General features: G+C 50.0%; 7 protein-coding genes across 10 annotated transcripts; 4 read left to right on the plus strand and 3 right to left on the minus strand.

Moving 5' to 3' along the window:
* Nucleotides 1–2,606: 2,606 nt before the first annotated feature.
* Nucleotides 2,607–9,025, plus strand: E2F8 (E2F transcription factor 8). The gene is made up of 12 exons (XM_053449207.1): nucleotides 2,607–2,720; nucleotides 2,820–3,053; nucleotides 3,527–3,683; nucleotides 4,533–4,829; nucleotides 4,928–5,089; nucleotides 5,340–5,477; nucleotides 5,701–5,928; nucleotides 6,543–6,681; nucleotides 6,903–7,320; nucleotides 7,673–7,787; nucleotides 7,977–8,281; nucleotides 8,580–9,025. Exons 1-12 carry the CDS (start codon nucleotides 2,691–2,693, stop codon nucleotides 8,745–8,747), a joined length of 2,391 nt encoding a protein of 796 aa, XP_053305182.1. The 5' UTR covers nucleotides 2,607–2,690; the 3' UTR covers nucleotides 8,748–9,025.
* A 1,683-nt stretch (nucleotides 9,026–10,708) lies between these two features.
* On the plus strand, nucleotides 10,709–15,461 carry CSRP3 (cysteine and glycine rich protein 3). Its single transcript, XM_053448989.1, has 6 exons — nucleotides 10,709–10,811; nucleotides 11,246–11,377; nucleotides 12,121–12,289; nucleotides 12,403–12,535; nucleotides 14,977–15,070; nucleotides 15,150–15,461. The coding sequence occupies exons 1-6, from the start codon at nucleotides 10,724–10,726 to the stop codon at nucleotides 15,224–15,226; spliced, it is 693 nt and encodes a 230-aa protein (XP_053304964.1). The 5' UTR covers nucleotides 10,709–10,723; the 3' UTR covers nucleotides 15,227–15,461.
* Nucleotides 15,462–15,533: 72 nt separating this feature from the next.
* On the minus strand, nucleotides 15,534–21,558 carry ZDHHC13 (zinc finger DHHC-type palmitoyltransferase 13). Its single transcript, XM_053448999.1, has 17 exons — nucleotides 21,462–21,558; nucleotides 20,514–20,647; nucleotides 19,898–20,020; nucleotides 19,742–19,819; nucleotides 19,506–19,650; nucleotides 19,359–19,423; nucleotides 18,670–18,832; nucleotides 18,429–18,554; nucleotides 18,166–18,299; nucleotides 17,926–18,026; nucleotides 17,551–17,675; nucleotides 17,198–17,260; nucleotides 17,010–17,103; nucleotides 16,828–16,911; nucleotides 16,585–16,742; nucleotides 16,313–16,410; nucleotides 15,534–16,038 (listed from the first exon to the last, which is right to left on the minus strand). The coding sequence occupies exons 1-17, from the start codon at nucleotides 21,471–21,473 to the stop codon at nucleotides 15,912–15,914; spliced, it is 1,830 nt and encodes a 609-aa protein (XP_053304974.1). The 5' UTR covers nucleotides 21,474–21,558; the 3' UTR covers nucleotides 15,534–15,911.
* Nucleotides 21,559–22,422: 864 nt separating this feature from the next.
* On the minus strand, nucleotides 22,423–29,786 carry DHCR7 (7-dehydrocholesterol reductase). Its single transcript, XM_053448408.1, has 8 exons — nucleotides 29,670–29,786; nucleotides 27,946–28,046; nucleotides 26,786–27,008; nucleotides 26,542–26,632; nucleotides 25,201–25,414; nucleotides 24,822–25,026; nucleotides 24,190–24,321; nucleotides 22,423–23,137 (listed from the first exon to the last, which is right to left on the minus strand). Exons 2-8 carry the CDS (start codon nucleotides 28,038–28,040, stop codon nucleotides 22,673–22,675), a joined length of 1,425 nt encoding a protein of 474 aa, XP_053304383.1. The 5' UTR covers nucleotides 28,041–28,046; nucleotides 29,670–29,786; the 3' UTR covers nucleotides 22,423–22,672.
* Nucleotides 29,787–41,277: 11,491 nt separating this feature from the next.
* On the plus strand, nucleotides 41,278–41,763 carry PTH (parathyroid hormone). Its single transcript, XM_053449208.1, has 2 exons — nucleotides 41,278–41,363; nucleotides 41,440–41,763. The coding sequence occupies exons 1-2, from the start codon at nucleotides 41,278–41,280 to the stop codon at nucleotides 41,729–41,731; spliced, it is 378 nt and encodes a 125-aa protein (XP_053305183.1). The 3' UTR covers nucleotides 41,732–41,763.
* A 4,018-nt stretch (nucleotides 41,764–45,781) lies between these two features.
* Nucleotides 45,782–55,714, plus strand: BTBD10 (BTB domain containing 10). 2 transcript variants are annotated; one of them, XM_053448851.1, is made up of 9 exons: nucleotides 45,782–45,864; nucleotides 49,293–49,403; nucleotides 51,005–51,201; nucleotides 51,316–51,583; nucleotides 51,746–51,848; nucleotides 53,726–53,846; nucleotides 54,314–54,511; nucleotides 54,626–54,736; nucleotides 54,817–55,714. In XM_053448851.1, exons 2-9 carry the CDS (start codon nucleotides 49,303–49,305, stop codon nucleotides 55,125–55,127), a joined length of 1,410 nt encoding a protein of 469 aa, XP_053304826.1. In that variant the 5' UTR covers nucleotides 45,782–45,864; nucleotides 49,293–49,302; the 3' UTR covers nucleotides 55,128–55,714. The 2 variants fall into 2 exon arrangements, with proteins under 2 accessions (XP_053304826.1, XP_053304827.1); XM_053448852.1 differs by having other exon boundaries at nucleotides 45,785–45,878.
* A 64-nt stretch (nucleotides 55,715–55,778) lies between these two features.
* Nucleotides 55,779–68,118, minus strand: BMAL1 (basic helix-loop-helix ARNT like 1). 3 transcript variants are annotated; one of them, XM_053448855.1, is made up of 18 exons: nucleotides 68,029–68,118; nucleotides 62,544–62,674; nucleotides 62,155–62,302; nucleotides 60,920–60,964; nucleotides 60,804–60,839; nucleotides 60,523–60,680; nucleotides 60,338–60,417; nucleotides 59,868–59,960; nucleotides 59,341–59,458; nucleotides 59,068–59,217; nucleotides 58,694–58,940; nucleotides 58,192–58,298; nucleotides 57,870–58,020; nucleotides 57,616–57,704; nucleotides 57,299–57,407; nucleotides 57,106–57,199; nucleotides 56,821–56,923; nucleotides 55,779–56,291 (listed from the first exon to the last, which is right to left on the minus strand). In XM_053448855.1, the coding sequence occupies exons 3-18, from the start codon at nucleotides 62,292–62,294 to the stop codon at nucleotides 56,131–56,133; spliced, it is 1,881 nt and encodes a 626-aa protein (XP_053304830.1). In that variant the 5' UTR covers nucleotides 62,295–62,302; nucleotides 62,544–62,674; nucleotides 68,029–68,118; the 3' UTR covers nucleotides 55,779–56,130. The 3 variants fall into 3 exon arrangements, with proteins under 3 accessions (XP_053304830.1, XP_053304829.1, XP_053304828.1); XM_053448854.1 differs by lacking the exon at nucleotides 68,029–68,118 and adding an exon at nucleotides 67,970–68,026; XM_053448853.1 differs by lacking the exon at nucleotides 68,029–68,118 and adding an exon at nucleotides 67,813–67,996.
* Between the last annotated feature and the right edge of the window lie 311 nt (nucleotides 68,119–68,429).

Below are 68,429 nucleotides of genomic sequence, written 5' to 3' on the forward strand. Positions count from 1 at the left end.
AGAGGACGTCATTGCGTTTATCTGTATCGCTCTATTGCATGTTTCTGCACAGATGCCGCAGCGTCATGCAACAGGAAAGTGTGTGTATACGTGGAGGCATGAGGTGCGGAGCGGCCGGCTCAGGGCGTGATCCTCTATACCACCCAGACACAGAGCGGCCCCTGGGAGCCGGAGAGGGCGAGAATCGGGTGAGTCCATTCCCAGTGTGACAAGAGGGATACCCCGGGGAGGTGCATGGCGCATGCCGCTCTCCAGTGCAGAGGGCGCATGCCGCTCTCCAGTGCAGAGGGCGCATGCCGCTCTCCAGTGCAGAGGGCGCATGCCGCTCTCCAGTGCAGAGGGCGCATGCCGCTCTCCAGTGCAGAGGGCGCATGCCGCTCTCCAGTGCAGAGGGCGCATGCCGCTCTCCAGTGCAGAGGGCGCATGCCGCTCTCCAGTGCAGAGCACACTGACTAAGCTATATACAGCCCAGCACTGCAACAATATTGTGTGTATTTCCTTCCTTCACTGATTAAATGTCAAGCTCCACCCTCTGGAGTATTCGCGTCTCTGATTGGTCAGAATTGCTGAGTCGCTTATCGCTGATTGGTTCTCTCCTCCATTGGCCGAAAGAGGGAAGCTGCAAGGAACTTTTGGCGGAATTGGCGCCCGTGATTCAAACCCGGAGTGGAGCGCGGGAACCGGGGCCCCGAAACACGGCGGGGACGAAAGAGAGACCCCCGAAACACGGTCCTTGGCAGGGGAGGTAACATTATAGGCCGCTGAGTATATGATCAGGAGGGATATACAGTGCTGTGAGGAGCTGGGCGTGATAATGCTCCTTATATAACAATTTAGCACGTTATCTCCTACATATAACAACACCATAGGGGCTATTATACTGCTATATATTTGTGCTCTATCTGGGCTATGGCACTATATCTTTGAACCCTATATCTAACAGCTCTATAGGGGCTGACACTATCTCCTATATGTAACAGCTCTATAGGGGCTAAGGCACCATCTGTATCTTCTATATATATATAATAGCTTTATAGGGGCTAAGACACTATCTGTATCCTATATACAACAGCTCTATAGGGGCTGTGTCATTTTATGCCCTATATAAAACAAACCTATATGGCATTGTATCTGTATGTTCTTTATACCAGCTCTATATGGCACTGTATCTGTATGCTCTATATAACAGATCTGTATGTTTTTATATATATATGCACCAGCTCAATATGACACTATATCTGTATGTTATAATATATTATATAACCACCCTGGGTGTAATGTACATGACAAGCTGTGGACACGGGTGAACAGGTTTTCAGTGCAGATTCTGCAGGTGCAGCCTGTGGCCCCCGGCTCTAGGTGCGGTTTGTGGCCCTGGCTCCTTGGAGAGATATTTCCAGAAATCCCGCAGTGCATAAGCACAGTATGGCGCCGTATACACATGGGCAGCCCCTGTACGGCCAATTAATAAAAAGGCAGATCTTATCACCATAGCAACCTATGGAATCTGCATGCTGACTGGACCAGCTTTGTGGTTGCTATGGTGATCAGATCACTTATTAAGCTCCCCAATTAGCGTCATATTTACGACATACAGACACGTTCTCATAGATGTACAAGAATGCAGACCGTTACATGTGATTGGACGCTCATGTGTGTAATACCCTGTATACCGCAGGCTGCGTGTATATAGGCGACATCCTCCACATATGGCTGTCTTAGGCTGCGAATGCGTAGCGGGTTGCATATGGCTGCGACATCCAGGGTGCAAAGTTTCAAAAGTTCAGCAAGCATTGGTTGCTATGGTGATAAGGCCACAGTTCAGACTTCGCACCGGAATTACCCCTGCATACTAACTATATATATATATATATATATATATATATATATAATTTCTATACATACGTGTAGTAGGTATAGGATCCTACAGCGGCTGCAGGACTCGGTATATGCCGTGTATACATGCTATAGGTGCTGGGTTGGGGGTTTATGTGCTGTTCAGTATACAGAGTTCTTACCATCTGAAAGAGAGACTCCCGATGTGCTGAAAGCTCATGTGACTTTACATTTATTTTAATTTTTTTTATTTTTTTTCATACCAATAAAACGTATTAATTTGCTAAATACTTTGTGGCAGTAGGGTGTAGGGTAGGGGGGGTAGGCTGGCAGTGGGGGGGCGTAGATCTTTTGGTTAGGGGCGTAACTGATGCCGTTGAGGGGAGGGGTTTCCCGCGTACCTCTCCGCCTTTTTTGAAGTATGGAAACGCGCTGTGTCGGCCGCGCGCACCCGCAGGCCTGTGAGTGGAGCAGAGGTTTGGTGGGCGGGGCATAGCGCTCATGGGTTAGTGCGTCTCACTCCGTAAGCAGGTTAGGCAGAGCAATAGGAAGCCGAGTTCACCTCCTTCCGTCACGTGACCTCCCCTCTCGCCCTCCCCCCGTGACCTCTGGGTCTGTGTGTATAGTTATTTTTTAGGCGGGAACGGGTACTCGGCGATGTACAGTATAATACAGGCATTATGATTCGGTGCATATAGAATGAGTCTCCTGCCCTACGGAGCACCAAAAAGTGCCCTCACCGGGCGACACAGACATGCCTGAGAGCCAGTCTCAAGAGCTTGCACTCACTGGGGATTTGCACTGACTGATTCCTGTGTTGTTTCCAGGCCTCTGAGTGAATCCTCTCCTGCTGTATGAAGGATAGAGAGATGGAGGCTGAGAAGGTTGGTATTTGGCGCTGAGGCTGTCGGCCATTTCTAGGTTTTTGCTTCTAAAGCTGCATTTGATGAATTTTTGGTGTTTTTTTTTTTTTTTTTCCCCAGGAAAATTGTGTGTTCCCTCCGAGTAAACAGAGATCTTCATCCCCGGCCCAGCGCACGTCTCCCTCTCGCCCGGTACTAGGAGAGATCCAGCGTCCGTCATCCAATTTACAAACACCGACAAAGTCCCGCGATGCGGCCGTTACTGCGGACCCCTGGACCCCAACAGCCAACCTTAAAATGCTGATCAGCGCGGCCAGCCCAGATATCCGGAACAGGGAGCGCGAAATGCAGGAGGTAACCCCCCGGGGCGCAGGCTCACCCCACACACTGCGCGATCACGTAACCTGCCCCCAGCAAGACCGACAGCGCTGCTCCTGCTAGAGATGAGACCCCTGAAATCGTGTGATCTGAAAGGGGTAAAATCACATCATGCAGCCTTCCGAACGGGTTGTGTAAAGGGATGTGGGCGAGCGGAGAAAGGTTCAAGTGGAGGGCGATTAACCCTTCACTGGTGCTGCTCTTTTTGGGCTCCATAGATATCATGAAAGCCCCGTGACCCCCTTTTGGTGCTTGGTTCTACCCTTTTGCCCCTTCGGTGCCCGTTCCGTGGCATGTATCAGGATGATTGTGGGTAATATGAGATGACCGTGTGGGGCTTCATTCCATTTAATGCATATAAGCCCCCCTTGGATGTGCTGCTAGGGCGATGCTGCGTTAAAGTAATGCGGGAAGACGTTCTGAAGGTGATATCCGCCATCTTCCTCCAGGAGCAGCTTTCTGGTGATGAGCTGGAGAAATCGCAGCCGAGCCGTAAGGAGAAGAGTCTGGGTCTGCTTTGCCATAAATTCCTGGCGCGGTATCCGGACTACCCCAACCCGGCCGTCAACAACTGCATTTGTTTGGACGAAGTAGCAGGAGAATTACGTGAGTGACACTCGTTTGGTGGGGTTTGCGTGTGGTGGGTCTTCGGCTCGAGGATTTGCGCTGTTTATTCAGCTGCCGCAGGGCTGTCTTGGAGGAGACTTTGGGAGGGAATGTGAACAGCTGAGCAATGTTTGAAGCGGCCTCTCGGGGTCCAGCGCTCACTCACACTTGCTAGTGAAATTCCTCACCTTAACATCTGTCACACTCCCCCTCCCCGGCTGTGCTGTTATATAGAAAGGACTGATGACAGGTGGGTTCCTGGGGTTTCCCCTAGTACAGGGGCGTCCAACCTGTGGCCCTCCAGCTGCAGCAGGACTACATCTCCCATAGTGCTCTTTCAGCTAAGGGGCTGGCTGAGGAGTATGGGAGATGTAGTCCTGCAGCAGCCGGAGGGTCGCAGGTTGGACACTCCTGCCCTAGTATGCTGGTACTATATGTATGTGTATATATATAATTTAATGGCTGCTGTGGTGACAGCACTGCTGTCCATTCTCTGCACCTACAAGGGCTGTTCAACAAACCCCGGAGAGCGGTAGTGTATGTATAAGGTACATGATGTTTGTTGTCTGTGTCCCGCTACCTACCACCAGTATAACATTTTTGTGTTATTTTGCACATTAGAAAGTGATTTTTCTCTGGTGTGGTTGTTTGCGAGAGGCGCTTGTTCCTTCCTATGAAATCATTTCATTGTTCTTTAGCTTCAGTTCCTGTAATGCAGAGGAAATTCTCTGTGGTTTTGGGGTCATTTTTGTGATGTCCTAGCGCTTTCCTTTTCTGTAAAACCCCTCAGTGACTTGTATTGCCCGGCTGTCGCCAGGTCCCATTCATTGCTTTTCTGCTTGTTTGCAGATGTTGAGCGGAGGCGTATATATGACATCGTGAATGTTCTGGAGAGTCTCCACATGGTCAGCCGTCTGGCCAAAAATAAATACCTCTGGCACGGCCGAATGAACCTCCAAAAAACCTTTGAAACATTGAAAAACGTTGCAGAGGAAAATCAGTATGCGGCACAGATTCTGCTCCTTAGGAGGGGAGAGCAGGGGGAGTTTGAGGAGCGAGACGGCATTAAATCGGACGCGGTGAGGCCACTCGCCAAGCAGGCCGACGTTAGCTTTGTGGAGCTTCCCGGGATGGAGTTTAGAGCCGGTGAGTAGAACGGAACGTGCGGACTTTACGAGGAGACTTCTCGGTTCTGCGCTTCACGTTTAACCTTTAGAGCTTTGTCTCTTTTATTTTTCAAGCAGCGTCGGTGAACAGCCGGAAGGAGAAGTCTTTGAGGGTGATGAGCCAGCGGTTTGTAATGCTCTTTCTGGTGTCAACGCCTCAAGTCGTCAGCTTAGAAATAGCTGCAAAAATTTTAATTGGAGAAGATCAGCTCGAGGATTTGGATAAAAGCAAATTTAAAAGTAAGTAATTTGACTTTAACCCTTTTTTCTTTTTGCTTGAAAAAGGTATCCTTTACCGAGATAACTGTACCGTATCAAAAAAGAGGTTTCTGACAGAAGAGCGTGTGCTGTAAGTTAGGAAATACACGGGCCTGTTAACTTGTTTAAAGAGCCCCTGGGGCAAACGTCTCCCAGGCCTAGTACGTACGAATACCGTTTGTTTATAAGCAAAACATGTCTATTGAACACTTTATTTTTTTTTCTTCCGTAGCAAAAATTAGGCGTTTGTATGATATCGCGAACGTGCTGAGCAGTCTGCATTTGATAAAGAAGGTCCACGTGACAGAAGAGCGAGGCCGGAAACCAGCGTTCCAGTGGATTGGGCCCGGCGCCTCTGCTGACGGCCAAGGTTTGTGTGATTGGCCGTGGTGTTTAGCATTGGGAAGCCTTCTGGTGAGAAAGTGTCGGTTGTGTCGTCAGCAGAATGTGTTTAATGCCGTTGGGTTAAGCGCTCTAACAATTACACTCAGTCTGTAGGTTGGTATGATTATTCCGTTCGGATCAGCAGAAACTTCTAAGGATAAGTGTATGATTTGGCGTTAACTGTTTTGTGTGTGACTTACTTTTTTCAGACGTTGAAAACATATTTTCCCCGTCTTCACCTGCATCTCCGGCCATAAACCTGAGATCTCCAAAGGAGAATTGCGCCAAAAATCTTTTTGCTTCTCGTGGCAAGCAGAACTTTACACGCCATCCGTCGCTGATAAAACTGGCGAAAAGCATCGAGAATGACCGGAGAAAGATCAACTCCGCTCCCTCCAGTCCGGTGAAGACGAGCCGGCAAGAGACTGGATCCTCTGGTAAGACCCCTCGCTGGTATACCGCTTCTGCTCCTTGTTATGGTGATACAGGATTAAACAGTCGCTGCAAACACATAGTGGCCACTGTGTGCTTCTTACTTTGAGATTTAATCTGTACCTTTTTATCCCCTTCAATAGGGATCACGCTCCCAAATGGCAGGGCAGGGATCAGGCTTTCTGCCCCAGGCAGTTTGTCAGCCTCCGCCTGCGCAAGCAGCACCCAAACTCAATGGGATGGGTGCTGTCCTGACTGGCTTTAAAAGCTATGTCCGGCTGTCTGGATTTAAAACACTTAGGAAGCGCGGTTCATGTTTGGTACCACAGATGCCACAGAATTCTGTGACTGCATTACAAGCGAGTCCTGTAAGGAACTGTGATCCTTAGAGCCCCTCTATGAGTCCGCGTAGGTTAAAACATGATCCTGTCACTTGTTTCACACCTAATGTATATAATATATATGAAAGAATGCAGGGCTTTCTTAAGGAACATCTGGCTTTCTAGTGACATTCTGGTCTAAACCCATCGACGTGTCTGCGTGGTAGTGTTAATGGCGTTGGGAAAGTGGAGTGTTTGGCTCCTTCATTTTATCAAATCCTTGTGACTTTCGACAGAATAAATCGATACTGAGTATCTGACTGAGGCTCCCTTTTCTGTGTGTTTTGTGAAAGGAGTTGTAGATGCGAGTTCTGCATCCAGCATCAGCAAGATGGCGCAGCTCGCGGCGATCTGCAAGCGGCAGTTGGATAAGTCGAGGTGAGTGAACGCCCTGGGGTTGTGTGTGTACCCTGCAGGCGTTTGTGTAACTGCAAAGAGGGTACAAAAATTTGTTAACTGCGAGGATACTCGGTGCTTCACTGCCCTGACCTGTTGGATGTCATGAAAACCCTTTCCTTGGTTAAGAGGACCGAATGTAGTTCTTTGTAGTCGGCGGGCGGGGGGTAATATTTACTTAATCTCATTTGGTTTTTTTGCAGTGAGGATAGGATGATGTCCGGGTTAAACAACAATGTGAAAGTCTTAGTGAATCCAGCAGGGAGCTCCAAACCAGAGCAGTCCCCTTCCTGGCGTCCAACCTTCTGCCAGGCTCTGCCTTTAATCCATCCGAATGCCAAGGGCTCGTACGCAGTGTATTTAAATCCAACACAAGCAGGAACACGGAGCCCAAGTGCTGAAGGACATCGTGTTCTCTGCGCTCATAAAACGTTTTTGGAAGATGAGGGTAACTTGTCACCAAGGATTGTGACTAAAACGTTAAGCATGTCGCCAGCTGACCACCGACCTGCCCGCAACGAGTCTTCACAGGACAAATTCTCCAAGAGACCCCTGGATCTGGACTCTGGTTGCACCTCCAAGAAACTAAAGGGGTCTCCTGTTCAGGGGGATTCTCCAGAGGTGGGCATCTCTCTCTCTCTCACTCTCACTCTCTCTCTCTTGTTAAAGTGTCATGGGGAGGACTGATGAGTGCACAGACGGGGTGGAATAACGTGTCGGCAGAGGTGTAAGAAAAAGGGTGAAAATAGTGTGAATTCCTAAAAATGACATCCGTACAATGTTGTTGTATTTCTCAATAATTATACATTAAACAAATATCGAAAGACTGGATAAATGCAAAATGTAAGGACCACTGCTGCTATTGGTGAACATATTGTAACCAATCAGAACACGGAGCAGAGGGATGGGCTCCTGAAGCCGGCACCTAATGGTCTTATGTGAGGGATAACCTGTTTTCCGGTTTACCTTCCAGAGATTGTATCCCTCCGGTTACCTGATTCCGGTGCAGCTGGCGAGCCTCGGCACAGAGGCTGGAAAAGAGAGTGCATCATCCTCCGAACAATCAGTATTTAGCTCTCCGTTAGCAGGTATGGGAAAAGCGTGCGCGTGCCGGAGCTGAGCTTATCTGTCCGTTATCTGTCCGTTATCTGTCCTGTCTCTGATGGTTGCAAAGACCCCAAACTTGAAAGTCCTGGAAATCCAGAGGCTGCATTGGTTGGTCTGTGTGTGATGTCACTGCTTTGTCAATAACGCCCCCCCTCTGTCCCTGCCTGCAGGAGTCATACCGCTGAAGATCATGTTTTCTCCGGGTTCCGTAGCGGCCCTTCCTGTTTTAAGTCCGGCCCGCCAGTCTCCGGCTGCTGGTCCAAATACATCGACCCAAAGTGTTAGTCCGGCAACCTTCAACTTCACCCTCCAGAACCAAGATGTGATCTCCACGCTCAGCCCCCAGTCTCACGCCGCGTCACCGAGATGCCGGAAGGGCACAGAAGAGCTGTCTGCTGCGCAAATCCTGCAGTTTAAACATCTCTCGCCGGTTCCGTACCGCGGGCAGCCGCTCACGCTAGTAACTTTGCAGCAGGTACGGCCGTCCCTCTGCAGACACCGCGTAGATCGTTGGTTCCCAAGCCTGCGAATGCCGTATGTGCAAAACACGGCTCAGCTCACGTGTGTTTGGCACGGTTGCTGGTGATTTGTGATGGTTAACCAAGAAATGTCTAGGAATGATTATATGGCGGTAACTTCTGAGGTTTGCCGGCATTCTTTCAGTTATCCATATACGTTTTGCATTTCTGATGAAGTGGGGAGTAAGAAGTTGTTTGGCACGGAGGTGAAGCTTGATAAATACTAACCGGTCTTACGCTTTGTATCTTTAACAGCCTGGCGTTCCTGTGACACCCAAAAGCGCTCAGACACTACGAGACAGCTTCTTTCAGACCCCGGGCGGCGTGACCTCCTCCCCAATCAATCCGCCGTCCGTAGACGGTGCTCCGGCGGGGACAATCCTCAACTCGCAGAGGAAACTGGACGTGGGGGCCGAGGATTAACTGCTGGAACGGGGACAAAACGTTGTTGTGTGATAGTGCCAGGGGAGACCGGAAGTGAAGTGTTAAATCGCAATAAGCCTGCCTTGTTACTATGTGTCGGTATATGTGGCCGACACTGTGGGAGAAGAGAAGGTTAGCGCGTTCCTGCGATATCTTTTCTGTAAATAAGGTGAAATTGTTCGCTTTACGCTCGTCAGGTGGGGGAGGAGGGATGTTTTCTTTAAGGTTCTCTAACATTTCTAAGGACTTCTTTTCAATAAAACATCCCTTGAAAAGTTTTCAGGAGTATTGCAGTAGTCGGTGGTTCTGACTGCGGAGGGATTAAGTTGCCGACATGAATGGAATCCATAAGCCACGCGTTCCGGGTTCGCTCCTCGTGGTATATGTGGCTGTATAGGTTGTTCTGTACAGGAAGCCGTTTGCACAATGAACCTAAAGCGATGTATAGGTGCGGTGATTTAAAGGGTGCTCCTGGGTTAATTTGTATGATTTCTGCCCGATGTTTGTTTGTTTCTAGTAATGTTTAATCAAGATTGACAAAAATTTATTTATATAAAATATTTTGAATAAATCTTTAAACTGTGACTGTTACATTCACTCGCTCTCTGTCTCTCTCTAATGGGTGGTGTAACTATGTGAGCTTCAGCAGATTACATACGTGTATCATGTGTGGATGTCTTCTGTAATCGCTGCTGGTTGGTGTTTCTGTGAAATCATTAAAGGCTGAGTTTGCCGCTAGAGGGGTTTATAGGAATGTAGCTGCGTGGCGCCGGTGGATTATATCTACCGATTGGACACCATTGGGGAAGCAGGTGAAATTTTTTCGCCCGTCGGCCCCGGTAACGCCCGTCGGCCCCAATGAGTTAATAAAGCGGGGCTGCTGGAATTTTCTGCTTTATGTAACCGCGTCGGTTGGCTTTAAGGCTGCGGTGGCTGCTCCGTAGCGTCTGGTGTCACCGATCTGCGTGACGCCTGGAATGTGTGGCATGAATGATAAGAGGTTTCCATGAGCTCAGGATTCTCACCAGCGCATGGAGCCGGATAACCGAGCGCCTTTTACCCCCAACGTGAGATCGACTTTCTGTAAATTCGATCGTTTTGTGTTTGATTTTCTTTTCCCAATTAGTTGGCTGGTGTTTACTTCATGGCTGCGCCTGTGCTGTGCCCGCTGCGCCCGCAATGTGCCCGCTGCGCCTAGCAGCTCCCGTCACATCCTAGCTGTACACCATGGTCATTAAAGACCAGTAAAGACTAATATGTGTCAGAACATCATGAAAGCGCAGACACGCGTGTTACAGGGATGTTTCTGTTCTTTCCCGGACGTTCCTTATTGTAAATCCTTATTTAGAAAGGCTTTGTCTCTGCCCACTCCGGGGTTTATGTAGTAATTATTTCCAGCGGGGGGGGGGGGGGAAAGGTCACTCGTGTGATTTACGGGACAGAAGTGATGTTTTACTTTGTATAGCACAGAGTACATTGTTGGCACTGTGTAATTACATGTTAATTATAACCGAGCAGCTGGGCCGGAGGCTTCGGTGTGCGTTCGGTTTATAGGAATGATTCATGGACCCGTGGGAAGGAATAAACAGATCCCCTCTGTAATCAGAGCTTTTTATACTGACTTAGTCCAGCAGGGTGCCGTGATCAGAGTAAAGGGTTAATTTCCCAGATGCCCCCCCAGTGGATATTGACTCTTTATTGCCCCCGCTGTGTTAAGCCTGGCATACATTGTTTTCTGTTGCCTGTCCAATGCCTCCTGTAGCACTAGGTTTAAGGGGTTAAACAGTATGCCACCTGTCCCTGGGTGGTATTGGGCATGTAGGGGTTAATCATTGAACGTGAAACCGGATCCGTGTCTGGAAGGGCCGGTCCCGATTCCAGGCATTGTTATCTCGCTCACACTTGGTGAGTATTAGGGAGTTATTTTCGGCCTGTGATTTCAGAGATGTTCCTGCCCATCACTCATCGCCCGAGGAATGCCCTTTCTGGGGAATTTAAAGGGTCCGGAGAGCCCCCCAGAGCTCACACTCGCTGAGCGTTCGGTCCGAGCTGTCCACTGGGCTGGTAAGTAGTTCTCTCATCCCGAAACTAACGGCGTCCGCTCCTTTCCACGGAACCAACAGAGTGTTTATCTGTAAAGAGTGATGGGGATGTAGAACCCGGGGGTTTATTCCTCCCCGGTCTGAACTAGTGATTCTGGACAATGATCCAGCTTTTAATTGTATAATATGGGTGGATTTGGTCCCGGCGGTGGATCACTGGATTACTCCAGCTCTCTTATACAGTATTTATTATCTCTTATTTATATATATATATATTAATTAGTGGAAATGGGACCGGAGGGGCTTGTGCCGGTCTGTCGCTCACAGGGGGCAGGTACCAGGTGATCGTCTGTGGAAAGTGGGGCTGTTACCAGGGAACCTTCAGGGTGTAAAGGGGGCTGACGCTATGTCCCGTGTCCGCCTGTCACGCTTACGGTGTCCTCCTTTGCTCTTTAGTTGGTGAGTACGCCGGTATTATGCCAAACCTGGGCGGCGGAGCGAAGTGTGCTGCGTGTGAGCGGACCGTGTACCACGCCGAGGAGATCCAGTGTAATGGCAGAAGCTTCCACAAGCCGTGTTTCGTGTGCAGTAAGTACTGGAGCAGAGCTTGGCAGCCCTCGGCATGTCGGCTTTCAGGATCTCCTGACGTGACTGTGGGAGGGTCAAACTGTAGCATGAAGGAAGAAATAAACTTTCAGTTCCGTTCATTTGTACTAATCGCACTTCAAACTGTAGGCTTTTTAGTAGCCACGGATTGATGTAGGGGCAGGCTCCTTATGCTCTGTGTTTGGGATCTTAATTAAAATGATTGAACCAGAGCCCTGTTGTCACAACAGTCTCCCAGACAACCGACGTTATTATTAAAGTGGACTTTAGCCCCGGTTGGCTGCCGTTCCCCTGATATCAGATCCTTGATGGAGATTCAGGAGCTATTGCTGTTGGGTGACACAATAACGCTTCAAAGGCTTCAGATCCATGTGGCGTGGCCAATAACCACGTTTCCCGGAATAGAAGCCCTTTATCTGCCGTTCCAGGTTTAGACGATTAGCTGAGAGTCTGAATCTCTGGGCTGCGAAAACCTGCGCTTTGTGGCGTCTCAGAAACCATGAAGCTCACGGAGACGTCTCAACGTGTCCTCAGAATTCACTCGTTTATATCGTGGAACACGCGTGGTCTTTAATACCGGTGTATGTGTGCAGGGTCACTGACATGTTAACTCCAACGTGTGCAGAACGTGGAGCGAAAACTGCCCTGAACAGAGGCAAATAAACTGCGTGACGGAGCGCGGGGGCCGATCCTCGGCCCCGGCTGATCTGAACTCTCTTCTCTAGTGGCTTGCAGGAAAGCGCTGGACAGCACCACCGTAGCAGCCCACGAGTCTGAAATCTACTGCAAGTCCTGCTACGGAAGGAAGTACGGACCCAAAGGGTACGGCCACGGGCAGGGAGCCGGGTGTCTGAGTACGGACACGGGCGAGCGCTTCGGCATCGAGGTGGCACAGTGAGTAATGTGTTTGTCTCGGGGTACCGCCGCGCGGGGTGCGGACTATTTCAGGGAAGATCCCAGCGGAGTCTCCCCCTGTGTGACGGACGCTCTCGCCGTTCTTTTCCCAGAACCCACCCGGTTCGTGGATCCCCCACAACCACCCATTCTTCCAAGTTTTCACAAAAGTTTGGAGCCACAGAGAAATGCCCCAGATGTGGCAAATCCGTGTATGCTGCAGAGAAAGTGATGGGAGGTGGAAGGGTAAGTTATATGTCTGTTCCGTGTCTTTGCCGTGTGCTGCCCCACGTGTCCCTGCCTCAGTAGCAATGCACAGGTTATTTGCTCCATTTGGGGGGTTTCAGCGTTTTGGGGATAGCTGCATTTTAGTTGATGTTTTGTAGATGGCAAATAAAAGCTGTTCGCTGTCACCCCCTGCTGGAGACGCGCAGTACAGCCTCACACCCTATAAACCGTCATAAAGGGCACCGTATTTTAACCAACGCGCCACGCGTGGTTTCTGCAACTTATTCATTTTAAGATAGAGGCAACAAAACCAGGAGCTTCCAGATGTACGTATATAATACATAGCTACACACATTAATATATATATATATAATATATACACCCTGCGGCAGGAGCTTCCAGATGTACGTATATAATACATAGCTACACACATTAATATATATATATATAATATATACACCCTGCGGCAGGAGCTTCCAGATGTACGTATATAATACATAGCTACACACATTAATATATATATATATATATATCTATATATATATATCTATATATATATATATATATATATATATATCTATATATATATATATATATATATATATATATATATATATATATATATATATATATATATATATATATATATATATATATATATATATATATATAATATATACACCCTGCGGCAGGAGCTTCCAGATGTACGTATATAATACATAGCTACACACATTAATATATATATATATCTATATATATATCTATATATATATAATATATACACCCTGCGGCAGGAGCTTCCAGATGTACGTATATAATGCATAGCTACACACATTAATATATATATAATATATACACCCTGCGGCAGGAGCTTCCAGATGTACGTATATAATACATAGCTACACCCATTAATATATATATATATCTATATATATATATATATATATATATATATATATATAATATATACACCCTGCGGCAGGAGCTTCCAGATGTACGTATATAATACATAGCTACACCCATTAATATATATATATATAATATATACACCCTGCGGCAGGAGCTTCCAGATGTACGTGTATAATACATTATATATATCTATATGATATAGCTACACACACACACATATATATATATATACATACATACATACACACACACATATATATATATAATACATTTTATACATATATATATGCTATATGTACACACTAAATATATATATAATGTAGATGATATATAGATATCATATGATCCATTAAAATAACATGAAACGGATCATGAATTGGATGCTGTAAATGACTATTGTAGCTGGGAACAGCTGATTTTTAATGGAATCTCTTATTGATGTACAGAGGCCCTTTATCACTCCTGTGTTCCAATGGCCCTTTATCACTCCCATCACTCCTGTGTTCCAATGGCCATTTATCACTCCCATCGCTCCTGTATTCCAATGGCCCTTTATCACTCCCATCACTCCTGTGTGCCAACGGCCCTTTATCACTCCCATCGCTCCTGTGTTCAAATGGCCATTTATCACTCCCATCACTCCTGTGTTCCAATGGCCCTTTATCACTCCCATCACTCCTGTGTTCCAATGGCCCTTTATCACTCCCATCACTCCTGTGTTCAAATGGCCCTTTATCACTCCCATCACTCCTGTGTGCCAACGGCCCTTTATCACTCCCATCACTCCTGTGTTCCAATGGCCCTTTATCACTCCCATCACTCCTGTGTGCCAATGGCCCTTTATCACTCCCATCACTCCTGTGTTCCAATGGCCCTTTATCACTCCCATCACTCCTGTGTGCCAATGGCCCTTTATCACTCCCATCACTCCTGTGTTCCAATGGCCCTTTATCACTCCCATCACTCCTGTGTTCCAATGGCCCTTTATCACTCCCATCACTCCTGTGTTCCAATGGCCCTTTATCACTCCCATCACTCCTGTGTTCCAATGGCCCTTTATCACTCCCATCACTCCTGTGTTCCAATGGTCCTTTATCACTCCCATCACTCCTGTGTTCCAATGGCCCTTTATCACTCCCATCACTCCTGTGTTCCAATGGCCCTTTATCACTCCTGTGCTCCAATGGCCCTTTATCACTCCCATCACTCCTGTGCTCCAATGGCCCTTTATCACTCCCATCACTCCTGTGTTCCAATGGCACGTTGTGTTTGCTGATCCAAGTTTAAGTTTAAAAAAGCTAATTGATCGTTAGAAACCCTTTTTGTAATTATTACAGCCAGAAATGTCCTTGTTTTTCCACAAAAATAGCTGAGTGACCCCAAACTTGTGAGTGGTAGTGTGCGTGTATATGTATGTGCGTGTGTATATATGTGTGTGTGTATGTGTGCGTATGTGTGCGTGTATATATTCTATCCCGTGGCAGGACATTTTGCAGAATAGCAGCCTCTTCTCGTCTCTGCCGCTCACACTCGCGGTTCCTCTCTTCCAGCCCTGGCATAAAACTTGCTTCCGCTGCGCGTTTTGCGGTAAAAGCCTCGATTCCACGACCGTGACCGAGAAGGACGGAGAAATTTACTGCAAAGGTTTGTCGGCTTTTTCACCCGGAGGGCTCTGCGCTTTCTGCTGATACTCGCTACTCATCTCATCCCCGTCTCTTTGCAGTTTGCTACGCTAAGAATTTTGGGCCGAAGGGCATCGGATTCGGGGGCCTCACGCAAGTGGAGCAGAGAGAAGGATGAGCGGCCGGCGCCGGGTCCCGTGACGACGTCAGCCATGTTTTTTTCTCCTGAGATCACCGGTTAGCGCGTAACGTATAAATTATTTCCTCCTGGAACGGTGGAGTCTGGAATCGGTAGCCATCGCTCTTGGTACGGCAGGCTCCATTGTGCTATGCCGTCATTGGCCATGATGTGTCTGCATGCGCAGCCCGTGTGTGAGAAGCTACACAAAATAAAAAAGTGTGATAGAATTCTATCTCTCGCCTTCTGATGATTAGCGACGCACGGCGGACGCTTAGTGACGCGTCACAAACAGCTTTAGGAAAGTATTTATTAAACAGACTTACAACAAACGCATAATTTAAAGCGGAGGTTTTAGGGCTGATGGGACTTGTCGTCAGAGGGGATTGACGCAGCTCTGACGGGGAGGCTGTGAGGTCTGTAGGCAGCCGGTCCAGGACGGATATTTTGCGCCGTTGAGTTCAAACACAGTATGTAGCCACCATCTTTGATCCTGGCGGCGGCTCCAGCACCAGGAAGCCGTTTTGTCCGCATGACCCGTTCCGAGCGGAGCCGCTGCAGGTGGGAGAGACGCGGGGCCCGTGTGGCGGATGGGCCGCACGTGTCCACGGGGGGCCGGTTACTGCCGGTCGGCTCGCACACTCAGTTCTGCAATAACTCAAACCTCATAATGGGCGCCTCTTCCTCACACGGACTGCGCGCTTCTCGTCTGGGCCGCATGGTACTGCTTAGTCCAGTCCACAGAATCAACTCTGATCAAACCAAAGCACCTACAGTGGAAGAAATCGGCTACGTTCTGCACACAGCCACGGCTGGGGGAAGGAAAACCATCGTTAGTGTGCACTCTTCGCCATCACTCACATCTCATGACTTGCACCTGAGCACCCCTGCTCTGGAAACATTGGGGATTTCAGGGTGACCCCAGCTATCTGATACCCCCAAGGCAGGGGCTTTACACAGCTACTTTGACACTATTCTATTACCACTCATGTTAAATCCCCTGGGGTAATACTGGGATTCCCCTACTTTTACATCATTGTATGATGTCATTCCTGTGTCTGCGACGGCCACGGAGCAATCACTCACTTGAAAGGCGTTTTCCGCAGCGAGACCCAGTGCTGAGAGTGTCTGTTCTGTATCTGGAGGTTGAGTCTCTCCTGGGTTGTCAGACCGAGGAACACAATCTGACGGCACAGAAGAGGCAGTTAAGTTTCTCATAGAAATCAGGAAATTATTAGGCGCAGCATCTGCAGCCGATCTCATTCCAGAGCCCCGAGTACTTCGCCCGAGTAACACGTTACAATAAATATATAAATCGTGGGGCAGATATCGTTTAATGCCCCGAGTGTTAGTGTTACCTGATATATCTGCACCAACAGCGTGAGCGTGGCCCAGATCGTGAAGCAGCAAACAATGAGAAAGATATAGAGAACCCACGGGGAGCAGTCGACGACGGCGCCCAGGAACGCCCAGAAGCCGTCTCTGAGGATAGTTGCAGTACAATGCTGAGCCCAATCTAAAAACGGGGGAGAAAAGAGTCATTCGACGTTTGTCACAAAAACACAACCAGGAAACGGTAATTTCACAGCTTTGGGACTTACAGACAGACGTGTAGAAAATCAGCCCGTGTCCGACGAGGACCAGGGAGCCGAGGAACAGCACGTAGTAACGCTGGTTACCCGCACCTGGGGTAAAACACAGGGAGACGGAGCGTGACCCGGCAGGGCAGACACAGATAGAGATCGTAAGAGCCGGACCCCCAAACCCCCGCCCCGCCACTCACCCACGCAGCGACCCGTCCACAGGCAGTGCTGGTCAAACCGCGCCACGCAGGAGCCGCACACAGGGCAGTGCATGGACCTTACGGGCTTCCTCACCTGCGGGAAATCAGGGGTTAACTCCCATTGAACTGGATACAAAACGGGTTGGATCCCAGTACTGGTGTGGGGGGGGGGGATTCGGGGTTCTTACCAAGCAGGAGACGCAGAACATCCGGGGATCCAGGCGCCCGGCTTCCGCGAGACTGATGATGGTCTGGAGAGAAAACACACAGAATTCGATTACTAACAGGCAGAGCCGTAGGGGCATATTCACTAACCGGAGAGCTAAACACCCCCCCTAACCGGAGAGCTAACATCCCCGTTATGAAGAGCCGGCCCCCTGTATGATGTATAGATAAATCAGCGAGCCGGCCCCCTGTATGATGTATAGATAAATCAGCGAGCCGGCCCCTGTATAATGTATAGATAAATCAGTGACCGGCCCCTGTATAATATATATAGTTAAACAATGTTCCATGACCGGTGCAGGAATCAGCTCTGTACCTGCTTGGTCTCCTCCTCGGACGATTTCACGAATCCCGGGTCCGACCTCCACGTCTTGTAGTAAAAGTAAAGAAGCGAGGTGGCACTGAGAATAAACGGTACCTGACGAGCAGTCAGCGCCAAATGTTCAGTCACGTTAAGGAGAAGAAACAACTGAAAATGCCCCAAACAAACCGGCGGCCCCTAAACCCAGACTCCGGCCACTATTCAAGCAAAATGAATGCTGGGCCAGGAGGTTCCTCTCATAAAAGGGTTAAATGGAGATATTAAATAAACGATGAAATATTTTCATCCAATCAGTGCCCAGAAACAGGGGGCGGGTCAAAGTGACAGAACAGCGCATGCGCGACTCGGACACAAAACATAAAAGGATATCAGGCAGGAAGGAGACGAACCACGTAATAAAAGCCCAAAAAATACAGCCGCTAAAAAAGATGGCGGGGAGATAGCGCTGGCTCCGGTGATTCATCATCCGCCTGCAACACAGAAACAGTGATAACAGCCACGCCCGTAGCCAACCCCCATCCCCACCCATCGCCCCCGGAGCCACACCCCATCCCCACCCAGAGCCACGCCTCATCCCCACCCACCGCCCAGAGCCACAGGGGAACGCACCTGCTGAGGAGCTGCGACACGGCCACCACGGGAGCCACGAGGACGCCCTTCATCAGCCACGAGTCTGTGTTCAGGTCCAGGATATATCCGAGGGCTCCGATAACCGACACGGTGAGCAGGACGATCAGCGCCATCTGCCAACCAAATCCAGTGCAGTGAAGCAGGAAGGGGGCGACACTAACGTCCTACACCCCGCATAATGCCGAGGATGATGGGAGTTACGGCGGAGAGCTGAAGCAGGGATTGGGGCCGCATCGACTCACCTCGTATTTCTGAAAAAGTTTCAGCATCCCGAAGCTCCTCGTGGATTTCGCTCGAGTTTCGTTTGTAAGAATGTGGATAACGAGGCGGTTCCGGCTCTGACACGCGATGTCGAGCGGCGTTTGTCCCTGCGGAGACACAGCCGTGTACAGCGAAAAACACGCCTGCAGCAGCCACGCAGCGCCCGGCGGATATTCACCGCTTGGCGACGCGGCGCATGCAGAAATATAACGCCCTCCTTACCTTGGCGTTCTCAGTGTCCAGACCGGCCCCAGCTTCCAGCAGAAGGTCCATGGCGTTGACGTTCCCGGACAGGGCGGCCCAGTGAAGGGCCGTGTTTCGTTCAGCTTTATCCACAGCACCGAGCGAAGGGTTAAACTTCAGCAGGAAACTCGTTGGTTCGACGCTAAGAAAACAAAGGGATTTGTCATCAGGAACGTGACGGACAATCGTGCGACGTACAACCTGCGACCTCAAAGAGGCGTCACCCGCAGTTACCTGCGACCTCAAAGAGGCGTCACCCGCAGTTACCTGCGACCTCAAAGAGGCGTCACCCACGGTTACCTGCGACCTTAAAGAGGCGTCACCCGCGGTTACCTGCGACCTCAAAGAGGCGTCACCCACGGTTACCTGCGACCTTAAAGAGGCGTCACCCGCAGTTACCTGCGACCTCAAAGAGGCGTCACCCGCAGTTACCTGCGACCTCAAAGAGGCGTCACCCGCAGTTACCTGCGACCTCAAAGAGGCGTCACCCGCAGTTACCTGCGACCTTAAAGAGGCGTCACCCACGGTTACCTGCGACCTTAAAGAGGCGTCACCCGCGCTTACCTGCGACCTTAAAGAGGCGTCACCCGCGGTTAGCTGTGAAACACACATTTCCTACATAATCACGTCCCGTTTTTATAAAAACCCTGAAGAACAGCCCCGAGTACCCGATAATTCTTTGAGCCGACAGCATGAGGGGGGTCATTCCGTTCACATCCGGGGTGTCGATGCTCTGCGATAAGGAGAAACACAGTCAGTTCCCAGCCCCAGAACATGAAGCACGAGACGCGCTGAACCCGACGCGTTCCACGTACCTGCCCTTTGGCGACCAGATAGGCAATAATAGGCAGGTGCTGGAAAAGCACAGCCAGGTGAATGCAGCCGTATCCCTCGCCGTCTATCAGAGACGGGTCGCCCCCACATTTCATCAGCAGTATCACCATCTGGAGGTGCCCCTGCCTGCAACGCAGAACACAAACCCGATCAGTCGCCCCGGAACCTGCCAAATGTATAAATAACATCACCAGAGAGAGGCGGAACGCGGCGTTACCTGACTGCCCAGTGCAGCGGCGTGGAGTTCAAAGTCCCTCCCAACTGATCGACGACGGCCCCCTTTGATATTAAATACCTGCGGAGAGAGAGGAGAAGCTGCCGTCAGGAGTCAGAGTACCGGCGGGCAGCGCCCTCTGTCACCTACAGCCCTTACCTGACAAGCTCCAGCCTGTTGTTAATCGCTGCCCAGTGCAGGAGGGTCACATTCTCCCCGTCCGGCTGCCTCACGTCGTATCCGGCCTCCACCAGCTCCCTGCATCGGTCCAGCAAGCCGTGTCTTCACGGAAACACACGGACACATCAGCAACACGCAAACAGCGCTTCGCACGGCGGCGTTGGGGCATCGCTAACCTTATATCTGTTACCTATTTCTACATTGTGCAAAAGCGGGGCGAAGGGCGGGGCGAAGGGCGGGGCGAAGGGCGGGGCGACGGGCGGGGTGAAGGACGACGGGCAGGGCGAAGGACGACGGGCGGGGCGAAGGACGACGGGCGGGGCGAACTTGTGTTTTTTTAAGGCCAAGAAGCAGGTTTTACGAGTCCTGCTCCGGTGATTAGATTGTGTTTAGCGCTCTCGTGTGAATAAACACACCCAGCGCAGATGATCTCCCAGGACAGGCCCAGGGGGCCGTCTTTATTTAAAAGGCGCATCTCCTTCATATGTTTGTAGGTTAAAAATTATCAAAAAAATAAGGAAAAAATACCCAAACTCATATGAATCTCAGCCGCCCCTGTTCTAGATCAGATACCCAAGCTTCTGGGGTAACTCACTGCGTGGCTTTCACAATGTCCCAGCTTCTGTAATCCGGGGGGTCCTGCTGCGCGTCCGCACTCTGCTCTGCCCCTGCCTGCCCCGCGTGGTGGTGGCAGCCGTGCTGGTGACTGTGTCCATGCGCCATTTTACACTGTTTGGGACAAACGGAAAAAGAGAAAACCTGAGCGACTCTGAGAGCCTCCGGAACCGAAAGCGTGGCCTGTGAGTCAGGAGATGCACCCGGGGGCCACACGTCCACTGCATGTGTGCCAGGAGCACTCCCATCACAGAGAGCCACTAATAAATCTGGTTTCAATGCTTTCTTTTCGGGACTTCTTTCTCTTCCAACTTCCTGACTATCCGAGAAACTCCGGCCGGGTCGCCGTTGCCATGGAGAGTAACGATTCCCGCAAGCTGCCCGGTAATCACTGTTTGCCACAACAGGGCTTTAATTATTTTCTGTTACACCACAGGGGGCATTTGTGGCTAAATACTGAACAATGACCCCGCCGGTAGGGTAACGATTTATTGTTCTGGCTTAGCGAGATGGGAGTTACCAAAACAGAAAGTGACGGCAAACAGAGCCGATCAGACCGTCCGCTTCGATCGTCTTTTAAAATTACTGGAAAAACACAAATCACAGATAACGGCCCCAAACGTGAAATCCGAGCCGCTGTACAGCGCTGCGGAGCATGATGGCGCTATACAGATCAATAAACAATAATAATAATAATAATAAAGGGCCAGGGCATCAGCTCCTGGTTTATAGGGCTCTCACGTTACCTGGTTTTGTTATAAAACGAGCAATTACTAGGGGGTGAGAGGGGTATCTGGTGTTTGTCTCTATGGGGCAATAACTATAGATGTGGCCATGGGGGGGGCAGTTACAAGGCATGGCTGTTCCCCGGGGGGGCTGTTATTTTGGGGTTCTGTGTCCCGGGAGGCAGTTAGTGGGGTGCACTTACCGGGGAGCTCATGATCCCTGACGGTCTCACTTCCTGGTACCTCGCGCGGCTTCCTGGTTACTGAGCTTCCACGCTGTGATTGGTAGATCCGTGCGGATAACCCCGCCTCCAGACTGTCGGTTAGTGCCAGGCGGCCAGTAGGGCGGGATCATCCTGCTCTTTCGTGGGTGCGGCCCCTGAGCCCCACATTTGGGAACTGGCGTGTTTAGGGGTTCCTGGCTGAGTGTTATGGGAGTTGGATTGCTAGATAAGGATGTGCCAGTTGTGGAGACTTTCTGGGGTTCCTGGTTTGCTGAGGGTGCTGGGAGTTACAGTGATGTAGCAGCTCCAGTAGCTGGGGCTGTTATTTTCCACATTCCGGGGCATTCTGCCGCATGTGGCGGTCTCTGGGGATTGGATATTGGGAGTGTGTTGCGCGAAGTAACTGTTACCCCTTTATAAAATATTAAGGGTTAATTTTCTATTTATACCCTCATAAGAATCATAGAAAATTAAGCATTTAATGACGGTGACGGTGCAGCCGGGGTGTGGGGTAGTGTGTCTGTGTTATAACCACCGCAGCAGCGGGGAGGGGTACGGGGGCAGATCCACCCCCAGCTGGTGTCTGACGGGGTGATTTTGGAATAAATCAAATTATATCAATTTAAAAAACTAAATCCGGACTGGTTGCTGATTCTGCCCCGTTACCCTAACAACCTGCCCCTCATTAAATAACGCATACGCCATGTTCAGCAGCGGAGAGCGTCTGCAGGAGATCCTTTTCTCTAAAGACTGCGGGGACTGGCCCTTGTGCCCCGAGCGGGGCCGATGGGATTGTTAGTCTTACATCATACCTCCTTTGCCGGGTATTGGGAGTTGTTCACTGTAGATGGTCATGTGACATACGCCCTCCCCCTACAGCCAATGGTCAGTCCTGCACCACGCCGCTCGGACCCCCCGATGCACCAATCAGAAGCACAGATCAGGAGGTGTAAAACTTTATTCAGGCAAGGAGGAAATGCGACGGTAAAAAAACACCTGATACAGCTGAGGGTGATGGGCCTGACACTGCTGAGGGTGATGGGCCTGACACTGCTGAGGGTGATGGGCATGACGCCCGAGCACTCTGAATGCAGGTTACAGATTCAAGTATCTGCTGCCAACGGGTTCCAAATCAGAACTCGTCAAATCTGTCCAAAAAGTATAAAGCCGGCCTCTTCCGGAAGGCCGCTCTAAAAGACGCCGGGGAGCAGTCTGTAGGCCACGGCGTCCGTGTACAGCTTCCAGTCCTTGCCGTACTTGCTGGAGCAGCGGTGCTCGTCTCGTATACAGCGGTGGACGAGTAAAATGAACATGTATATAATGTAGAAATACGGCAGGAGGTGGTCGAAGCCGCACGCCAGGCAGTAGGCCAGGGATCCCATCAGATCCCCCGTGTAGTTGAAGTGGCGGGCCACCCCCCAGAACCCGCTGATCATCAGCTTGCTGTGGTGCCGCTTGCCGTCCACCGACGTGTACGAACACTCTATGTATTTGGGTCGCTGGCCCCATATTTTGCAGTTGCCGTCAGTGCGTCGGAACAAGTCTTTCTGATGGTTCGTCATCCGGAAAATATAGTATCCGACCAGACCGAAGAGAAGAATTCCCACGGCGGCCGGCGTGGACAGCTGAACCGGATTATACACCAGATATAAACCCTGCGGGGGGAAAGGAAGCCGTTACTGGCACAATTTCTGATGATTGTAGAAACATGTACATAGATCCACATCCACACGTATGTAAGTGAAAACCTTTGCACTAGGGCAGGGGCGTCCAACCTGCGGCGCTCCAGCTGCTGCAGGACTACATCTCCCATCCTCCTCAGCCAGCCCCTTAGGTGAAAGAGCATTATGGGAGATGTAGTCCTGCAGCAGCTGGAGTGCACCTGCACTAGGGTGACCACATCGGCCACGTTTCCCACGACACATCATTTTCATATATTACTGACCGATTCGCATAAAGTGCTTCTGTGAGTCCCACACACTGCGGGGGCAGCAATACGTATTTTATAGGGTGGGTGATGCGGCGCTCAGCCCCCTGCCCTGAGCTCTGCTATTAGGGTATTTTATAGGGTGGGTGATGCGGCGCTCAGCCCCCTGCCCTGAGCTCTGCTATTAGGGTATTTTATAGGGTGGGTGATGCGGCGCTCAGCCCCCTGCCCTGAGCTCCGCTATTAGGGTATTTTATAGGGTGGGTGATGCGGCGCTCGGCCCCCTGGCCTGAGCTCTGCTATTAGGGTATTTTATAGGGTGGGTGATGCGGCGCTCAGCCCCCTGCCCTGAGCTCTGCTATTAGGGTATTTTATAGGGTGGGTGATGCGGCGCTCGGCCCCCTGCCCTGAGCTCCGCTATTAGGGTATTTTATAGGGTGGGTGATGCGGCGCTCGGCTCCCTGCCCTGAGCTCCGCTATTAGGGTATTTTATAGGGTGGGTGATGCGGCGCTCGGCCCCCTGCCCTGAGCTCTGCTATTAGGGTATTTTATAGGGTGGGTGATGCGGCGCTCGGCTCCCTGCCCTGAGCTCCGCTATTAGGGTATTTTATAGGGTGGGTGATGCGGCGCTCAGCCCCCTGGCCTGAGCTCTGCTATTAGGGCATTTTATAGGGTGGGCTCCCTGTCCTGTGTCGAGTTTCTGTAGATGGCGGCACAATATCTTTTCAGAATGATTGTATCTGTTGATAAATTCCTTACGTAGACGGACAGACGTATTACCTGGAGAGTGTAGAGATATGGCAGCCACACACAGTCGCCCCATCCGAGGTACCAGCCGAAGTGATCGTGACAGATGTCTATAGTTTTCAGGTACCAGGCCTCATTCCAGAAAAAGTCCACAACGTATATGGCCTGCGAACACGGGGTGATCGGAAGCGTTAATATTATCGGCAACACAAAATAAAAGCACCGGGGTGCCTAAAACTGCCCCAGGCCAAGAACGTAACGCCCAATACTGCATTGTAATCGTTACGCCATGACGCAGACGTGTTACTGACGTGTGTCGCAGTATAGTATCCGTACATACCAAAGCTGCTGCTTCTGTTTATTCATCCCAGTAAAATTTTAGGTGTTGCTTCTACTGCGAGCTCGTTACGCCTCTATACATAACCCCAAAAAATGACCCAGAGGTCTGCCTCAGGGGTCACCCCAAAAGCCAGGAGTTCAGGGAATTTGTCCCGAGGATCTGACTGATTTTGGGAATATCCTTTAATCACAGCCTGGGATTTGCCGCCGGTGACGGGGGACGTCTGGCACTCGCGGGTAGACTTGGATACGTATATATATATATATATATAGATATATTTTACGCCCTCCTATTGCTTTCTCTGCGCTGGACGCTCGACGCTCACCTGGAGAAGGTTCACAAGAATCATGGAGTTGGTGACCTGGCCGTACAGTTCCTGCTGCTTAGCGGCATAGGAGAGGTTAATCAGGGTCCAGGCAACAATCCCAGGGCGGCCATTAAAAAACAGCTTGAAATCGAACCACTTTCCGATGCGGGGGTTAAATTCAATGCCCATCATGTAGTCATAGAAGAAGTTTCCAGTGAATTTGCTAAAAGCAGAGAAAAACAAGAAATGGTTGTTATAAAGACCACCGAGCCCCGAAACCAGCGCTTCCTATAAAGGGGCCTCACATCGCAGTAACAAGCGCTCCACCCTGCGCATGTTTCACTAATAAACCTGGCCCCATAACCAGCGTGTAACGGGAACACGGGGGGGTACGTACCAGTCATCTGCGCATGTCGGGAAGAAGTAGGCTTTCACCAGAACAAAGCTGGAGACGGCGTATCCCAAAATATTGGCGCACCACAGCAGCGGGATCCAGTTATCCACGATGATGGTCGGGGAGAACCAGTGAAAGTGATAAGCGTTCGCAAACCAGAGGATGTGCGTGAGGATCCAGGCCTGCAGACCGTTCACTTCGTACTTGTTAATTATACCTGTAACAGCAGAGCATTGCACCGTTGCTGAATCGTGTGACAGAGCATTGCACCGTTGCTGAATCGTGTAACAGAGCATTGCACCGTTGCTGAATCGTGTAACAGAGCATTGCACCGTTGCTGAATCGTGTAACAGAGCATTGCACCGTTGCTGAATCGTGTGACAGAGCATTGCACCGTTGCTGAATCGTGTGACAGAGCATTGCACCGTTGCTGAATCGTGTGACAGAGCATTGCACCGTTGCTGAATCGTGTAACAGAGCATTGCACCGTTGCTGAATCGTGTGACGGAGCATTGCACCGTCGCTGAATCGTGTAACAGAGCATTGCACCGTTGCTGAATCGTGTGACAGAGCATTGCACCGTTGCTGAATCGTGTGACAGAGCATTGCACCGTTGCTGAATCGTGTGACAGAGCATTGCACCGTTGCTGAATCGTGTAACAGAGCATTGCACCGTTGCTGAATCGTGTAACAGAGCATTGCACCGTTGCTGAATCGTGTGACAGAGCATTGCACCGTTGCTGAATCATGTAACAGAGCATTGCACCGTTGCTGAATCGTGTGACAGAGCATTGCACCGTTGCTGAATCGTGTAACAGAGCATTGCACCGTTGCTGAATCATGTAACAGAGCATTGCACCGTTGCTGAATCGTGTAACAGAGCATTGCACCGTTGCTGAATCGTGTGACGGAGCATTGCACCGTTGCTGAATCGTGTAACAGAGCATTGCACCGTTGCTGAATCGTGTAACAGAGCATTGCCCCGTTGCTGAATCGTGTAACAGAGCATTGCCCCGTTGCTGAATCGTGTAACAGAGCATTGCACCGTTGCTGAATCGTGTGACAGAGCATTGCACCGTTGCTGAATCGTGTAACAGAGCATTGCACCGTTGCTGAATCGTGTGACAGAGCATTGCACCGTTGCTGAATCATGATTCTGGTTCAATCAGGGCCTGAATGCCACCAATTGTGGCTTTTAGTCAGTAAAATGGCTGTTACCGGAGGCACCTGATTAGTAATATTCTTATTATATAGTATTATAGTACTATATTGCTGTATATAGTATTATATTATAGTATTATTGGTTTTATATAGCGCCATCATGTTCCGTAGCGCTGTACTCACCGGCGGGGGTGCGCGCTCCGTCCTGAACGCCTCCAACATACCCGGGCAGGAACTTGTGGCAAACATCAGGGATTGCCACGTAAAGGAACGCCTAGCACACAGAGCAATATTATTCAGATTAGCTGCTTCATTACCACCCCGGCCGCCAACGTCTAAATATCTCGCTCATTTCTATGGCAACGATGATGCCCAAAGGCTTACAATTAACTCTCCAAGTTCGCGGCAGCCTGTGCCGGATCCTCACCTGGAATAGAACCCAGACGGTGTAGATCTGGACAGCCGTCCAGCTGAGGCGGGGAGTCTTCTGCCAGATGTCAGAGAGTTGGGCTTTGCCTGAGTATATGTCCAGGACAGGGGCGGCCAGGGAGCACTGGTACTGGTCACATGACATCACGAAATAATACACGATGAGCGGGGCGAACATCAGCAGGAACACCACGCTGCCCAAGGAAAACCAATCCACTTCCCTGCCAGCACACACGGAGTTAATACACAAGAAAAAACACATTTAGGCAAACAATATGAATAATGACCCAGCGGTCGGTTGTCTGCAGAGCTGGGAGATACCGTATATTCCGGCGTATAAATGACTGGGCGTATAAGACGACCCCTAACTTTTCCAGTTAAAATATAGAGTTTGGGCTATACTCGCTGTTTAAGACTACCCCTCTACCCAGCATACAACAACCAGCCAATCACGGCAAGCGATGTACCTTACCGGTGATTGGCTGGTTGTTATACAGACATATACATGCATACACTGCCCTTACACACACTTTACTGCTCCCTCATCATTACGCGCCGGCAATTGATGCCGTTGCCGGGACATGACGTCATTACCGCTCTCGGCATCAATAGCCGGCGCGTAGTGATTAGGGAGCAGGGAAGCCGAGGTCTGAAGTGCCAGACCTCGAGCTCCCTAATGTTGGTTTAGTTAGAGGGAGGTCGTGATCTCCCCAACCAGCTCTGCCGATCAGGGCTAGTTGGGGAGATCACGATCTTGCACCTACCTCGGCGTGGCCCTGAAGACCGGCCCAGGGGAGGCGGCTTCTTCACTCGCCCCTCCCCTAGAGATTTGTGGCTTCATGGGAATCTCCGGCTGGGTAAGTACCCGGTACTCGGTTAGTACCCGGCGTATAAGACGACCTCGACTTTTGAGAAGATTTTCTGGGGTTAAAAAGTCGTCTTATACGCCGGAATATACGGTACATCATGTGTGTTTAACCCTTTACATGTACCACTTTATTGGGTTACGTGTTTTAAGGTCCTACAGGAGCTCGCAGGGCCCTCTTGGTGATTTAAAATCACGTCAAGTCCTTAAACATACGGCGGCGGTCCTGAGAGGGTTCATCACAAACATGAACTGTACAATCCGCACTCTGGGGCTGATTCGGTTTCTCTTACCAGGCTCGCCCCCATTGCCCCTGATCCTTGCTCTGCCCGTTGCTGATTTTTTTCGGCCCTCCTTTCGGTGCGGTTCCTCGCCGGCGTTCACCCATTTTACTCTGCGAAGAAAAAGGAGTGAATTGATATTACCGAGGACATTCTAGAGCCTCACACGGGGCATGGAGACGGGTGGGATCCAGATACAAGACCCAGACCCCCTATAATTCCCCCGGCACAAACAGCAGGGGACTGTCCTGAGGCAGCTGTACCGAAGGGAAGCTAGAGCTTCCTGAAACCATCTCAGCAGAACCCCTAGAAGTCTATAAAAACTATAAAAATGTATAGTTAAATCGGTGAGCCGGCCCCGGTATAATGTATAGATAAATCCCAGGGGGGGTCGCGTTTTCACGGACGTTTCCCCTTCATGCTCGTAACACTTCTTTAGTAATTTGGCTACTAGACAAAATAACTGACGGGCCGGCACCCCGCAGCCCTAAACACGTCTAAAACGGAAATAAAATGGGTCTTTTTACCGACTGGTTCACCTCCCTGAAGGGGAAAACCATCCGCCGTACGAACCCCGCTGACGTTCCCAAATATCAGCATAAAAGACCTTGGAACGTGATCTGTGACCCCAAGATGCAATATTCTCAAGATAAGAGCAATAAACACTGCAGCTGATGCTCCACGCACTACACAGCACCGTATACTGTATAGAAGCTACATTCTGGCCACCTACACCCCCCCCCGCTGGCCAATGAGAGGGTCCTCTGGCCCATTTGGCAAAGAGTTTGGACAGGAACTGTGTATCTCTGCAGAAGAGCTAGCAATCCATGTGCACATCAGTCTCTATGCTGCATAAAAGCCCATCTAAATAATACGGCTCATTAATGGCAAATCTGCTCGCCCCCCACCAATGTATCTCTAGTGCTTTCACACCCAGGGGCAAATAATTGCTGCCATCCCACAAGCTCTGATGCCCCGTATCACGGGTACCGGCGCGCGCTGGGAGGTTTGGTAGAATATTTAGATATATTAGGCGTCATCTCGACCGAAAGCTCTCTCTTCCTCTGATGCAGCGTCAGACGGCCACGGTCTCCAAGCCGTTCCCTAAACATTTACCTAAATCAGCACATTATAGGGCGCGGGTTTAACCGCCAGGCCTCGGAGGCGAGGGCTCATCGGTCTCTAGCCGTACAGTCCCCGACACCAGCCTCTCCGTGTGATGACCGCTCACCAACATCCCACTCAATGTTTCAGGTACGGTGGGACCTTGAGGCAGAGAGCTTGCAGTCTAATGGTGCGGTTATAATGCCCCTGTGCATGCGCTGTACCTTATGCCGCTGGATATCTGATGGCAGCACCCGCCAGGCACAATCCGCCACGGAGGTTGACAGCTGTATTTGGAGGGGCAGAGCAGATACAGCACATCCAGCAATTCACACCCCACCACTGACCGGTTATCTTCCCAACATCCCACAGGAGACACATCACGACAACGACATCCCCCCCCATCAGACTCTCTTTCACGTGCGAACCCTTTCACACGCATTACGTGTGGAGCTCATACGTGTGTATCATGAAACATGTAACAAAAGCTTTTGCCGGGGGTGTCGGATACCCCGGTATTCCATATACCTCAATATCCCCCACTTCTACCGAAGCTGGGCAAACAAGATCCTCACTGTGCATAGCAGTCATGAGATTAGATTGCAAGCTCCTGGGGCCATAGCTGCCGTTACCTGTGCTGTTATCTGGCAGTCTCCATGCAGCTCCTTTGTGCTGGCAGAATGATGTCCGCGTTCACATTCCTCCCTTCCCCTTTCCTTTGGTTCACACCCCTCATGTGACACACGCAGGCAGCTCACCAATCACATGCGTGCTCTAGACCACATCACTGCCTAAGGTGCCGCTGGATTGGTGGAGCTCCCTGAAGCCACCATCTGAGGCCAGGGTGTCACCATAACAAGCCCACTGTGGGACAGCAAAGGGAAGCACAGGAGCCCGGCAATTATTATTATTACTTATTGTTTTATATAGCGCCATCAAATTCCGTAGCGCTGTACAATAGGTAGACAGGACATAACAAGTAGTATGTAACTTAACAAATTGACTTATAATTATAACAAAGAGACCACAGGAGAGGAGGACCCGCCGCAAACGAGCTTACAACCGAGATAAACGACACCACATAGTAACATAGTAATAAAAGAAAGGTAATCGACTAGTAACATAGTAATAAAAGAAAGGTAATCGACTAGTAACATAGTAATAAAAGAAATCTAACCAACTAGTAACATAGTAATAAAAGAAATCTAACCGACTAGTAACATAGTAATAAAAGAAAGGTAACCGACTAGTAACATAGTAATAAAAGAAATCTAACCGACTAGTAACATAGTAATAAAAGAAAGGTAACCGACTAGTAACATAGTAATAAAAGAAATCTAACCGACTAGTAACATAGTAATAAAAGAAAGGTAATCGACTAGTAACATAGTAATAAAAGGCCGGTAACCGACTAGTAACACAGTAATAAAAGAAATCTAACCGACTAGTAACATAGTAATAAAAGAAAGGTAATCGACTAGTAACATAGTAATAAAAGAAATCTAACTGACTAGTAACATAGTAACAAAAGAAAGGTAACCGACTAGTAACATAGTAATAAAAGAAAGGTAATCGACTAGTAACACAGTAATAAAAGGCCGGTAACCGACTAGTAACATAGTAATAAAAGGCAGGTAACCGACTAGTAACATAGTAATAAAAGAAATCTAACCGACTAGTAACATAGTAATAAAAGAAATCTAACCGACTAGTAACATAGTAATAAAAGAAATCTAACTGACTAGTAACATAGTAACAAAAGAAAGGTAACCGACTAGTAACATAGTAATAAAAGAAAGGTAATCGACTAGTAACACAGTAATAAAAGGCCGGTAACCGACTAGTAACATAGTAATAAAAGGCAAGTAACCGACTAGTAACATAGTAATAAAAGAAATCTAACCGACTAGTAACATAGTAATAAAAGAAATCTAACCGACTAGTAACATAGTAATAAAAGAAAGATAACCGACTAGTAACATAGTAATAAAAGAAATCTAACCGACTAGTAACATAGTAATAAAAGAAAGGTAACCGACTAGTAACATAGTAATAAAAGAAATCTAACCGACTAGTAACATAGTAATAAAAGGCAGGTAACCGACTAGTAACATAGTAATAAAAGGCAGGTAACCGACTAGTAACATAGTAATAAAAGGCAGGTAACCGACTAGTAACATAGTAATAAAAGAAAAGTAACCGACTAGTAACATAGTAATAAACGAAAGATAACCGACTAGTAACATAGTAATAAAAGAAAAGTAACCGACTAGTAACATAGTAATAAAAGAAAGATAACCGACTAGTAACATAGTAATAAAAGAAAGATAACCGACTAGTAACATAGTAATAAAAGGCAGGTAACCGACTAGTAACATAGTAATAAAAGAAAGATAACCGACTAGTAACATAGTAATAAAAGGCAGGTAACCGACTAGTAACATAGTAATAAAAGGCAGGTAACCGACTAGTAACATAGTAATAAAAGAAAGATAACCGACTAGTAACATAGTAATAAAAGGCAGGTAACCGACTAGTAACATAGTAATAAAAGGCAGGTAACCGACTAGTAACACAGTAATAAAAGAAATCTAACCGACTAGTAACATAGTAATAAAAGAAAGGTAACCGACTAGTAACATAGTAATAAAAGAAAGGTAACCGACTAGTAACATAGTAATAAAAGAAAGGTAACCGACTAGTAACATAGTAATAAAAGAAAGGTAACCGACTAGTAACATAGTAATAAAAGAAATCTAACCGACTAGTAACATAGTAATAAAAGAAATCTAACCGACTAGTAACATAGTAATAAAAGGCAGGTAACCGACTAGTAACACAGTAATAAAAGAAATCTAACCGACTAGTAACATAGTAATAAAAGAAAGGTAACCGACTAGTAACATAGTAATAAAAGAAAGGTAACCGACTAGTAACACAGTAATAAAAGAAATCTAACCGACTAGTAACATAGTAATAAAAGAAATCTAACCGACTAGTAACATAGTAATAAAAGAAATCTAACTGACTAGTAACATAGTAATAAAAGGCCGGTAACCGACTAGTAACATAGTAATAAAAGAAAGGTAACCGACTAGTAACATAGTAATAAAAGAAAGATAACCGACTAGTAACATAGTAATAAAACAAAGGTAACCGACTAGTAACATAGTAACGAAAGGCCAGTAACCGACTAGTAACATAGTAACGAAAGGCCGGTAACCGACTAGTAACATAGTAACGAAAGGCCGGTAACCGACTAGTAACATAGTAACGAAAGGCCGGTAACCGACTAGTAACATAGTAACGAAAGGCAGGTAACCGACTAGTAACATAGTAACGAAAGGCAGGTAACCGACTAGTAACATAGTAACGAAAGGCAGGTAACCGACTAGTAACATAGTAACGAAAGGCCGGTAACCGACTAGTAACATAGTAACGAAAGGCCGGTAACCGACTAGTAACATAGTAACGAAAGGCCGGTAACCGACTAGTAACATAGTAACGAAAGGCCGGTAACCGACTAGTAACATAGTAACGAAAGGCCGGTAACCGACTAGTAACATAGTAACGAAAGGCCGGTAACCAACTAGTAACATAGTAACGAAAGGCAGGTAACCGACTAGTAACATAGTAACGAAAGGCCGGTAACCGACTAGTAACATAGTAACGAAAGGCCGGTAACCGACTAGTAACATAGTAACGAAAGGCCGGTAACCGACTAGTAACATAGTAACGAAAGGCCGGTAACCGACTAGTAACATAGTAACGAAAGGCCGGTAACCGACTAGTAACATAGTAACGAAAGGCCGGTAACCAACTAGTAACATAGTAACGAAAGGCAGGTAACCGACTAGTAACATAGTAACGAAAGGCCGGTAACCGACTAGTAACATAGTAACGAAAGGCCGGTAACCGACTAGTAACATAGTAACGAAAGGCCGGTAACCGACTAGTAACATAGTAACGAAAGGCCGGTAACCGACTAGTAACATAGTAACGAAAGGCAGGTAACCGACTAGTAACATAGTAACGAAAGGCAGGTAACCGACTAGTAACATAGTAACGAAAGGCCGGTAACCGACTAGTAACATAGTAACGAAAGGCAGGTAACCGACTAGTAACATAGTAACGAAAGGCCGGTAACCGACTAGTAACATAGTAACGAAAGGCCGGTAACGACTAGTAACATAGTAATAAAAGAAATCTAACCGACTAGTAACATAGTAATAAAAGGCAGGTAACCGACTAGTAACATAGTAACGAAAGGCCGGTAACCGACTAGTAACATAGTAACGAAAGGCCGGTAACCGACTAGTAACATAGTAACGAAAGGCCGGTAACCGACTAGTAACATAGTAACGAAAGGCCGGTAACCGACTAGTAACATAGTAACGAAAGGCCGGTAACGACTAATAACATAGTAATAAAAGAAATCTAACCGACTAGTAACATAGTAACGAAAGGCCAGTAACCAACTAGTAACATAGTAACGAAAGGCCGGTAACCGACTAGTAACATAGTAACGAAAGGCAGGTAACCAACTAGTAACATAGTAACGAAAGGCCGGTAACCGACTAGTAACATAGTAACGAAAGGCAGGTAACCAACTAGTAACATAGTAATAAAAGGCAGGACCCGACTAGTAACACAGGCTGCCCTCCAGACCCTGGAAAGGGTGACACAAGAGCTTCCACTTCAATATCAGTTTTAGAACACAGAAACCGGGGGCAAATAACCATTATATACATTACACAGGGACCGGCTCGCTGATTTATCTATACATTACACAGGGACCGGCTCGCTGATTTATCTATACATTACACAGGGACCGGCTCGCTGATTTATCTATACATTACACAGGGACCGGCTCGCTGATTTATCTATACATTACACAGGGGACCGGCTCGCTGATTTATCTATACATTAAACAGGGACCGGTCACTGATTTATCTATACATTACACAGGGACCGGCTCGCTGATTTATCTATACATTACACAGGGACCGGCTCGCTGATTTATCTATACATTACACAGGGGGCCGGTCACTGATTTATCTATACATTACACAGGGACCGGCTCGCTGATTTATCTATACATTACACAGGGACCGGCTCGCTGATTTATCTATACATTACACAGGGACCGGCTCGCTGATTTATCTATACATTATACAGGGGGCCGGCTAGCTGATTTATCTATACATTACACAGGGACCAGCTCGCTGATTTATCTATACATTATACAGGGGGCCGGCTAGCTGATTTATCTATACATTACACAGGGACCGGCTTGCTGATTTATCTATACATTACACAGGGGACCGGCTCGCTGATTTATCTATACATTATACAGGGGGCCGGCTAGCTGATTTATCTATACATTATACAGGGGACCGGCTCGCTGATTTATCTATACATTACACAGGGACCGGCTCGCTGATTTATCTATACATTACACAGGGACCGGCTCGCTGATTTATCTATACATTACACAGGGACCGGCTCGCTGATTTATCTATACATTACACAGGGACCGGCTCGCTGATTTATCTATACATTATACAGGGGACCGGCTCGCTGATTTATCTATACATTACACAGGGACCGGCTCGCTGATTTATCTATACATTATACAGGGGCCGGTCACTGATTTATCTATACATTATACAGGGGACCGGCTCGCTGATTTATCTATACATTACACAGGGGACCGGCTCGCTGATTTATCTATACATTACATAGGGACCGGCTCGCTGATTTATCTATACATTATACAGGGGCCGGCTCGCTGATTTAACTATACATTATACAGGGGGCCGGGCACTGATTTATCTATACATTATACAGGGGGCCGGCTCGCTGATTTATCTATACATTACACAGGGGACCGGCTCGCTGATTTATCTATACATTACACAGGGGACCGGCTCGCTGATTTATCTATACATTAAATAGGGACCGGCTCGCTGATTTATCTATACATTAAATAGGGGCTGGCTCACTGATTTATCTATACATTATACAGGGAGCCGGTCACTGATTTATCTATACATTATACAGGGGGCCGGTCACTGATTTATCTATACATTAAACAGGGGCCGGCTCGCTGATTTATCTATACATTATACAGGGGCCGGTCACTGATTTATCTATACATTATACAGGTGGCCGGTCACTGATTTATCTATACATTACACAGGGGCCGGCTCGCTGATTTATCTATACATTATACAGGGGGCCGGTCACTGATTTATCTATACATTATACAGGGGGCCGGTCACTGATTTATCTATACATTATACAGGGGGCCGGTCACTGATTTATCTATACATGACACAGGGACCGGCTCGCTGATTTATCTATACATTATACATGGGGCCGGTCACTGATTTATCTATACATTATACAGGGGGCCGGTCACTGATTTATCTATACATTACACAGGGACCGGCTTGCGGATTTATCTATACATTACACAGGGACCGGCTCGCTGAGTTATCTATACATTATACAGGGGCCGGCTCACTGATTTATCTATACATTATACAGGGGCCGGTCACTGATTTATCTATACATTATACAGGGGCCGGTCACTGATTTATCTATACATTATACAGGGGACCGGCTCGCTGATTTATCTATACATTACACAGGGGTCGGCTCACTGATTTATCTATACATTACACAGGGGCCGGCTCGTTGATTTAACTATACATTATACAGGGGGCCGGCTCACTGATAATCTGTACGTTATGCAGGGCCGGCTCACTGATTAAACAGTACATTAAGTATACAGCCATCTTAACTTCTTTTTCTCAGGGTTAAATTATTCCTCATTCTTTAGGAATCTGTGGTTATTGTTGATTGGTCCAGGCAGCCTTTGTAAAGGGGGGGAATTGATCAGATAATGCTGGCTCTGCCACAGGCTGCCACCCATCTCAGATTGACAGCTATGAAGAAAGTAATTGTTAAAGCCGCCGCAGGGTCCGGAGCTGTCTTATACTGGTGTCTGGCCGTAAAGCATAAATATCCCCCCCAAGCTTCTTAGCTCGTAGAAGATGTATTTGGTCAAACACATCTGCTCACCAGTGAACATGCGCTGCCAGCACCAGTGCTGATTCGTGCCAGACTTCCAGGGGGTCTCATTAGACCACTCGGAAATCACATACGAGCCTCCGTGATGCGCACAGAGCTCTCCCCGGGATCCAGACTCTGTGTGTATGGAAGATATTCTCAGCACATGGGACTGGATGCAACGTGTTTCAGACAAACAGCACGTAGCAGACACGCCAAGACACATTAGATAATTCCCACAAGCCGCAGTGCTTACACTACCATGTATGTATGAGCTAGTCACACGGCCACCAACAAATAGAAAGTGACAGCATCCTCCAGTATCCAGCAAAGGATAAATCACCCGTTTACAGGAGGAATGTGCCAGGGGTTCAATCCTTAAAATACATGTAAGTGAACATAACATTCACGGGAAGCGCTGGCATGGAGAAGGAATGATCAGAATCAGCATTCCTCACTAAACTTAACTCCCTCCGGGGGCTTTATCAGGGCCAGCACGCACCCTCCTTAGTGAACAAGGCCTTAAACATGAAGGTGCCGGGTGGAGGAATTAAATAACATGGTTTTCACCTCTAAATTAGAGCCAAAGCTCCCGACACCGTATGAAAGGCACTGCCTCGGGAAACGTGTCGGACGCAGCGTTACGGGGGCCACGGGGCTCCTACGCAGATCTAGGCAGCAGTAACGACTATTCAGATTTTTAGGAAGTCCGTTGGATGCCTTGTGATGTTTCGTTTAAAAGAATCCAATCTCATACACTTAAGAGAAATCTTTCTTGTGAACTATTACATTTTATGCTTTATGGTTACTGAGTCCTGTTTTACGTTTTCCGTGTTTCACGTAGCTTGTAGCTTTTTTTGGTCCAGTAGAACTCCGTATCTTTCCTCACCTTACATATTGGCCTCCAGCACCACAACCCTATCCATGAAGTGGCCGGTGCAGAAGCTGCATATCAGTGTGGCTCCAAAAGCTTGCACTCTAAGATCTTTCTCAATCCCTCTACTCAGGAGGATGTGTGAGCGGTCTCCGAGCGGCATGTTTCCACACGTCAGCGATCATGCGATGTTGGGAGGTGCTCATCATGTCCCGTCCGGTGCTTTGATGATGCGATGGGGAATTTGGAGATACCTGTTATAAGCGCGTGACACGAACGTCTCACTGATACATACCGGCCACAAACCCACAGAACGACCACCGAGACACAGCAAGGAAACCCTTGCCAGATTAAAGCCCACATGTAGAGACAAGACAGAGGCCATTAACCAGATGAGTAACACCCCATAAACTCTACATCTCAGACGCGTCTATCGAAACAGCTGGACAAGTCCCAAGGCATCGCCGTTCCTCGCACCGCGCAGATGTTCGGCTCAAGGTGTCCTTCTAAACCTTTATTGATATAAAGTCACGGGCTGCGCTGTCAGCGACAGAATCAGGGGTCAAATACTGCAAAGACAAGACCACAGGAATGTTTATCAAGACGCCAGTTGGTTTTCAATCATATTTGTGGAATTTCACAAAAAAAGAGGTAAAACCCCCCTGGGACTGTGAGCCGTTTCTGTAAACGTAGCTATTTGTTATAATAAAGTTCGGCGGCTGGGATCGCTGGGATTTGGGCTTGGGCCGGCGTTGCGTGTGATGAAACGACCTGTTTGGTGAATATTTACGAGCTGTCAGCGGTGACACTGGGAGATACCTGGCATTGCTATGATGTAACGTTTCTAAAAGCGGCCGGAGAATGCTTGCATTCTGACACGGTGAGGATCCGACAAGCACTCATCCCTCTAGAAAACATTTCAGACCCTCTCAAGGCCTTGGAGAGCTCCAGTCTGTCGTATTAACCCCGTAACACAAGGGGTTAGCACATGGTGGACAGCTCACTTCAAGCCATCAGGAGCCCACCCATAAGATAGGAGTCCGAAGCCCCCATGACGTTTCCGTGACGCTGCTGTTCCTTGGATGTATTTCTTTATGAAATACCCATTATTGCCAAAAACACAAAACATCCAGCGATAATTACCCCTCAGCCGACAGCACAACCAGGACCGACACCTGGGCAAATTCTACCATCATTGCCACCACCCCCCACGAATACACCACACACAGAGCTCAATGGGGTTTATTCACGAGTTTGCAGGAGAGCTGCAGTTTCATCCTACTAACTTCCCTTTATCAAGGGCACTAACTGTAAAGTAGGGGGCATGTGGGATTGGAAGAGGCAACTATGCAGGCAGGTAGAGGCATTAATGCTGCGAGGAGCATCAGCACTGGGGGTCCTGGAAAATGCGATGAGCACCAGAGGCGCATCTTCTACAGCCGCTTAATAAGGGAATTTACCCGCTCTGAGGAGTCGGCCCAAATCTCACATAATAATATGTATTATAATATAACACGGAGCTCGACTGACAGACACCAAATAAATGACAGCGGTGAGGACCCCAGTAAATGCCAGACACGTGAGAAGTCAAAGAGCCCAACAGAGGATGAAACCGTTCCACGTGACTCCTAATGAGGATCATCACTGAATTTGGGGTCACAACAATGTCATTTCCCTTCTAACAACCTCAGACTGGAAGTAGGAATGTAACTAACACAACGTGAATATTCCTGAGACAAACCGCTACACATTTTAGCCAGGAAAGCATTTTTCCCAAACAAGTCTACACATTTTATGGTAAAAAAAAATGACCGCTGTTACTATTTCTGGCGCGTCTGATCTCAGTGCTGGTTTCTGAGACAGATGACCTCATCTACACTCTGACAATAAAAATTCTTGTATAAAGAATAAAATGTGGCTGCCGTGGGGTGTAAAAGCATCGCAGCTTCCTAGAGAAACGTTCAGGGAATCAGGCTTGGAACCGGCACGCAGCTACGTGAAGGACTTTTCCATTATGGAATTACAGACAATGAAAAGGACCAGCCGTTTATCTCCAAATTCCCCCAAAACACAAAATTCCTACAAACCTGATTGTTCTGAAGGACGGTCTGAAACCACACAGGAGCCGAGACAAAACATCTCCCCAGGCAACAGCTCGTGGCCCCTACACATAAAGACATTATCACCATCCACCGGCCAATGGTGACCGTCATCATCAATGGATGTATCATCACCATGACTAGAAGGCAGAAGATGAATGTGCTCGGCTAGGATTATAGCCTTTAATGGATTGTAACATAAGACACTCGAGGGCCGAATCGAGGCCGCAATTCCCTCCGAGTGTCTGCACTCATCACTACTGCAGTCTGTCTCCAGTATGGTGGATACAATACGGAAGGTGATGGGAGAATTACATTTACCATGCAAAGATGCACAGTATACACCCGCGTGATAACTTCATACATTTGTATAACATACATGTAATAGATATTAGCCGATATGTTTTTACAGCGTGTACAATTGACGAAACCATGGAGATATAGAAAACACAGAGAAAACATTGAAAACCCTTGGAGCATAAGGGCATTACATGATGGGATAGGGGAAAAAGAAACCCCCCCAGCGACGCAGTGAGTAACAGGGACCCCGTATTACCCTGCAGACAAATAGAACGTTTTAATCACAGTTCAGTCGCCACGCGTGGGGTGACTCAGTGGGCTTGTCCGGTGGGCATTACTGATACTAATTAGCAAGCATCACACCTCATGTGAGCTTTTTGTTGCATAATATACAGTTTATATACGGACTCCGTTATCGCCCCTGCAATGTTATTCCATTCTGGAGACAGAAATAAGAACATATTGCATAGACTGGAATGAGTTAAAGGCTTGCAGGGGTGGGCTGTGGGGTCCGGTGGGTGTATAAGTTAGCCCCTATAAGGTACAGACTTCAAAGCCCATGGGCGTGACATGGGCAGGATGAATATACAGCTGCCTGGATTGGCTAGCATGGGGCTTTAAATCACATACATGCGGAGCACTATCCATCCATCAATATCTCACGGATCAGGACTAACCTAAACCCGGAACCTGCCCGCAGCACCATAAATACTGGTGAGTTTGTCCACCGGCTGGAACGGGTCACGATACTGGAATATTCTAACCAGAATGTTGTATTTAAAGGTTTTACCTGTAAAGGTGAAGTCCCATTATGTTACCTACATGACTAGAGTCCTAACACTAATCTGCGGATAATTAGCAGTCAGAGGGATAGTAAGAGTGGAGCGGGTCTTTCTGCTTTCATAAATGCTCCTTTCGGGTAGAAATTATTTAATATAAAGATCTGAACCGTCTGTTGTTTCCAGACTAAGCTACTGGCAGGTGCTGGGGTTTGATTCAGACATGACAAAATGTAATAGAAATAGTGGGGCATTAAAGGGACAGAATGTGTCCCTGAGAGCTTACAATCAAATTGGAACGACTGGTGCAGTAGAATGAGTAGAACTGTTGTCGTGGAGCATTTTATACCAATGCACAGTATTATCATTTTACAATCTTAATAAAGTATGTTTAATCTAAGCTCCTGTACTTATTGTGAAGCTTGGTCTTGAGTTCTTAGCTACCTGATGATGAAGTTATAACCATATAATAAATATATATTATATAATATTTATAAAAAATGATATGTTATAAAGATGCTTTCATTGAAAGGGTTGGGAAGCCCCAGAATCCACGTGTAACACTTTTCTTTCTGTATTCTTTTCTATAAAAGGCTATTTTAGCGTTACTTAAAATAATCATTACAGGTATAACTGCTGCTGGGAAACTGAGCCCAAATCCCGCTGAAAGCTCATACCTGCTAACCTGTGAGCAAAAACTGCTTGAATCACTGAAACGAGGGACACGGCCCACATCTTACCGAGTATTAATAATCAAATCTTACAGCAGTTACCAATAATGCATTTAACACATCCTACCCCGAAAGGCTGTCCGCTGGGGCCAGATGCACGCGGGCTCCCTACAGCCAGTGGGAGTTGGAGTTTAGCAAGATCTAAAAAGCAATAATAATAATTTGAAATCACTTAAAAATAAACAACCAATCGGGAAGAGGGTGTCAGGTGCATGCTGGGGATCATAACTAATCGCTGCGAATCGGTGTTTCTGCGTTTATAGTCTGAGACACCTGACTGACGACCGATATGCACCCTTAACCTTTACATGTTATTAGTTATTAGGCTTTTTTCTTGAGAGCACCGGAATGAATTATCTGATTATTTTCTTGCAGTCACTATGTCCTTTATAGCAGATCTCACTACCATTGGAATGATCCTGTGTGGAGTGTCCTTCTTCACGGAGTGTGAGGGGAAGCCTATAAAGTGAGTGCACACTGTTACTTGGCTGAGTGTCTGTCGCATGCTTTTCTGCTGTCCTAACCTGTGTTGTCTGCTGCAGGAGACGCGCAGTGAGTGAGGTGCAGCTGATGCACAATTATGGCGACTTGACGCATTTCTTACAAAGACAGGAATGGCTCCAGCTGCAGCTGCAGAATCTCTACCTGGCCTCTGTCAGCACCCCGCAGGAATCTACCCCCAAGGTGGCAGAAAACAGGCCTCAAAAGCCAGTGAAAAAAGAGAACAAAACGAAGCATTTCGCGTATCCAAACCAACATACAAACCAGAGAAAAGCCAACAGAAACAACGCAAAGCCTAATGCAGACTTTGCTTTAAAGCCAGTGGTTCCATGAGCGCAGATTATTTCGGATTAACCAAAGAGATCAGGACACAGACGGTAACTTTGCTTTTTAGGTGCTGGATCTTGAAGGACAACATAACTACGGGTACGCTTCCTCAAATCCAGACCTTCACGTACACATCTGCCTATAGAAGACATAAACAGGGCAAACACCGTGTGATTATTTTAGGTTGTGGGCATATTTTCCCTCCAAAAACGAAGGACGTTATGTATAAACCCGCCGCTGCCTTCAGCCCGTGTAATGGTTAGAGCTACTCGCTTGCTAATGTATTTTTAACTCTCAAAGCACTTTACTATTTATTTTTCATATGTATATAATTGAAAATAACTTATTGTTTTGTACTTTTTACATCTTCTGCACTCAATAAACTGCGTCAAGAACGTTTATTGGCAAATTCCCCCAAAAGGTTTTCAATATGAAATCTGTATTGAGCCGCTGGACGTGACCAGGTCTGCGCTTCTATTTCACAAAGAGCTGCCGTGTCTTGTGTTGGCGGTCTCTGGCTCTGACGCTGAGGCGGGAGCTCTTGTTTTCCTTGGCTTGGTTGCTATTCCCTTTTGTAAAACATTACTTGGATCTTGTCTCATACTGCAGTGTGCTATTTGGTGTCTTCTGGAGTAATATAGAGGGGTGCTGGCCACCTCATTCTTGTGCCCGAGTGGGGTAGCTGTCAGAGACAGTGGTCAATGTGGTGCTTTCTGATCATCCCAGCCATAGAAATAGGAACAGAATGTTTAAGGGATCAGACCAGAGAAAGGGGGTCGTGAGTTTTTTTTGGTGGTGCAGCCGTGTAGTCAGTAGGATACCCAGCGTTGTGTGCTTAGCAGGTAGGCATTAGGTGAAGCAGTAAGTTGCAGAGCTTTTCTAACCTTTCCACGGGTGTCCTTGCTTCTTCCCTCCGGGTGCACAGGCTGCTGTATCTTCTTTCTTTATATTGCTTCAGCCTCGCTTCTCGCACTAAATGTGTCGGTGACATCCTCCGCTGATGCCAGATGCCCCTTTGCACGAAGCCAAATATTGAGGAAAATAAAGCTGCATTTTGCTGACCCCAGTAGAGTAATTAAAAACGACACGTGAAAAGCCCAATAGCAGGATTAATTCACCAAGATCAAATGTTAATTCAATCAGGGATTGGAGAAATGGCTTTGCTAACGTTTTAAACTTGTCTTCAGTAAGATTTCCATACCTGCTGTTATTAGAGCCGCGATGGCCACAAACACGCCGCTTTCCATGGCATTCTGATTCTGCGTTCGGCCAGCGGGTCCACGTGTGCTCATGTTGTGCGCTGTAAGGACACAGTGGGTACACATTCCTCCTGGAGATAAACGGCCCCTGAGGAATGCCAATAGATCATCATTAGCTGAACAACCATAGTTGTCATTCCACACCCCTGAAGTTGTGTGACACAGTACGTCCTTCATTTAGGTGGACAGGGAATCTGCTGCTCTCAAAATAACACAATGTAATGTACATCAGTGACAAGTATGGACACCCATGTGGACTAAACACAATCAGGAGGGAGTTGTATGCACATTAATTTGTGATTACATACAAAAAGCATCTGAGAACAGACAGGTGCTTAACAGCTTCACGGACAGTCCGGATCCAACACGCAAGACAAGTTTCCTCTGCACGAAAGAACCAACAACCTCAACCTTACATTTTGCCTCAAATTCTTCGTTTAGACTGTAAGCTCCTTTCAGCAGAGCCCTCCTCACCTGTGGTCTCTGTTAGTCAGTTTGTTAAGTTACATACTACTTGTTATGTCCTGTCTACCTATTGTACAGCGCTACGGAATTTGATGGCGCTATATAAAACAACGCAGAACACAACCTTCCATACACAAGGCATGCTACAACGCACCGCACAACACAAACATCGACAGCTTCATAGAGACAGATATACAGCCGTAATGTGTCTACGACCAATAATACCAAAACACTCATATGTAGTAAGTACTATACAGACATACACTGTCAGCGGGATCCAACCGGCAGCCCTCACGTCCAGGTGAGGAAGGAGGTCCACGTCTACACTCACACTTGGGGTGGACATGAAGAGATCCCCAAAGTGTGAAATGGATTTGAGATCAGTTTAACCGAGAACAGCCAGCCACTTAATACCGGGTCGCAATCTGCATCTTTGGAATTCAGGAGAAATGTGTTGCTTGTGTTATTTACAGGCAGTAAATTCGGTGTTGGTTAACGCTGAGTGTCCCCTTTCTAAGACGGACTTCATACACTAAGGGCCGGTGCCAGCCTGGGGTGACGTCAGCCGCCCCGTACAGGAAGCCGCAATATTGTTGCGAATAAAGATGCATTTTGCTATTTTTGTTTGCGTTTTATTAAGGACGTTTTATGCTTTTTGTGGCGTGTTTAAGTAATTAAGCTGCACCCGGTACCGTCTTTTAACCTCCAATAGAAGGAATTTCTCGCACAGCAGAGGATCACGGACAGGTGAGCACTTGTGTGAAAGGAATAAAATATAAAGTTACTAGACTTTTGTGAAAAATGTTCCTTACGGCGACAGGACAATAACTGAAGGATATAAATGTATGGTGGGAATAAATCCTTAGATCAGCGGTAACAGCTTGCTGGAGTTGGGGCTCCTAGGATGCGACCTTCAAAAATACTATTTTTCTGTTTGGATGACATATAAACCAACACCGTGAAGCCTTGGCCAGATTCCAGCAGAGAGATAAGCGGGAGCTGATACGGCCTTGCAGAGTGAAAGGCGAGATTACGGCAGATCACAGCGGGGCCAAGAATCGAAGTCCAAACGGGACTCCAACAAGAGGCGTCACGTCCTAACGGGTAAAAAACATTAATCCGATTTCATAAAAAAACAGAAAATACATACATTTCATGACTTCATCTCACACACTAAAGATCCTAACGATCAGAAGCCATCAAGAGACATAAAAGACAGCTTACTACCGCCTACAAGGGGTAACAGGGGCAGGTAACTACCACCTACAAGGCGTAAAAGGGGCAGGTTACTACCGCCTACAAGGGGTAACAGGGGCAGGTAACTACCTCCTACAAGGGGTAAAAGAGACAGGTTACTACCGCCTACAAGGGGTAAAAGGGGCAGGTTACTACCGCCTACAAGGGGTAAAAGGGGCAGGTTACTACCGCCTACAAGGGGTAAAAGGGGCAGATAACTACCGCCTACAAGGGGTAAAAGGGGCAGATAACTACCTCCTACAAGGGGTAAAAGGGGCAGGTTACTAACTCCTACAAGGGGTAAAAGAGACAGGTGACTACCTCCTACAAAGGGTAAAAGGGGCAGGTTACTACCTCCTACAAAGGGTAAAAGGGGCAGGTTACTACCTCCTACAAGGGGTAAAAGAGACAGGTGACTACCGCCTACAAGGGGCAAAAGGGGCAGGTTACTACCGCCTACAAGGGGTAAAAGGGGCAGGTTACTACCTCCTACAAGGGGTAAAAGGGGCAGGTTACTATCTCCTACAAGGGGTAAAAGAGACAGGTGACTACCGCCTACAAGGGGTAAAAGGGGCAGGTTACTACCGCCTACAAGGGGTAAAAGGGGCAGGTTACTACCTCCTACAAGGGGTAAAAGAGACAGGTGACTATGCCTACAAGGGGTAAAAGGGGCAGGTTACTACCGCCTACAAGGGGTAAAAGGGGCAGGTTACTACCTCCTACAAGGGGTAAAAGAGACAGCTTACTACCTCCTACAAGGGGTAAAAGAGACAGCTTACTACCTTCATTTAAGGAGCATAAAGCAGATTGTGTAGTAATAATACTCAGCACTTTATGCAGCTATTATCACTGAATGGTGTAATAATAATAATATAATTATCGTACCGCACTCCTTCACATCAGTTATTATTACTGCGGGTATCACTCGGTATTAGTACTCGGTATTAGTATTCGGTATTAGTACTCTTTACATTAACAGGCACTATTGCTCTCGGTACCACAACTCAGTCAGTCAGAGATGTCGGTGCACATTCTTATGTCCCGCGAGGTTTCCCGCCCAAAAGTGCGCGTGCGCCGCCTAAGTCTCGCAAGATTCCAGCGCGGTGTTCGTAGTGACGAGTAGTGGGCGGAGTCACAGCGGCGGCCGCTACGGGATCTTGGTGTCCGGTGTATGGAGACGTGAGGAGGCGGAGGTGAGAGCAGCGGGGAGAGAACGAGACGCCGTGTACGGGAGGTGGAGGCCGGGAGTGTCCGTGACAGGCTGGTTTGGGGGGTGATTCTCGGTTCCGCGTTCTGTCAGACCAGGTCCTGTCAGTACTGACGCCGGTAACCCCGATAACGGGATTATCACAGCGTTCACCGGCGACAGGAAGCGCGGAAGGTTATTAACAGGGTTCAAACCGGAAGACCAGTAAGCCTGACCCCAGAGCGGGGCATTAACGGGGCAGGAAGGGGTTGCAGGGAGAGCCGGAAATACAATAGGCGACCAGGGGGTAGAAATCGCTCTATTCTGCCCCTCAAAGGAATTAATGGTTTGGGGCCTGTGGGGTACAAAGAGTATCAAATAAGGGTCTGCGGCAGGGCGGCCCTTCCCGGGGATCCCAATTCCTGGTGATTTAACCAACATAGAATATCGGGGGGAGCGGCGGGTGCAGTTTAATGTTAGAATATTGGGGGGGAGCGGCGGGTGCAGTTTAATGTTAGAATATGGGGGGGGCGGCGGATGCAGTTTAATGTTAGAATATGGGGGGGCGGCTGCAGTTTAATGTTAGAATATCGGGGGGGGGGGCGGTGGCTGCAGTTTAATGTTAGAATATGGGGGGGCGGTGGCTGCAGTTAAATGTTAGAATATCGTGGGGGAGCGGCGGCTGCAGTTTAATGTTAGAATATGGGGGGGCGGCTGGAGTTTAATGTTAGAATATTGGGGGGGAGCGGTGGATGGAGTTTAATGTTAGAATATTGGGGGGAGCGGTGGATGCAATTTAATGTTAGAATATTGGGGGGGCAGTGGATGCAGTTTAATGTTAGAATATTGGGGGGGAGCGGTGGCTGCAGTTTAATGTTAGAATATCGGGGGGATAGTGGTGGCTGCAGTTTAATGTTAGAATATGGGGGGGCTGCAGTTTAATGTTAGAATATCGGGGGCGGTGGCTGCAGTTTAATGTTAGAATATCGGGGGGGCGGCGGCTGCAGTTTAATGTTAGAATATCGGGGGGCGGTGGCTGCAGTTTAATGTTAGAATATCGTGGGGGAGCGGCGGCTGCAGTTTAATGTTAGAATATTGGGGGAGAGCGGCGGCTGCAGTAAAATGCTAGAATATCGGGGGAAGCGGCGGCTGCAGTTTAATGTTAGAATATCGGGGGGAGAGTGGCGGCTGCAGTTTAATGTTAGAATATCGGGGGGGTGGCTGCAGTTTTATGTTAGAATATCGGGGGGGTGGCTGCAGTTTAATGTTAGAATATCGGGGGGAGAGTGGCGGCTGCAGTTTAATGTTAGAATATCGGGGGGTGGCTGCAGTTTAATGTTAGAATATCGGGGGGGTGGCTGCAGTTTAATGTTAGAATATCGGGGGGGAGCGGGGGCTGCAGTTTAATGCTAGAATATCGTGGGGAGCGGGGGCTGCAGTTTAATGTTAGAATATCGGGGGGTGGCTGCAGTTTAATGTTAGAATATCGGGGGGAGCGGGGGCTGCAGTTTAATGCTAGAATATCGTGGGGAGCGGGGGCTGGAGTTTAATGTTAGAATATCGTGGGGGAGCGGCGGGTGCAGTTTAATGTTAGAATATCGGGGGGAGCGACAGCTGCAGTTTAATGTTAGAATATCGGGGGGGAGCGGCGGCTGCAGTTTAATGTTAGAATATCGGGGGGAGCGGCGGCTGCAGTTTAATGTTAGAATATGGGGGGGGCGGCTTCAGTTTAATGTTAGAATATGGGGGGCGGCTGCAGTTTAATGTTAGAATATCGGGGGGCGGTGGCTGCAGTTTAATGTTAGAATATCGGGTGGGGGAGCGGCGGCTGCAGTTTAATGTTAGAATATCGGGTGGGGGAGCGGCGGCTGCAGTTTAATGTTAGAATATCGGGTGGGGGAGCGGCGGCTGCAGTTTAATGTTAGAATATCGGGTGGGGGAGCAGTGGCTGCAGTTTAATGTTAGAATATCGGGGGGAGCGACGGCTGCAGTTTAATGTTAGAATATCGGGGGGCGGTGGCTGCAGTTTAATATTAGAATATCGGGTGGGGGAGCGGCGGCTGCAGTTTAATGTTAGAATATCGGGTGGGGGAGCGGCGGCTGCAGTTTAATGTTAGAATATCGGGTGGGGGAGCGGCGGCTGCAGTTTAATGTTAACATATCGGGGGGGGCTGCAGTTATATTGTTTTTATAGCGCCTGCAGATTCTGTAGCGCTGGAATAAAGTCACAGGATAATCTGGTACAGAAGGAGAAGGGGGCCTCGCTCCCAGGAGCTTACAATCTATTCGGTGTTTGAGGGACGGCTGCGATGGGGATGAGCTGATCGGGTCTGTGATCTGTAGAGGTTGTTGCACGTTCACATGGCTGGATTAGGATGCTGGCTGGGAGTGATAGGAGAGGTTGGGTTTTCAGAGTGTCATCTCCGCCCCCCTCAGGGAATAGCCGGTCCGCGTGGGCCGACTTTCCTTGGTGGTAAAATGTCACTTTCTGTTCAGGGTTTGCTCGTTATTTGGATTCTCGCCCCAAATAGCACGTCTGACGCCATTAGTAGGAAACGGGGGGGGGCGTGGGCTACGGTATTAACCAGAGAAGGGACAGCGGAATCTGCCTCTCCCGTAATTACTGTAATAGATCGTACATATACAAGGGTATTCGTCGCGGAGACGCTGGTGGGGGGTCTGATCTGCCGAGACTCTGCCCTGTAGCTGGGGGGTCTGATCCGCTGGTATCCCGCCCCTGTTGCCGGGGGTCTGATGCTCTGAAAATTCCGCCCCTGTTGCTAGGAGAGTCAGCACCTACAGCAAGGATGCGGGCCCTCTGTGGCGTGGGACCCTCTGTGGCGTGGGACCCTCTGTGGCGTGGGACCCTCTGTGGCGTTGGTTATCGGTATCCGTCCCGTTTCCGACCGCTGTCTCTGGGGCTTGGGGGTGATAAGGGGTGGTCTCGCTTATTCTTTGTGTGAATAAGGAAGGGAAGGCGAGACAGGCAGCCGTCACACGCTAAGGTTCATGCGAGATACATGTGACGCTCCATGTCTGCAGCACAGGAGTTCCCGGCCGCCAGGACTGATCCATTCTGGGCTCCTTGGAGTGAATCCGCTCCAGTGTTACATCGTATTATATGTATAGAGCGCTATGACTATCCTTTCTACCGAGCGCTAAACACTAGATCAGGTAGAGCAGAGTCTGACAGCGGGCAGGGAGCCTATAGATCGGGTGATATGGAGACGCCGGAGTGTCCGCTGCGGAGGGGGGGGGCACTTATTTTTTCATGAGATTCCTCGCATGGGATTGAACCTCACACCCACTAGGCCCTGATCTGCTAAATATGGCGGGGGGGGCGGGTAAGGTGGAGGGGTGGATTGGCTTTTCTGATCGCGCCTGGCCCCGTACTTACGCTCCATCCCGCTGTGTCGTGTAGGTGATGTGGAATGGCTGGACGTCTTCATCCTTATGACAGTAACTCCAGTGATCCCGAGAACTGCGATCGCAAATTGTCTCATAGGCCCCGTAAACTGTATAAACACTCAAGGTAGGTGCCCGGAGTCTGTGACATCATCTGTACGCCTCATACTTCATCTCGTATTTCATTTGCACAGCGGAGGGGTTGCCGGGCAGCACGGGTTTCCTTACAACCTCCTTCAGTATAAAATCCCTTCTGGATGGCTATACTGAACCGTTTCCTTGGCGACTGCTGTGTATCGGGCGTCTGCTGTCAGCGGGGCATTAAGCCTGGCATGGCGGTGATTGACGGCTCTGCCGTACGGCCAGTTGATTGCTGTCAGATCTGCTTGTGTAAAATGTGGGCCGCTGAACGGGGAGAGTGTGTTGGCTGCGGAGCTGGCACTCTAACGTGAAGTTAAGTCTATTCACACCTAAGCGGATATGACGTGTTTTAGGCTGTCGGAGAGGGAGGCTTGTCGTGTCGTACTCCACGGCGCTGTACAATGTGTTATATATCGCCATCATACTCCGCAGCGCTGTACAATGTGTGTTATTATTATTTATATATCACCGTCATACTCCACAGCGCTGTACAATGTGTTATTATTTATATATCGCCCTCATACTCCGCAGCACTGTACAATGTGTTATATATCGCCGTCATACTCCGCAGCGCTGTACAATGTGTGTTATTATTTATATATCGCCGTCATACTCCGCAGCGCTGTACAATGTGTTGTTATCATTTATATATCGCTGTCATAGTCCGCAGCGCTGTACAGGGTGTTATTTATACAGCGCTGTACATTGTGTTATTATTATTTATACAGCGCTGTACGGGGGTCCGCGGGAGATGAGCGCAGCTTTTATCTGCCGGTTACGAGGGCAGCTGTTCTGTTCTGGGCTGAAATCTGATAATTTGTAGCCGCCGTAGTCCTGAAAAGCCTGCCGAGCGACGGCCCCCTCCCCCGCTGGCTGTCACTGCAGGACACGCCAATGGCTGCGCGCCGGCGGCCCCTGCGAGGTGGTGCGGCTGGAGACGTCAGCTGGGGGGTCCGGCGTCTGATTGTGTTGAAGCTGCAGCGGCTGGCCGGACGGCGAGGGTAAGATGCTGAAGTTTGCCGTGGATGCTGAGGGCCGCAGAGCTGGCGCTCCAGACGGCGTTGTGTGCCCGCTTACCCGCGCTGTGCCGGTGCCTGGGGGCCGCCCGCCCGAGGTGTGTGCGGAGCGTGTGACCCCGCGTGGGGCGGGTCTGCGTGTTTTTGTTCCCGTTTTAACCCGCGCTGTGGATTGGTGCGTGTTGCGTGCCCTCGGTACTGAAAAGGTTACGCCTGTGCTGTCGCCGGGGTGTTTGCGTGTAGATTCGGGGCGAGTCTTCGCTAACTTTGCCCGCTGTTTGTTCTGCCGGTTCCGGGTGATCGTGGGCTCCGTTCCCATGTTTGGCGGTCGTCGGGGTGTTTAACCCTTTCTTATCACAGTAATATTACACGTGTAATATGCGCATGCAGTGTATGGTTTAACTCCCGCGGTGCCGTTATGTGACACTCGCAGAGACGGCGTTCGCTTTGTGTCTGAATGTCTCGGTCCGGCGCTCTCTAGTCGTCCACCCCCTCGACCCCCCCTGTGTGCCCGGCGTCCGTCTGTCTCTCTGTCCGCTCTGGTTCTAACCCCGGTCATTCTGTTTTTCAGTAGTGCTTCCCGTTGCCCTAGATCAGGAAGCGTTCGGGTGAAAATGAGTACGCACGGAGCGAGCGGGGGCCACGAGCGCTCCAGAGACAGACGCCGTTCCAGCGACCGCTCTCGAGATTCTTCCCACGAACGAGGCGAGAGCCAGCTGACCCCATGTATCCGGAACGTGACCTCACCTACCCGGCAAAATCAGGGTGGTAAGTCCCAGCTGACCCCCTGTTTCCGGAACCCCTCTGTCCGTCCGTCCGTCCGTCCGTCTGTCCTGCGAGTTCTCCGGACACCGCGAGTAACTCTCTGCCTGCCTTTTTCAGATCGGGAGAAGGAATGCTGTTCGTCGCGGCCGGGCAGCCCCCGTCCCCAGAAAATCTCTCCAAACGGCCTGAGCGGCAGAACCGGCAGCCAGTCCGGTCCCGACGGCAACTGCAAGGCGGCCGGCGAGATGGTGTTTGTGTACGAAAACGCGAAGGAGGGCAGCCGCAGCCTGCGCACGTCCGAACGGGTCACGCTCATCGTGGACAACACCAGATTTGTCGTCGACCCGTCTATTTTCACGGCGCAGCCAAACACGATGCTGGGCAGGTGCGTAGAACCCTTCGCTCGCTGCTCTCTAGTGTTTAATTCCACCCGGTGGGGGGGCACACAGTCAGTGGGTGCGAGTCGTGTAAAGAGCTGCCCGCGGGGCATTTATTTTAGACTTGGGGGTAAATATTGAAATCTCGTCTGCTTTTGCTGGCTCCGCAGGATGTTTGGGTCGGGCAGAGAACATAACTTCACGCGGCCCAACGACAAGGGGGAGTTCGAGGTGGCCGAAGGGATCAGCTCCACCGTGTTCCGCGCAATCCTGGTGAGATTTCCCATTTCCAGCTATTTTAGGAGGAAAAAAATTGTTTTGTTTAACCCCTTCCGTACCGATGATGTACCTGGTACTTCCTGGTTGGGTGTCGCCCACAGACCGGGACGTACCAGGTACGTCATCGATGATGCGCGATCCAGCGTCCCCAGGTGTCCCCAGCAGCCACTCCCCCTCAATTCCGCGCATGTGATCACTTAGAAGCGAATCACGAGCACGGAATTTAAATATTTTAATAAAACTGCGGTCTTCAAGGGAAGATGCAGTACAAGAACGCGCCGGTCCTGAAGGGGTTAAAATCCCACAACCTCCGAGTCGTGTGAATGTGCGGCGTGTCTGAGAGCGTCTCGTGTGGGGCAGATACTCCGTGTGTCTGAGAGCGTCTCGCGTGGGGCAGATACTCCGTGTGTCTGAGAGCGTCTCGCGTGGGGCAGATACTCCGTGTGTCTGAGAGCGTCTCGCGTGGGGCAGATACTCCGTGTGTCTGAGAGCGTCTCGCGTGGGGCAGATACTCCGTGTGTCTGAGAGCGTCTCGCGTGGGGCAGATACTCCGTGTGTCTGAGAGCGTCTCGCGTGGGGCAGATACTCCGTGTGTCTGAGAGCGTCTCGCGTGGGGCAGATACTCTGTGTGTCTGAGAGCGTCTCGCGTGGGGCAGATACTCCGTGTGTCTGAGAGCGTCTCGCGTGGGGCAGATACTCTGCGTGTCCCACCGCCGGGGCATTTTCTTTTCCCCGCTGTTAGGGCCGGCGCCGGTCTCTTGCAGGCAGATGTTATGCTAGACAGGCTGTTTCAGATACCAGTCTGCCCCCCCCCATTTACCCTTTATGACTTGCTCTGACCCCCCCCCGGGGGGATTGAGGTCGGTCTCCCCCACCGACCTTTCTGATATAAATCCGCACAACAATAAAACATCGTAAAAACGGCTGAACTTGCTGTGGGGTTTTTATTGCCGTAACGAGTATTTCTGGCAGCCTTTCTTTAAAACAGTCTATTTTTGGGCTGTTAATACGCTGCGTCACGCAAGTCTCTTCCTTGTAAAATACCACAAAGTACTAAATAAGTGACTCGATGCGCTGCGTTCCTGACTTATCGATTGAAATTCCTCGTGTTTGGAGCCCACGTGCTTCTGTGGCTCGTTTTAAAGTTTAGACTGTAATTGAGTCGCGTGACGGAGCCTGCGGCTGACTTAGTCCTTCTTCCCCCTTTAGTGCTATAAGCGGGTGTGTGTATAATATATATATATATATATATATATATATATATATATATATATATATATATATATATATATATATATATATATATATATATATATATATATATATATATATATATATATATATATATATATATATATATATATATATATATATATGTATGTATGTGTGTGTGTATATATATATGTATGTGTGTGTGTATATATATATATATATATATATATATATATATATATATATATATATATGTATGTGTGTGTGTATATATATATATATGTGTGTGTGTATATATATATATATGTGTGTGTGTGTGTGTATATAATATATATATATATGTGTTTGTGTATGTATAATATAGTGTGTGCGTGTATATATATATATATATGTGTGTGTGTTTATATATAATAATTATATAAATGTGTATGTGTGTATATATAATATAGTGTGTGTATATATGTATATAATATAGTGTGCGTGTGTATATATATATATATATTTTTTTTTTGGGGGGGGTTATTGCTTACCTTAGGCACTTGGGGTCTTCTGTTTGGTGATTGGTTTCGCTGCAGTAAATATCAGACCTGCGCTCTTGTGTTATAAAGATACTTATTGCAAATTACAGCTTCTGCCCCTCCCCCTCTGTCATTTTTAAGGATTACTACAAGACGGGGATAATCCGTTGCCCGGATGGAATCTCTATCCCTGAGCTGCGCGAGGCGTGCGACTACCTGTGCATCTCCTTCGAATACAGCACCATCAAATGCCGAGACCTCAGTGAGTATGCGCTCGGGGAGACACGGCTGCCCGGGGTGGTTTTAGCACGTTGGCTGCCCCCCCCCAATCCCCCGCCTTATCCCCGCGCCAGTCGTCATTCCCCTGCCGTATCCCCGCGCCAGTCATTCCCCCGCGCCAGTCGTCATTCCCCCGCGCCAGTCGTCATTCCCCCGCGCCAGTCGTCATTCCCCCGCGCCAGTCGTCATTCCCCCGCGCCAGTCGTCATTCCCCCGCGCCAGTCGTCATTCCCCCGCGCCAGTCGTCATTCCCCGCTTATGCTACCATTCAGTTTTATAACATCCTGCCTGCGATGGGAATGAACTCTTACCCCTGAGCCTTTAATTCATGTCCTCAGTACTGGGGCCGTTACCATGGTTACCTCGGAGCTGGGTGCTTTTTTTTGGGTGGTTTCTTTTTCCTAAGACAAGTTTTGGCAAATCAATAATCAGATTGGGTTGGTTTTGCAGGCGCGCTCATGCATGAACTGTCCAATGACGGGGCTCGGCACCAGTTTGAGTTTTACCTGGAGGAGATGATCCTTCCTCTGATGGTGGCGAGCGCGCAGAGCGGGGAGCGCGAGTGCCATATTGTAGTCCTCACAGATGACGACGTGGTCGATTGGGACGAGGAATACCCCCCGCAGATGGGAGAGGAATATTCTCAGAGTAAGTAATAATGCGCTGGTATTACTGGTTATTTTATGTTGCATGTAATCGCTAACACGTTACCCGCTGCCCGCGTGACGATTAATGACGTCTCTCACTAATGCGATCTCTCAGTTATCTACAGCACTAAGCTCTACAGATTCTTCAAGTACATCGAGAACCGCGACGTGGCCAAGTCTGTCCTGAAGGAGAGAGGCCTAAAGAAAATCCGTCTGGGGATCGAAGGTGAGTCCGGTTCCGTGTCCTTTATCACACGCGTGTGCTGTACACGGCACGGGAGTTACAGTGTTTCTCTTGATTTCCAGGATATCCAACGTACAAAGAGAAGGTGAAGAAGCGGCCGGGGGGGCGGCCGGAGGTGATCTATAACTACGTGCAGCGCCCCTTCATCCGCATGTCGTGGGAGAAGGAAGAGGGGAAGAGCCGCCACGTGGACTTTCAGTGCGTGAAAAGCAAGTCAATCACCAACCTGGCGGCGGCCGCCGCCGACATTCCCCAGGACCAGCTGGTGGTGATGCATCCGGCGCCGCAGGTGGACGAGCTCGATATCCTCCCCAACCAGCCTCCGCCGAGCAACAACGACACCGACCCGGAGGGGCCGAACTCCACTCAGTGATCGCCCTGACGGGGCCTGAAATCCAGCATGACGGGGACGGCTGCTCGGTCCGGCGGGACGACCGCGTTACGGCAGCGGCTTGTGTGAATCTTATTTTAAAGACCAAAAGGGACGGGGACGCTCCCGCGGCTTCACTGGTGGCTTTCATACTCGGCGTCTGTCCGACTCCGGCCCGAAGGACTGTATTCTATATAAACGCGCAGGTAACAGGAGGGACGTCGCCTCCGCACCTCATTCATTGTGGCACTTTATGGCAGGTTGGTGTTTGTACAGTCATTTTCTTTTTTTATTATTAAACCAGAAGTAACTAAGAAGCATCTATTAAAATGTTTACTTTTCACTATAATTGTATTTTGCAATCTTTTAAGATATATGGAACTGTTTGAGCACAAAACAAGCGTTTTTCTCCAGCTACTGGAGGATTTCCTACAATCAGACTCGTCACGCATGTGACGGTTTAACCCCTCGAGCGTTAAATATCATTTTCCCCTCTACGGCTCCGTCAGGGTCTCTGCAGCAAAGCCTTACGTCTGTTTATTACGATGATTGTACGTTTTACATTTGATTAAAGATATTTTATTGGTTCACGCGGTCTCCGTTTTCTTACTTTACCTAAAACTTCCGAATGTTTGAAATAGTGAAAGCGAACGGTTTTATTTTAAAAAATATTTATTACACTGTAACAATGTTCAGCATAAAGGATTCTTCCAATAAAACATCTTTATACAATTGGTTTAAGAAACCTCATCCACACGGGACCTCTGCTGTGAAAACACGTGAAATGACACTGCGTATAAAAGCGACGGCGCGGCGCCAATAAACACGGCAGATTCCAAAATATACACTTAATGCAAGCTGGACGCGGGCAGAAGCCGGTACCCCCAATCACTAACATGGCTTGTGACGCTTCATCCGTAGAAAGTCAGTGTTAACTCTCTCGCTGCTGGACCGTAGCAGCTGAAAGCCCCGTTAATGCACTTACTGATATGTCCGATTGTGTTATTCACAAAGGCCAGGGTAAGTCGCTGAAATCCACCGGCCCCCCCAGGCCAGCATCTGCCTCCAGGAGGCTCATAATGACAGCCATGGCTGCTTCGTCGTTACTGGGGCTGCTGGAGCCGTGTCCGGTTTCAATCATGTCCATCCCCATCTGTGAGTTGTCCCCTGCAAAGGACGCGAAACATGAGTTATGGTGGGGTCATTGTGATGGGGAAAAACCCCTCCAGGGTAGGCGGGGGCAAATAAGGTTAACAATGGCAACCCTTTTGCCTCTGTATCCACTTTGCTCCAAGGGGTCCGTGTCTAAATGATCACGTGCAGCCCCTTAAAACAAACCCTGTCTCTGTATACAGCACACGTAAAACATCACACGCCTGTCACGGGCTGCAGCCCATAGAATACTAAGTGCCTCTATCTGCCCACAAACATGGGACGTGGTGTTTACCCCCTTTGTAAGAATCGGTGGCTGCCTCTAGGTGGCGCTGCTCGTGGCCGGCTTCCACAGACACACCAATCAGGTACAATGTTTAAAAACGTATTTTTTCATCCAAAACAGGCAGCTGTGTGCGCATGCACCCGGCCACGAGTTACGCAGCAGGTATGTCGGACGCAGAAGCCGCGCCGGTAAAAACGTAGCTTTAGGTTTCATCGTATTTCTCTTTTTTATGGGTTTTCAGTAACTCACGGTTCTTACCGAGCATAGAGGAACTGTCCGAAAACGGAAAACCAGAACTGTCCTGGACCTGTCCGGCCACCAACGCCGAGGTGGGAAGATCCATCGTGTTCCCGTTCAAAATCTAGAAGAGAACAAATGACAACGAATCAAATCCACCGATACTTACAGTAATAACGATGGGAGAAAAGCCCTGACACAAGAAACATGCGCGGCGGTTTCTGTTCATCGTGACACGTCCCGGGTACGGCCTAAAACATGGCTTAAGTTATATGGAGAAATGTCTACAGTCCACCTGGTACCCACTTTTTTGCCCCCAGGGGATGTGGCATCAGGGGGAGGTGTGCTGGTGATGTTTAACGGACTGGAACCGCAGCTTGAAGGAGAGGAGCCTCTTATCCTGCGCAACAAATAAAGACATTTAGCGGATCGGACGCCGGCGAGGAGAACGGGGTCTGCCGATTGCCGCCGGATGCGAATGATACAAAGCGGCTCCTACCGGTGAATTTCCATGATCTCCTCTGCAATCATCCGGCCGATCTTTCCGGCGCCGGCTCTCGTTCCGCCGGGAATGCCGGGAACAGCAGGGAGGCTCCTTTTCGGGCCGCCTGGTACAAGAAAGCAAATAAAGATTGTGAGCTCTGAAGAATAGAAAGATTTCATTTAATGTTAGAAAAAACACATTAAAGCGTAACCTGCGTAAGTAAATTTTGTTTTGGAATCAAAATCCTTGCCCCCGGCCGCAGTACAAACCGAGGACATTAATCTAATTTGGTGCCGTTACCCCGGTCCCGGGACAATCGTCTGACTACACACCTTCCCCAGACGGTAACACGCTGTCCATGCTGGGTGGAGAAGTCGACATGTGAGAGAAGCCGGACTCGCCGCCATCAAGAACGCTGGCCCTGCGAGAGGACGAGGGGTTAAGCCACGTTAGAGCAGGGAATCCCAAAGCGCATGCACAGCGTGGCCAGACGGGCCCTGCCGTCTAAACAGTGCTATGAGCTGCATGGCGGGCAGCCTGCACTCTGCTCTCAGATTAGAAAACAAGTTTTAAAAACCCCACTTACGAGACCACCGTGTTCGTAGAGACGATGTACTCCACTTCTTTGGTCCAGGGGTTCATGAAACTAAACCAGCGGCTTTTCAGCGTAATGAAGGAACCGTCTTTGATCTTAAACTTGTAACAGTTGGTTGTTATTTTTTCTCTCGTCTGTAAAACTGAACGGAAATAAATAATAATCTCCGAGACTTCATCCAAACCACTGGGGAGGCCGCACCGCGCAAGCGATCCCGTAATACCGGCGTCCCGCCTTTAGAAACTCAGCCTGAAGCGCAGCGGAATCGGCCCCTCGTAGGATCGCAGGCCGCGCAGGGTAAAGAAGCCCCTACCTTGTCGGTGACACTCGGCGAGGTTCCCGATGTCGTCCTGGTGGAAATACTCGTAACACGATGTGCCGAGCAGCTCCTGCGGTAAGTAACCCAAGATGGCCGTGGCGCTGCGGCAGAAACAACACTTATTTACCAACAAATAAATACAAATATTGTACAATTCGGAGAATCTGAGCCGTTCTGGCACTAATCTAACATAATTCCGGAAACCTCCGGGACCCCGTTTCCATTTTCAGGGGCATCATGTAACCTTATGGGGGCGCAGTTAACCCTTTAATTAAGAACACAGATTTCTTTCGTTCGGCGGCTTAAACTCTCGCCCACCAAGAAAGCAGATCCTCGCCGGAGGCGCTTCCGGGACCCGGGATTCAGAGGTCACTTTTTTGGAGGGGTTTAGACCGCTGGTGGGGTCTCAGATACCAAACGTTACGTTTTAAGGTCACGTTTTCACCGTCTGCACCCAGAGCCACGGAATCGGGAACCGACCACAAAAAGCGCTTACCGCTGGTCCACAAACACGAACTTCCCGTCTATGGCGTGCCGAGAGACGTATTCGGTGGATTTCACCCGGATTTCCCCGTTCATCTGCTGCGGAACGATGTGTGGATGCAGCCGTCCGATGGCGACGAGGCAGCTCAGATTGCAGCCCTCGTTGTCCGGCTCGTTGTCCTCGTCCAGACCCATCTTGGTGGGCGGCCAGCTCTTCAGGTAGCCGGTGCTGTGTATGGTGCAAAAGCTCTTCCGATCTGCTGCAAAGAGAGAACAGGGGGTGAGGGGGGCTCCGGCCATCTGCAACCGCAGCGCGGCCCCCCTTAACGGCATCAGGGGACCTGCCGGCGACGGCACGGATGTTACCGGAAACCGCCCCCCACTTACCTTTCTTTTTAGAGCAGTTCGAGGGGAAATCTTTATCTTCAACTTTTACCGAAGGTCGGTTACATTTCATGCGACAGAAAAACGATCGCCTGGCGCCAGAGCAAAGCCGCGAGGGGCCCGGAGTAATGTCCGTCTTTACCGGAAGGCCGGCTGCGCCAAGCAGAGAGAGAGAGAGAGAGAGAGAGAAACACGTGTCACACTACACACACATTAAAGGGTTAAAAGGAGGTAGACCTATGATATAGAGAGAAATAATAACTCGGCCCCACGTACTCTTGGCGTCGATGAGCCGCTCGCGGGGGGCCGTATCGGACGACGACAGCTGCTCCTTCACTTTGGCGATATCTTTCGGGTGAAGATAATCAAACAGACTCTGTCCAATCAGATCGTTCTGCGACAGAAGAGACGCATGAAGCGGAGCGGCGCCCAGACGGCATGCAGACTATCGACGCGGCTGCCATGCGACAATTCCCCCCGCGCCACGCGACTCCCACACGACTGCCCCCCCGCGCCACGGACTGCCACGCAACTGCCCCATGCGACCGCCCCTGCGCCACACGACTCCCACGTGCTACACGACCGCCACACAACTGCCCCCACGCCACATGACTCCCACACGACTGCCCCCCCCGTGCCACGGACTGCCATGCAACTGCCCCATGCGACCGCCCCTGCGCCACACGGCTCCCACGTGCTACACGACCGGCTCCCGCCACACAACTGCCCCCACGCCACATAACTCCCACACAACTGCCCCCCGCGCCCCACACAAACAACGCAGCTTTGCACCCCGGCCATACCTGGCTGTAATTAAGAATCTTGAAAACAGATTCGGAAACGAAGAGAATCTTCCCTCGATCGCAGCCGACCACGAAAAGGAATCCGTCCGCCGCCTGAACAGAAACAGAGCGGATCCCGGATCAGGAGCGACGCAAACGGCCCGGGAGAGAGCGAGGACGGGGCAACTCGCTGTGTATCTGCCTAACCGGGGGCAATACCATGGCAAACAGCGGAAGCAGTAGGTTAATGGGGAGGAATAATTCGGCAGTTAAGGGGGCTGCTCTCGGGGACACGGGACGGATTCCTGATGCTTTTTATGCGCAATCATTAAACGGGTTTATCGGGATGCGGAGCGGAACGCGCAGGACTCGGGAATGCGATGGATCCGCTGCATGCACAGTCTGGAGATGGACGGCCACTGCCTGTCCTAATGTGATAGGAGTTGGATGATGTCATACATTCACATTATATAAATATACGGAAAACCTACCCTGAGAATCAAGTGCTTTAATTCGTCGTCTGATAAGAACGCCGGCTTGTAATTGGCTTCCGTGTACGGATTGGCAGCTCCTGGCACAGAACAGAACACGGGACACGGGACACGTTAATACTTTATATGTTCCGTAACAGCAGACGGTCTCCCGAGCCGCAGCCAGAAGCGCCGGCCATTCTCACCTCGCAGAGTTTTCATGTGCTGCACGGCCATGCGCAGCACCGTCAGCTTGTCCAGCTTCCGAGACATGGCGTTACACGTGGGGACGAGCGACGCCAACTCATCGATGAAACTGTTCATCTTATCCCGCCGTCTCTTCTCTATCTGACTGTGCGCCTCCCTGCGACCACGGCGACAAACACCATCCGTGTAACTGAAACTGCGCACACGCACACAGACAGAGAAACATACACAGGCGCATGCACACACAGACGCGCACACACGCAGACATCATGAGGCTTACCGAGCGTTTTTAATCCGCCCCTCCGCGTATTCCAGCCTAAAAACAGGAATAAGAATCGGTCAGCGCGAGATCCCCTTAACCCTTTCACCTCCATGCGCTGCCAGGAAGCCACTTACATCCCGTGAGGATCGTCCTTGTCGGTGTCCATTCCTTCGCTGTGACTGAAACAAGAAAACACACACTTTAGAAAAAATACCGCATCGGGACACGGAATCTGCTCCAGTGTGTGGGGGGGTATAGGGGACTCTGCGGCCCCCTGTGTGTGTGTGGGGGGGTATAGGGGACTCTGCGGCCCCCTGTGTGTGGGGGGGGTATAGGGGACTCTGTGGCCCCGTGTGGGTGTGTGTGGGGGGTATAGGGGACTCTGCTGCCCCCTGTGTGTGGAGGGGTATAGGGGGCTCTGCTGCCCCCTGTGTGTGGGGGGGGTATAGGGGGCTCTGCTGCCCCCTGTGTGTGTGGGGGGGTATAGGGGACTCTGCGGCCCCCTGTGTGTGGGGGGGGTATAGGGGACTCTGCGGCCCCCTGTGTGTGTGGGGGGGGTATAGGGGACTCTGCGGCCCCCTGTGTGTGGGGGGGGGTATAGGGGACTCTGCTGCCCCCTGTGTGTGTGGGGGGGTATAGGGGGCTCTGCTGCCCCCTGTGTGTGTGGGGGGGTATAGGGGGCTCTGCTGCCCCCTGTGTGTGTGGGGGGGTATAGGGGGCTCTGCTGCCCCCTGTGTGTGTGGGGGGGTATAGGGGGCTCTGCTGCCCCCTGTGTGTGGGGGGGGGTATAGGGGGCTCTGCTGCCCCCTGTGTGTGTGGGGGGCTATAGGGGACTCTGCTGCCCCCTGTGTGTGTGGGGGGGGGTATAGGGGGCTCTGCTGCCCCCTGCGTGGGGTGAGATCCCGACAGTCCTGCCCTTTCCTGGGAAGGTAAATAAAAGACTTTACTGCAAACTCTGCCCCGGTTCAGACAATAAAAGCAATCAGTAAAAGTTAAACGAACAGATTTTTTCCGAAAAAAAAGCATCAGCAGGAAATCACAAACCCCCCCCCGGCCTAAAGAAAGCGTTACTGCGAGTGAGGTCTGTAAACCGACACGGCGGCCACGGGCCAAGCAAACCGGAGGGGGGGCAATATACAGACAGCGGAGAGGATCACAAGGGTTAATAGCAGTGATTGTCCGCACACCAGGAACAGAAGAGCTAGCACTTCAGGGTATACGGAGCAGCCAATCTGCCCTAAAGCCAGAGCCCCGGTGAACACGCGCAGGGTTAACGAGCCCGAGCGCCGTAACCCAACAGCCGTGTTCACCGATTCCTTTCTGTGCCACAAATGCGCCGACGCATTATACCCCCCCCCGGGGCACTTACTGATAATCCGCCAGACTCCCCTTCCTCTTGCGGTTGCAGTCCATCCCGCCGGTGCCGAGGGAACTGGATATGAGGTCAGCGGACGCCGGCGACATGAAGTCACTGATTGTAGAAGAGATGTCCATTCTTTGGTCTGCCATCGGATCATCTGAGAGGAGAAAGACGACTGAAAGCAGATATCGGCGGCCCTAAAACCCGCGTTACGCAACTAGCCCATGCGCGAGAGAGAGAGCGGCCCCCTTACACAAGCGCTCGCCGGCACGTATCGGGTTACCGGTTATCATCCGCATCGCCGTGTAAGACAGCTGCGCGTTATCTAACGGCCCCTCGCAGCATGAACCACGCAGGCGGACCCCCGGCCCGCAGGACCGGCCCCCGGGTCATCCTACCTGAAAGACGCCGACTGGTGATGCGGGAAGCCGGGGCTGCGGTCACCTGCTGACCATGACTGGATCCTCGCCTTCCGAAAATCACTGGAGACGGCAGAGCCGATCAACGCATGCGCGGTGCGGCTTTAAACCTGATAAAAAAAACACAAAATGAAACAAATAAATAAATATTACTTCTACCGAGGGGCCTGATCACCTAAACAGAGCTTACAGATCACAACAAACCATACACTCCGCTATCCGAACTCAAACACATCGAGCGCTGCCTAACGAAGCGGGCCGGGGGGGCCGGGCGCGAGCCGGGAGCCCCCACACAGAGAGTTACATTCTGCAGCTTTAAATCCAGAGACAGCGAGGCTCAGGTGAGCATTTACCTGTCAACCGACGATCAAAGGCGAGACGCACGCAGATTAACCCCATCCACCATCGAGACCGCACCAAGGCACCGAGACCGCAATGAGACAGCACCGAGACCGCAATGAGACATCACCGAGACCGCATTGAGAACGCAGTGAGATATCATCTAGAACGCACCGGAACACAGAGACCACACCAAGAATGCACCGAGACATCACCGAGACCGCATTGACACACCATTGAGAACACACTGAGACTGCATCGAGACATCATCGAGAAAACAAAGCGAGAGACATTGCGCCAAATCACCCGTCGTGACGCAGCTCAATACACGTAACAACGCACCAAATCACGGAAATGTCACGGACGGTCACGTCTGCGGGGGACGGTTGTTCGGTGGCCGCGGCGGCGGGGGGGGGTCGGCGCCCGATCTTTCTGGGTCGGCACATTTTTCTCCGGGGCTCTTAGCAGTTTTACCGAGACAAAAATGAATAATACGATGAACGGGTGTTTATGAAATGGGTTTGTTGGCATGGCAACGGTGCTGGCCTAGAAATGCGCACTAAGCCTGCTTTATATTAAACAGGTTCAAACCCGGAAAAACCGAAGAAAAGGAACATTAAATCCACGGCTTTCACAAAGCACACGAGACGGACAAATAAATACCACCGCGGGCCGACGGGGGCCAAACCCAGGGGCCCCCGCACCGCTGTACACCGCATCCGGGGGCAGACATTTAAATGCCTGGGGGGCCGAGATTTATTGCTCCCAAAACAGGTCGCTTTGGGCAGGTGTTCGTTCAGGGGGTGCGTTTATTACCCCAAACCCCAGCGGGGGGGTGCAGGGGGGGTGACTTTGGGGGATCTGCAGGATTACATTGCGTACATGCGCCCCCCCCCGCAATAAATCACTGCGGAAAACTGCCCCACACAGCCTGCCCCTGCGAGCAAACCCCCCACGTCAATCCCCCCCCCCGCACACACCCCAATTACCCCCCAATCTCCAGGGTAACAGCACAGCTAAGCACTCGCTTGTCTCTGGGGGTAAATCCGCCACATTACGCCCACCGCTCTTTTACTCGGGGGAATTCTCACACAAAACGCGGAAAACGATGACCCATTTACCAAAACCGGCCGGACCGGCAGCCTGCGGGAGCCGCTATCAGCACCTGCCGGCCGTCTCATTGATTGACCTATAAACGGGCCAATAGCGGCGGCTCGTCCGGGGCTTCGTCTTACCTCTCTCCAGCCCTGTCGGTTCTCTTTGCCGTGTCTCTCCTCCTGGGGTAAAAAGGAGGGATAACGGGTCAGGTGAGGAGCTCTGCGGGAATCGAGGCGTTAACTATAAAGGAGTCAGGCTTATCGCGGGGGGGGGGCAGGGTAATTAATCAAGCTTCCTGCCCCAGAACCCCCCCTGATCCTTCAGCGCTCGTTAACGGCCTAATCAAGGGCATTCTTACTGTGACATTCACCGCGGCAGCCTCATAAATCCCCCGACGGGGCAGAATCTGCAACACGTGCAAACTCTCCCGTCATTACCCCAGAGACACGCCGCAGACCAAACACATGGAGACCCCCCCAAACATACGCTGCAACCCATGTGACCCCCCCCAAACATACAAATCTCTGTGAGCATTAAGGTGGGAGGTACCGGGAGGCCAATTATACGAAAGGATTAAAGGTTTGGGCTGACGGGGCGCGCCTCGCCCTATAAATGGCAGGGCGACAGACTGGAACCGGTTTGGCCTCTTCGTGTTGTGGCATTCCGTGGATCCGCTCCAGCTTTACCTCCCGATTACCGACGTCTCTCTTCTGTATAAAATTGCGCCGCCGTTTGCCCATTTTGTTCCCGGCGCGGTCCCGGCATTGTGGTGCGGCTCATTGAGACCGTACACCGGGCGCCGGTACCGGGCTGTCCACGGGTTATAGATTGGAGGATCACATTCTCAGTATTTATTGAGTCGGCCCCCAAAATCCGTATCAAACCCGTGAGTCCAATCAGTGGATTCAGGCCATGGTGCACTAAACACGGAGCGGAGGATCCCAGACCAGCAGAAACCGGACGGCGGATGGATGGACAGTCGGGGCCGGTAACCGCAGTCCGGTGAGCACGGCGGACGTTAAATAGTTAAATACACAACACGGCAGCGACAGTCCGGGGGGGCCACACCATACAGTGCCGAGTGAACTGGGTCAAGGGCTCGGGGTTAACCCTTTAAAGGGTGGGTTTTGCCTGAATACCATTATGAATTACGAATAACAGATTCTAGACAGCGTATAGATGCCCCGGAACACCCGGGCCGGCTGAGATTACTGTGAGCAGCTTTACTACCGGTATTACTGGATTACACACAGACTGCCCCCTTCAGACTTGAGCCATAACGCCGGGGACAGACCGGCCAGCAGGCGACAGCCTTAGCAGCCAGTGCCCACCCGACACCAAATGACCGGCAAATCCACAGACAGCGCCGGGAACCCGCTGCGGATTAACGCTCCGGCTTTATCATTCGTCTCCCACACACAATCTACAATGTAATATGAAACATGTCATATGATGGAACCCGTGTAACACGCAACCGACGACATCACTGGATTCCAGTCCCTTTCTCTGGCAAAGAACCGCATCTGCCAACCAGCAGCGCGCTGATCACTAAACACCCCAAGTTCTGCCGCCGCTCCGTCCGTTACAGTCGCCGACTTCCCCCTGAACGCCCCAGCGACCATTTACCCCTCGATTAATTACCCCGGCCAGCGGGTTTATCCAAATAACTGCACGACTGCGCTCGCGGCCCCTCAAAGACGGTGATTCGGGGTTAATACATAGACCAGGGCGCCGGTTAATACTCGGGGGGGGCTGGGGGGTTTACCACTGATACCCCAAAACTGCTCATCTCTACAGCAGCTCCTTACGAGCGAGCAGCGAGCAGCGAGCAGAATATTTTATATCATCAGTTTTTCAGACCAATTCCTGATCGCAATCGAGGCGCACGACGTTACCAACTGCTTTCCCTGAACATCTGTCCGTCTGTCTGTCTGTCTGGGGGGTCCCTGCCCGCCCGGGGGTCTCCGGCAGGTAATTCGCTCCATCGCCGGGAGACGAAATGTTTCATCGCTAGTCATCATATCCGATTGCCGCCGGTTGCCGGGTAACCGCTGATCCGGCGATATGAATTGGGTTGCACAAGTAGGTCTTTTCTAGATAATAACCCACCGAGCCCCTGCTGTCACAAGAGGGGGGGGGGCGGCGGGGACAGCGCACCGTTCACATATTCTGCCCCCGCTGCCGGTCCTGGTGACACGGGGCAAATACACCCAGTCCTGTCTCCTCAACGCGGCACAGCACTGTGTACATCTCCGGAGACCCCCATACCCAACTGCACACAGATACAACCCTCCCCCCCGGGGTATCAGGACCACAGCGAGCCCCACCATCCACCACCCCGGGGCAGCTCAGAATTACCCCCCCAGTGGTTACAGGGCTGCGTCACGCCGATGACAGACTGCACGGCTCTCTGGCACCCGAAGGGTTACAAGCGATGCCATAACAGTCTCCTCTTCAGACATAAAAACAGGAAAGCGGTGAATCAGAGCTCGTTAATAACAGCCAATTAAACGCGCCGCTTCCAACAGCCCCACGAGCGTCACGCTAACAGCCTCCATCTTTACACGCCGGTGAGTCACTCCCAACACACGGCAAAACATACCTTCAGCAGAGAACACGGACGCCGTGACGGCTGGGGGGGGGGCTTGGTCGGGTCACGTCTTCCCACTGACCCAAATGTCTGGGGGCGCAGGCGGGACACCGGCGGCTCGTGAACAGAGTCTGAACATGCCACACGACAAACCGAACACGCCACGCGAGAAAACCGAACACGCCACGCGAGAAAAACGAACACGCCACCGGCGGCTCACACAAATACCACGGGCAGAAGGGACAGCATCACGCGTTTCACACAAAACGGCCCCAAAACGGCTGCATGCGGCACGGAACCGACTCCTCCGGGCTACAGATCCACAGCCACACAACATTAACCAACAGGAGACCGCTGTGCCGAACATACAGCGGCAACCAACACGCTACAGACCGGCGACGCGCAAGTTTACCGGGAGCTGGAGAAGGGGGTACAGCGTGACGGTATATGGCAGCACCGCATGCGGGACAGAACGCATTTCACAGCCATTTATCACAAAGAGTTAACAGACAGATCAGCAACCAGATGAGCAGAAGACAAATCCCAGGGCTGCTGGGCTGGCTGAGAGTAATGAGTAAGGTTTCTGGGGTGAAAAAACTCTCTTTAGATTGTAAGCTCTATGGCCGGCCCTACCACCTCTCCCTATTTTCTCACATACATGTTCCGTGCCGTGAAGCCCCCTATATAAATAAAGATGTCAGGACCCGGCAGGGAGATCCGGGATCTGTAACCTGGAATCAGCCAATCACAGCACGATTTAACCAGATTCCTGTCATTCAGAAAACGCACAACATACAGAACACCCGGGACGGGCGACGACCACCCGCCGGGGGCATCCGGCCAACGTCATGAGGACCCCAAGTGACAGAGACCAGCGGAAGGCTAGAGACTTTGTACCAATCCGGAATTAATGACACCGGGACACGCAGCGGGCACCAGGACACCCAGCGGGCACCGTGACACGCGTGTACAGAGCATGGGAGGGTACATAGCAGGCAGACAGATGGCTCAAACCAGGCTTCCATATAAGAAGGGGGTATTTAAAAGGGTACAAAGTATCCCAGTGGGGGCTACACATGGGGCTCCTCACACGTCGGGGGGGGCTACACATGGGGCTCCTCACACGTCAGGGGGGCCACACATGGGGCTCCTCACACGTCACGGGGGGCCACACATGGGGCTCCTCACACGTCGGGGGGGGGCACACATCTGGTTACTCACGCGTTAGGAGCGACGCAACGGGGTCCTCGCTCACCAGGGGCCACACATCTGCCTCCTCACACACCAGGGAGCCAAGGAGGGGTCCCCAAAACACACAACACCCTCTGCCAATGCGCCGGTGAAGGAGCTGCCCCTGTCCCCAAGAGCTCGCACTCACCCTGCAGCCGCCGCCGTCCGTGACCTACTTTCTGCCCTCAGTAAATGTCGCACACTAACCTACTTTCCAGCCAATGGGGTGAGTCGGTTCCCTGAGTGTCAGTGCCAGCCAATCAACGTGCGCTCTACCGCCTGCCATCCAATGGAACCCACAGCCACCCACTGATGCCGCCTCTTTGCATCAAAGTAGCTCTCCACCAATAAGAAGCACAAAAGGGCCAGGCTGGTGGGCGGAGTGAGGAAGAAGGCGTGTGTAGCTGCCATGTTGGCTGTGGCAGGGCTGTTCGCAGATAAGTGGTTAGGAGGGGCGCTTTAGTTTCAGTGGGTGTGGCTGGGGCGGGGCTAGAATGGGTTTATTTACAGTTAAGTTCATAAAGCCATTTCCTGCACGTGATTATTACTTTCCTGTCATTGCTTTAGGTTAGACTGTAAGCTCTGCGGGACAGACATGCGCAGCCCCT

This window comes from Spea bombifrons, chromosome 10, assembly GCF_027358695.1.
Source record: "Spea bombifrons isolate aSpeBom1 chromosome 10, aSpeBom1.2.pri, whole genome shotgun sequence".
NCBI lineage: Eukaryota > Metazoa > Chordata > Amphibia > Anura > Pelobatidae > Spea > Spea bombifrons.

Excerpts from the sequence above, each read along its gene's own strand:
- E2F8 (XM_053449207.1), top strand. The coding sequence starts at position 2,691 with ATGAAGGATAGAGAGATGGAGGCTGAGAAG. Across the intron at positions 2,721-2,819 it reads GAGAGATGGAGGCTGAGAAG|GAAAATTGTGTGTTCCCTCC; the intron begins GTTGGTATTTGG and ends TTTTTTCCCCAG. Across the intron at positions 3,684-4,532 it reads CGAAGTAGCAGGAGAATTAC|ATGTTGAGCGGAGGCGTATA; the intron begins GTGAGTGACACT and ends GCTTGTTTGCAG.
- CSRP3 (XM_053448989.1), top strand. The coding sequence starts at position 10,724 with ATGCCCTTTCTGGGGAATTTAAAGGGTCCGGAGAGCCCCCCAGAGCTC. Across the intron at positions 11,378-12,120 it reads CAAGCCGTGTTTCGTGTGCA|TGGCTTGCAGGAAAGCGCTG; the intron begins GTAAGTACTGGA and ends TCTCTTCTCTAG. Across the intron at positions 15,071-15,149 it reads CGGAGAAATTTACTGCAAAG|TTTGCTACGCTAAGAATTTT; the intron begins GTTTGTCGGCTT and ends GTCTCTTTGCAG.
- ZDHHC13 (XM_053448999.1), bottom strand. Across the intron at positions 20,021-20,513 it reads GACATTGTGAAAGCCACGCA|ACACGGCTTGCTGGACCGAT; the intron begins GTGAGTTACCCC and ends GTTTCCGTGAAG. Across the intron at positions 16,743-16,827 it reads GATTTTCTACACGTCTGTCT|ATTGGGCTCAGCATTGTACT; the intron begins GTAAGTCCCAAA and ends CCCCGTTTTTAG.
- DHCR7 (XM_053448408.1), bottom strand. The coding sequence starts at position 28,040 with ATGGGTGAACGCCGGCGAGGAACCGCACCGAAAGGAGGGCCGAAAAAA. Across the intron at positions 27,009-27,945 it reads GGGCAATGGGGGCGAGCCTG|GGAAGTGGATTGGTTTTCCT; the intron begins GTAAGAGAAACC and ends GTGTGCTGGCAG. Across the intron at positions 25,415-26,541 it reads CGGAGCGCGCACCCCCGCCG|GTATAATTAACAAGTACGAA; the intron begins GTGAGTACAGCG and ends CTGCTGTTACAG.
- PTH (XM_053449208.1), top strand. The coding sequence starts at position 41,278 with ATGTCCTTTATAGCAGATCTCACTACCATTGGAATGATCCTGTGTGGA. Across the intron at positions 41,364-41,439 it reads TGTGAGGGGAAGCCTATAAA|GAGACGCGCAGTGAGTGAGG; the intron begins GTGAGTGCACAC and ends TGTCTGCTGCAG.
- BTBD10 (XM_053448851.1), top strand. The coding sequence starts at position 49,303 with ATGGCTGGACGTCTTCATCCTTATGACAGTAACTCCAGTGATCCCGAG. Across the intron at positions 49,404-51,004 it reads AAACTGTATAAACACTCAAG|TAGTGCTTCCCGTTGCCCTA; the intron begins GTAGGTGCCCGG and ends TCTGTTTTTCAG. Across the intron at positions 51,849-53,725 it reads CCGTGTTCCGCGCAATCCTG|GATTACTACAAGACGGGGAT; the intron begins GTGAGATTTCCC and ends GTCATTTTTAAG.
- BMAL1 (XM_053448855.1), bottom strand. The coding sequence starts at position 62,294 with ATGGCAGACCAAAGAATGGACATCTCTTCTACAATCAGTGACTTCATG. Across the intron at positions 59,218-59,340 it reads GCGGCTCATCGACGCCAAGA|CCGGCCTTCCGGTAAAGACG; the intron begins GTACGTGGGGCC and ends TGCTTGGCGCAG. Across the intron at positions 58,021-58,191 it reads CGCCGAGTGTCACCGACAAG|TTTTACAGACGAGAGAAAAA; the intron begins GTAGGGGCTTCT and ends ATTTCCGTTCAG.